The following is a 54,991-nucleotide window of genomic DNA, read 5'->3' as shown; positions in this document are numbered from 1 at the left end:
TCTCTCTCTTAAAAAAAAAAAGGATAATATAGTGTGCGAGTGGAGGATGTCTGTGAATTTCAGAGATCCAGATCCACAGCCCCTCCCCACCCTTATTGCCCCAGAACCTGCCTATAAAGGACCCCAGTCTGAAATTTCCCCAAACTTAAGGGCAGTGGCCATTAGGATCTCTCCTCAGAGCACAGAGGGGCAGGAGGAGAGCAGGGCAGCACAGGGCCAGGCTCTGTGAGAACGCTTTACGAGCAGCCCTCCCAGGTGTCCCCTCCTTCAACCCTTCATCACCTGACGCCCATCACCTGACTGCAGTGGGTCTGCTGCGGGCCATGGGGGTGAGGCTGTCCATCTGGGTCTCCGGTTAGCCCATGTCACACATGCGAGAAGTGAGGAAATGAAGAATCAGATTCCAAGCCATTTATTTAGCAGCATGTCACATATTAAAAAAAACAACAACAACAACAGAAATTGCTCCTTCTGGTCAGTAGACAGGAGAAAAGGTACCACCACTACTACTAATAATAGAAGCTAACATCTGTTGAGCACTCACTACGTAGCAGACTGCTAAATTACTCACTCATATTACGATCTCACTTAATCCTCCAGCAGTGCTATGGGATAGGTAATATTATCCCCATTTTTCAGATGCAGAAACTAATTTCAACTCCAGTTTGCTTCTACCCCACCCCCCACCGCCCATGCATGTCATCGAACTGGTAGAAAACCCGGCAGATGCCATCTCAACTGAATGATCACGATGAGTAATATGATAAGTCACGTTATCCTGCACGGGGCTTCACCTCTGTGGTATTTTCCCTTCAAACCCGTAAGCCCTGTCTAATCAGGAGAAAACAACAGATAAGCCCAAAATGAGAGACAGTCTACAAAATACCTGACCAGTACTCCTCAAAACTGCCAAGATCATGAAAAGCAAGGACAAACTAAGAAACTGTCACAGAGTGGACCAGGTTCAGGGCACATGGTTAGGAAATGCAATCCTGGCTTAGATCTTGGAGGAGAAAAAGGACGTTAGTGAGAAAACTGGAGAAGTCTGACTAGAATTTATAGTTTGGTTACTAACATTGTACCCATGTTAATTTTGTGTTTTTGACAGTTGTACCGTGGTTATATAAAATGGTAACATTAGGGAGACTGGATGAAGAGTCTGCAGGAAGTCTGGCATAGCGCTGGAGATTGGGATGGTCCTGGAAAGGAGGATTGACTCTAAAGGGCACAAGGGAATTTTTTAGAGTGATAGGAATGTTACATATTTTGATTGTGGTGGTGGTTACATAGACATACACATCTGTCAAAACTCATCAAACTGTACATTTAAAATAATTCTATTGCATGTAAATTATACCTCGAGGAAGTAGGGTTTTTTTAATTTTTAAAATCTAAATTTTAATTTTAAATTTAAAAAAATTCAAATCCATTTTTAAGTCACTGCCATACATTAAAGCCTTCAATGGCTTCCCATGACACATAAAACCCCAAATCCTAACTTGGCCTACAGAGCTCTGGTGTCTGTGAACCACCCCACCACACCAAGTGTGGCCTCACCTCAGGACATTTGCACTTACAGCCCCCTCCACCTGGAGTGCTCTGCCCCCAGATCTTGTTAAGCCTGGCTCCCAGGTGTCAATAAAATCTCAGCTCAATGGACCCCTCCTCAGAGAGGCCTACCCGGAGCTCCTGGGGCTCTCTCTCTCTCTCTCTCTCTCTCTCATTACCCTGCTTTGTCATCCCCATCCCTATAGCATTGGCCTACATAACTTCTTCCCACTGAAAAAATTCAAAATAGATTGTATGGTTTTGCACCAAGAAGCACTGAGAAGCGGTGCCTCCTTCTTTTTCTCGTTTTTACACCCATGACACTCACAAAGACCATGACTGAGATGTTGGGCATGCGTGATTGTGAATACGATTCTGGGTGGGCCTGAGACTCCCGAAGAGAAGGGAAGCCATGAAGAAATGATTCCCATTTCCACACATGAGGACCAGGACATATGAGGACTTCATAACACAATAAAGCAATGCTCTGCCTCACATCCTTAGTTATTTAAAGACCGATTCAATAAGTTGCATTTAGAGACTCTTTAGGGAAATAAAGAAGAGATTTGGTCTAGCAGGATTCAAATGCAGTCGGTAAGCCCAGCACCCAAGGAGCAGAGGAACAGCTCCTGGCCCAGCCCGCCCCGCCTGGGCACAGATCAAAGCTGATAGCTGGAGTCTGTTCCAGTTTCCAAGGAGTGTGCTCTTTATAGCCCCCTGGAGCCATACCTGGGTGTGGGCAGCATCAGACGCTGGCTGAAGCTTGACTCAGCTTCTGTAATTACCTATTTTGGTGGGAAGCCAACGGCTGGGGCACCTGCTCTAGAAGCTGGAGTTTTTCTATGTTGGTGTGAATCCCTAGAGCTGACAGCACAGTGCAGCCTTGCAAATCTGAGCACCATATCTTCAGGTGGCAGAGCCGGCTAACGAAATTCCAAGTCCCAATTCTACAGTCATGGCATTTCCCAGTCGGAAAGGGCAGAGAGATCACCAGCCCCAGCTTCTGACCATCTAGCCCCTATTTGAATACTTCCCGTGATTGAGATGCTCACAGCTCACATGGAGGCCATTACTTTTAAACACGATTCTCAGAAATCTCTCACTGACATTATGTGCATAAATATTTTTATATGTTATACATATATATCTTTTATATAAACTTACATAAATAGTCTCTTACTCATTATATTAGACTGACCTACGTATCAGTCTCTCTGTAGAAACAGACAGATTGACTACATGACCTTTGGGGTATTTGAAGATGTATCATCTTCCCTCCGTGGCTTCTTTATGCCAAACACCCCCAGGTGGACCCTTCAAGGGTTCATTGGGGTGTGTGTGTTGGGGATGGGCATGGAATTCCTAGTTCCCATACCCACCAGGGCACACTTTACCATGACTCTTTGCTTGAGGAGACTGCAGACGTAATATATTTTGAGCCCTACCCGCTCCCCACCCCCCCACCACACACACACACAGAAGTCCTTTCCCTCACTTGTGGAATTGTCCAGCAGGGACACCAGGAAACAAAGATCAGGGCTATTGTCTTGAAAAATAGACAAAAGCAAACTGGCCAAGGTACAAAGGCTTGACGGGACACAGAGTCATGCTCAGCCAGGATTGTGAGAAACTCAACCAAGAGACTATTAACAGAGGTGTGGGCAGGACTTAGGAAACCAACACGGGATAAGGAGGCAGCCACAACTACCTGTCATGGGCTGAATTGTGTCCCCCGACCACCACCAAAAAAAAAAAAAAAAAAAAAAAAAAAATGTATGTTGGAGACCTAACCCTCAGGACCTCATAACGTGACCTTATTTGGAGAGGGTCTTTGCAGAGATAATCAAGTTAAGAGAGGTGGTTATAGTATCATAATCCGTATGACTGGTGTCCTTATAAAAGGGGGAAATTTGGATACAGACACACACACAGAGAGAAAGCCATGTAAAGAGATGAAGGCAGAGATCAGGGTGATGCTTCTATAAGCCAAGGAGTACCGAAGATGGCCAGCACACTCCCAAGAAGCCAGGGGAACCCCTCTCATGGCCCTCAGAAGGAACCAGTCCTACAGAGACCTTGGTGTCACACTTCTAGCCTCCAGAACTGTAAGAGAATAAATTTGCTATTGAAGCCACCAGTCTATGGTGCATTGCTATGGCAACGCTGGGAAACTAACACACCACCCCTAACCTTCTCCAGAGAAGAGAGCTGCGTCCCAGGAGCACCTGGCTGGAGCTACATTCACAGAGGTGGCAGAGCCAGGAGGAAGCTGAGCAATGAAGAGCCTCACCACTCTCTCCTCCTACCCTCCAGCCTCCTGCGTGGCCTAAGCCAGTGGAAGCCCGCAGGCAAGGGAGGTGGGAGAAAGTGCCTGGAGGGGCTCACTGTCCACACCTCTTACACCTATCTGGGTATCCCCTCCGCAGATACAGCAGGAAGGGAAGTCAGGAGAGCCTGATCCAACACTTTCATCTGACCTCCTCCTTCCCCAGGAGGGAGTTGACAATGCAGCCATTATAATGCAGAATCGACAGTCCAATTGGATGATGTGGATTCTCAGTGCGCAGGTGCCTGCTGAATACAAGGCTGCTGCCTGTGACATCATTGCTGTCTTGTGCTTCCACTGGTGCACCCCAACCGCTTTAGAACAATGGCTTCTCGGGGCGCCTGGGTGGCGCAGTCGGTTGAGCGTCCGACTTCAGCCAGGTCATGATCTCGCGGTCCGTGAGTTCGAGCCCCGCGTCAGGCTCTGGGCTGATGGCTCAGAGCCTGGAGCCTGTTTCCGATTCTGTGTCTCCCTCTCTCTCTGCCCCTCCCCCGTTCATGCTCTGTCTCTCTCTGTCCCAAAAATAAATAAACGTTGAAAAAAAAAATTTTTTAAAAGAACAATGGCTTCTTGAAAGATTTTATTACTGAAGAGGTAATACTTTGATATCGTATCCAATTAAAAGATACAAAAGCATAAACACGAAGATGTGGAGAAATCGGAACCTTCGTGCCCTGTCGGTGGGACTGCAAAACGGGGTGCAGCCGCTGTGGAAAGCCGTATGATGATTCCTCAAAAAATTAAAAGGAGAACCACAATATGCTCCAGAAATTCCACTTCTGGGGATTATACCCAAAGGAGCTGAAAACAGGCACTCAAACAGCTACCTGTACGCCAGTGTTCAGACAGCATTATTCACAACAGCCAAACAGTCCCAGTAGCTACCAGTAGACGAATGGATAAATCGGCAAAATTCCTACCGTGGAATAGTATTCAGCCATAAAAAGTACCGCATCCGTGCTTCCACGTGGAGGAGGCTTGAAGGTATTAAGCCAAGTGAAATGAGGCAGACACAAAAGGACAACTATTGTATGATTCCACTCACATGGGATACACGAATAGGCAAATATATCGAGACAGAGGTTCCAGGGGGAGGGGGCGGAGGAGGCGGAGTGGGGAGTTATTGTTTAACAGGATGAGGAAAAAGTCCTGGACACAGACGGTGGTGACAGTTAACCCCATGGATGTGCCTAATGCCACCGAATTGGATATTTTAAAATGGTTAAAAAGGTAACATTTAAGTTATGTGTATTTTGTCACAGTATAAAAGAGTGTATTTTTAAAGAGTACGCAATGAAAAGGAAGTCCCCCTCCCGCCGCAGTCCTTGCCATACAACCCCCTCCTTGGAGACCCTCCTAAGACCAGGTTCTGACTCTCCTTCTGAAGACTGGAGTTACACAGGTAGGTGCTCTCCTCCTGAACCCTTCTCCCTAGCTTCTGTTCACTCCATAAAGGGTGGCATACTAGACACATGGCTTTATATTTTGCTTTTTGCGCTTAACAATATGCTTTGGGGAGCATCCTTGTTCTTCTGTGTCTCCCTCTCTCTGCCCCTCCCCCCCTCGCACGCTGTCTCGCCCTCTCTCTCAAAAATAAGTATTTTTTAAATTTTTTAAAAATTAAAAAATAAGGGGCGCCTGGATGGCTCAGTCGGTTAAGCGTCCGGCTTCGGCTCAGGTCGTGATCTCGCGGTCTGTGAGTTTGAGCCCCGCGTTGGGCTCTGTGCTGACAGCTCAGAGCCTGGAGCCTGCTTCGGATTCGGTGTCTCCCTCTCTCTCTCTGCCCCTCCCCCGCCCATGCTCTGTCTCTCTGTCTCTCAAAAATAAATAAACATTAAAAAAATTAAAAATTAAAAAGAATGGTAGAATTTCAGAAACCCGCCAAGTGTGTGTATTCGTGAGGACAGGGTGGGGATACGATCTCGTCAGTCCGGCTTCACAAACGTTTATGGAGGCCACACCAGGAGAAAGGTCCCTTGCTAGATGCTGGTATAATAATAGCCGACAGCTATAAAGCTCTTACCATGTGGCGGCTACTGTTCTTTGCACATTAACTTACTTAATCCTCAGAACAACCTTATGATGTAGGTGCTATTATTAATTAGTCCCGTTTTACAGGTCAGTACTGCCGGGCATGAAGAGGTAAGTAACTCGCCTAAGATCCCATAGCTAATTAGTGATGGAACCGGGGCTGCACCCAGAGTGGGGCTCTAGGGCCCTTGCTCTTGTGCAGTCCTGATGCTGCCTCTCGGGCATGCAAACATTTACAGAATTTCATGCCAGCCCCGGGCTTCCTACTGAGAGAGGTATAATGATGCCTTAGACATAAGCCCCATGCTCAATGAGTTCATGGCTGCAGCAGGGGCAGAATTACCCTAATACAAGGCCAAGAACTGATCAGTGTTAAAAGAGGAACAAATCGAATGTTCTGGATGGTGGAGGAAAGATGATGAGAAATATCTTGTAGAGGACAGGACATCTGAGAGTAAAGGGAACCAACAGTAATGGACCAGCCATCCCACACCGGCCACTTCATATGTTGAGTCCTCCTGATGACCCTATCACTGACCCCATTTCACAGACCCAAAAAACTGAGGGTCCCAGAGATGCATTAAAGTGGTGAAGCCAGGAATCCTCTCCCAGGATCAGCTATAACTCAGAGCCAGCAGCCTCTCTGCGGTGAGGTGCCAACAAGGTGTTCCCAAGGCCAGTGACATCAGCCCTCCTGTGTTGGGAACGTGTGGGATCTTTAGTCAGCCTAATGTGAATTGTGGCCAATTAACAAGCCAAAAGCACTTTGAAGATGACACAGTGCATGTAAAGGGCCCGTTCCCACAGATGGCAGTCAGTGAGGCAGGACAGGGCGGTTTGGGGTGAGGATTATGGGGGGACAATGTCTCAGCAAGGCAGGAATTCCTGGGGCAGAGGAGCCAAGAGGGAGGAGGTTGAGCTCATCAGCCAGGCTGGGCTCCAGGAGAAACCTCACTGTTTCTAGAAGGATCAAAAGGAGTCTCTTAAGAGGTCCTGGGAAGCTGCAGGCCTCTGGCCACCCTCCTAAAACAATGATGTGAATGGGGGCATCGCGCATGCTGCTCAATCGATGGTCACCACACACTGGCCTCTCGCCAGATGCTTATATAAAGTATCAGCAGAAGGAGACACAAAAACCAGGGAACAGTTGTTGCCTCAGAGAGAACTGCAGGGCTGGCTCAGGGGAGGGAGACAGACTTTTCACCGCACACCCTTGTGCTTCCTTTGAATTTTGAACCATCCAACTGTATTATCTCTTCAAAAATAAATAAAGCTGAAATTCTTAAATAAAGATGATCAGAGCATATCGCTGGGGAAAGAGAAAGGTTACAGAGTAGCTGGTTGGATGTAATTTAATTTCTATGTTCTAAAACCCTACGTGTGACACCAATAAGGGAACACACTAACATCACAGACCTCCTAACGGGATGCACTGAGGACCCGGGATCACTTCCGTGGTGTTGCTGCCCTAACTGCCAAACCTGAATCTACTCCTAAGGACGTGTCAGGCGAACCTTGAGTGGCCCGGCCTGTACCCCTCCAAAATGTCAAGGTCCTGAAAGAAAAAGAGGCAGAGGACCTATTTTAGACGGAAGGAGAATAGACACCCATGGCGACTAAATGTAACTGTGTGGTCCTGGATCGGATCCTGGAGCAGAAGAAAAAATTGCAGTCAATGACGTTGGTGAGACAATTGGCAAAATTTAAGTCAAGACGTGCAGACTAGATAATGGTACTGTGTCAACATTAAATTTCCAGATTTTGTTGATTATAATATGGCTGTATAAATTAATATCTTTGTTTTCCAGAAATACATAATGAAGTATTTAGCAGCAAAGGCTCAACTTACTCTCAAATGGTTAATACACATATATATTAATATGTATATATGTATTACATATACATATATATTAACATGTATATATATGTATATACATTAATATGTATATATATGTATGTACATAGAAAGAGAGAGAGAGAATGATAAATGTGGCAAAATGCACATCTGGGTAAAAGATATATGAGAGTTCTTTATACTAATCTTGTAAGTTTTCCTTAACTGTGAAATTAATTCAAAAACAATAGAAAGATATAAGCCGAAATCTTATCAGTGCTTATTAGTGTGGCGGGATTGCCATTGAGTATTTTTTCTTTTTGCCCATCTATACTTCCCTCGTTTTTTTCTTTCCTTCCTCCCTCCCTCTCCCTCTTCTCTCCCTCCATCCCTCTGCCCTTCCCTCTGTCCCCCCTGCTCCCTTTCTTCCTTCCCTCCCTCCTTCCCTCCTTCCCTCCTTCCTTCCTTTCCTTTTGAAAAAGTAATATGGTAAAAGTCATTCAGCCTAGTTCTTTTCATTGTTGTTGAAGTGATCTCTACACCTAACGTGGGGCTCAAACTTACAACCCTGGGATCAAGAGGCCATGTATGCTCTACCAGCAGAGCCAGCCAGACTCCCCTTTGGTAAAAGCAATTCAAATGCTATAAATGCCTATTCCAGCATAAGTCTGCCTCCTCAGCTCCCCAGCACCCCTCGCAGAGGTCACCACCACCATTACATGTTTCTTGCGTCTCCTTGCAGATGTATTCTGTCCATACACGAACGTGGACTGTCTAGGTAGCCTCTCCTTGCTTTCTCCCCACAAATGGTGGCATCTCGTATCTTGATGTGCACACCATTCTGTACCTTGCCTTTCCTCAGATAACACTATGTATCTTCATGATCCCTCTATATGAAGACATATTTTTAAGGGCTGCCTAGAATTTCATTGCACTGCTGTGTCATGATTCTTTGAACCAATCCCCATTGTCATGGACAGTTTAGTCCTTTTCCAATCTTTTATAAGCAAAATTACAATGAATTGTACCCACTTCTTTGTGCACAATGTGTAAATAAATACATAGAGAGGATAATCTCCTACAAGTGGAGGTGCTTCCTGGAAGCACGTATGCTTTCACATTTTGAAAATTTTTTTTTAATGTTTTTATTTATTTTTGAGACAGAGAGAGACAGAGCATGAATGGGTGAGGGTCAGAGAGAAGGAGACACAGAATCTGAAACAGGCTCTGGGCTCCGAGCTGTCAGCACAGAGCCTGATGCGGGGCTCGAACTTATGGACTGCGAGATCATGACCTGAGCCGAAGTCGGCCGCCCAACCGACTGAGCCACCCAGGCGCCCCTGCATTTTGGATGCTGTCGTGGTTGGCCCACAGGATGCGCACATCTGGTTCTCCACTGCCTCCGCACACCGCACGCTTCACATTTTTGGATCTCTGCCAATCAGATAGATTTTTTTTTTTTAAATGATATCTGGTTGTAGTTCCAATTTGCATTTCTATTATGACAAGCATAGATGGTATCTTATCATTTTCTCTAAATGCCATTTGTATTATTCTGTCATCCCTCCCTGCAAGTATATGAATGATTTAAATTTTCTACCACAGACCTAACCCTCCCACAGAGATACCCGTGGCATTAATCCCAGGCTGAGCCCTCTTTGGACCCCTCTGGGGACTGAAAAGAAGAGGATCTGTATCTCCTGGTGCATCTGGACCACAGCCATCCCAGGGACTCCAGTCTCCTTTTGTGTTTACTAGCTGTAAACCAAGGGCGATAATTTACCATGGGAGCTGGGAACGTGACTCAGCTCAGGGTTGGGCAGCCCCAGGCTCTCTGACCAGCCAGCCCCTGGTGCCTGGCCCATGAAGGCCTGATCTCAGAGTTTGCAGCGTGCCCCCTGCCCCTCCTCAAAGAACAGAACTTCTTAGTCCCTCTGAGTTTCTGTTTTCTCCCCCAGTCTTTGAAAAGCTGTGGTGGGAACAGAACACTTCATTCAAAGGAAGTCCTGAAAGGCCCTTTTGTGGTGCATCCGGTCCAGGAACCAGCTCAGTGTTCTCTGAAGGAAAAAAGACTTGAACAAAAGCTGGCATCCTAGGAACCCTGGAGGTCAGGCCCTCGTTAATTAGCCACTGGCGTCCCTGCCTCATTAGTATTCAAACACAGGCAGAACACAGCTTCTGCCCCTCCAAGCTTTCCCTTAAACCTCCTCCATGCAGAGATTGATGTTAGAGGTGGGATTTTTTTTTCCCCTCCATCACTTGCAAGATATCCACAGATAGGGGCTTTTTCTACCTCAGGACCTGGCTGAGGGGGACATGGCCAGGTTGTCAGTCATTATCTTGATCACGCCCTTCGTGTAGACAGAGCCCCAGCTTTGGAAGCAAATGGACTGATGTTCAGATTCCCCACTCTACCCCTTTCTGGCTGGATGACCTTAGCAGATGACCTCTCGGGGCTAGTGTTCTCCCTACAATTATGGATTTACAATAGTACCTATTGTTCAAGGAAGGTGCTGGTGTCTTGGGACACAGAAAATGTGCAGAAAGGGGATTTGGAGATCACAGAAGAACAGAATGAGAAGGGATTCGTTTGCCAGGCTTTTTCTTAGAGGAGATCAACCCAAGGAAATAACCACTGAGTTCTAAAAAAAAAAAAAAAAAATGCAATCAAATCCTAATACTTCCTTTTGAGTTGAAATTCAGAAACTTCTTATTATGCTATTACCTTCAAGGTAAACAATTAAAAAGTAAAAGAAATAAAAAAGTAAATCCTCGCCCTCGCTGCTAAGGCCCCATGTGAGCAGGCCTCTGTCCACCTCCTTGTCTCCAATCTACCACTCAACCTTGGACTGTGGGGTGTCGGCAGAGGCAGGGGCACGAGGGCAGGCCATCCCGAGATGGGCCACATTGGCATGAAGATTATTTCGAGCTGAAGGCAATCAAGACCCTATGGGCTCAATAGAAACTTTTGCCCCTCCTTTAACTACCCAGAAAAATCTAAATTGGGGGTGTTTTTCAGAACAAGGGTTATTACCAGAGATAAATTTTATCTGAGTCACCCATCTGTATGGCAGGGGCAACATCTAATTACCGAACATCTGCTTTTCTTCTTATCGCCCTTTGAAGCGCACTCCTTTGCCCTGAAGTCCCAGGCCCCTACCCACATCTCTTCAGTTCAGGATGACAAACGTACCTCATTTTGCCTGACCATTTTGGGAATTCCCATGTGTGTATGGATTCCCCACCTGTACGTCATTAAATTTAATTTCCTCCTATTCATCTGTCCCAAGTCAATTTGATTCTTAGTCCAGCTACAAGGACTCTTGAGGGGACAGGAGTTCTTGCTCCCCGACAGCTCCAAGACCGTGCCAGTGAGCATCTCTCAGTGTGTGAATGCTCAGGGTTCCCTTATCCCTCCCCTAGCCCCTGATGGTGGAAGCCCTTTCGACCTAGACTTTCTCCCACCCTCTCCTCTCCACTCTGGCTGACTCTTGCTCAACATTCAGGTTTCAGCTGAAACATTCACTTATTTAGGATGTGCAGGGGCCCGAACCCCTGAATGGGTTATTTGCTCCTACAACCCTCTCTCTGCAGGTTCTGTCTGTAGTTTCGGACACCCTGTTTTCCTTGCTAGCTGCTAGAACCACCAGGATGCATTCCTAGAGCTGGCACTGTGACTCACTGTGACTGGCACCTGGAAGGGGCTTGTGGAATATTTTGGCAAGGAAGAAGAGGGGAACATATTGGGGAAGGAAAAGATAGGTTGGAAGGGAGATGTGGATGTACCGATGGGCTTTCTGGAGTCCCACAGCAAAGGGCAGCCATCTACTCGCTTCCCGCCTGGGTAAAGCCCCCTGGAGATGAGGAGAGGTTGGGACACACACGTCTATGGCACTTGAAGGAACAAGCCCTTTGAAATCCCCTTCTGAACTTTGCTGGGTACTTCCTCTTAGAAGCTTCAAAGTGGTTTTCAAACCCTAATTACCCCACACACTATGGCCCCAGGCAGCCGCCACACTGGGCCTCGATGTTCCTGTTTGCAAGTTAGGAAACTGAGCCCCAAAGTTAAGTTCTTGCCCGGGGCTCGAAGAGGAAATCAGCCTGAAAGGTTGTTGCCGTTCTCAGGAAACTACCCAACAGAGGAAGAGCTGGAAGCTGAGGGTACTTTGGGCCTCGGTTTACCTATACGGGTGAGGGGACCCTCACTGCTCTACAATTCTTTAATTCCCTACTGTGCATTTACCCAGCTCAGGACTTATAATGAGGCAGCCCAGGCAGGCCACATGCGGCCCTCAAACATGTGTTATGATTGTCTTAGGGTTTGTTTTTTTTTTTAACAGAAGATTTTTATAGCAAAACTGAAATTTGAGGATTCTCTTGAAACATCAAAAGGTCTGGAAACACTGGCCCCACAGATTCCATCTCCACTAGGTGTAAGGCTAGCTGGAGCTGGGCAGCAGCTACCTCCTTTGCACAGGGCACATGTTCGCCAATTTGCCACAGACCCCAGTGCCCCCTTTTGTCTCTGACCTGGCTTCCTTCACTCGTTCATGAAACCCGCTGAGCCCTCTTGGCAATTGAATCAAAGCTCTTGTACTGCCTCTTCCACCTTAGTTACTACTACCTCTGGCTGCACTGGCCTTCTCTGGGTTTCTTGTAAAAGCCAAACTCTTTCCAGCCACAGGACCCTTATATATGCTGTTCTGTCTGCCTGGAACACTCTTCCCCCACAACTCTCCGTTGAAGGGTGGCTTCCTCTATCTGAATTGGGTTCCCCTTAATGTATCTATAGCTATCTCCCAGGCCGCATCACAACTTGTACTTATTCATGAGTGTGCTTACTTGCTTGTCTTCTGTCTCCCCTATTAAAATACAAACTCCTGGAGGGCAACAAAAACTCAGTGTTATTGACTGCTGCCTCTGCAGCATGCAGCCCAGAACCAGACAAACCTTGGGCACTTGGTAAATGTTTCTGGCGTGAACGTGTGAATGAATGCATGAATGGGACCCTGGCAGGCCCAGTGGATGTCCATCCAGTGATAAGTAGCCAGTCACCCTGCCAGGGGTTGGTAAGTAGATGCTGTTTTCCCAGTTTCCTTGTGGCATTCGCTCAGGCACATGTGCTCCCTTTTCCAGAAGCCCTGGGATAAAAAGTGAGCGAGAACACTTCAGGGGGGGTTTTAAAAGTATTTATACCTGGATACATGTGTCAGGCAAGGACAGATGACTAAAGCAACCAAAGAAGACGCCAAGATGACAGTACAAAGTGAGGCTTCTTCCAGATGCAGAAAAGGAGGCTTGGCTTCAATTAAATCAGCAAGTCCCAAAGTGGATGCAGAGAGGGGGGATGATGGACACCAATCTCAACAATCACGAAAAGGAGAGCCTCCCTTGAAGTTTAAGAGTTTAAGGCAAAGACAAGCCACCTCCCTCATTCTACTTTATGCAAAGGACCTTATGATGTCTTCTGCCCAAGACACAGGATGAGTCAAGAATAAAAACAGGTTTAAGGAAGCATCCGATTGCTAGGGGACAGGTCAGAGGCGGGGTTGGAGGCCCATTTACAACCATGTGGTCAGTGTTTGGTGATGTCGAATGAATAAATGACGGCATGAATATTGTAGATATCCAATATTATAAGATGCCATATTGCATGCCTCTCCCCCCAGGTGCCCAGCAGATCCTGGCCAAAGCAAGAGTGCTGGGCAAAACAGATTCAAACGGTCATTCATTTGGTGTATCTGGTATCTCCAAGCTGTACCTAACTCGTATTAAAAAGGTTAACCTTCCTGTCTCTCTCTGTCCCAAAAATAAATAAACGTTGGAAAAAAAAATTTTTTTTAAAAAAAGGGGCGCCTGGGTGGCGCAGTCGGTTAAGCGTCCGACTTCAGCCAGGTCACGATCTCGCGGTCCGGGAGTTCGAGCCCCGCGTCGGGCTCTGGGCTGATGGCTCAGAGCCTGGAGCCTGTTTCCGATTCTGGGTCTCCCTCTCTCTCTGCCCCTCCCCCGTTCATGCTCTGTCTCTCTCTGTCCCAAAAATAAATAAACGTTGGAAAAAAAAAAAAAAAGGTTAACCTTCCAGGCTGGGGAGTCAGCCACTGAAAGGGGGTCGGCCACAGGGAAAGTTACAGGGTGAGGATGGTGAGGCTGAATAGATGTAAGCATTCAGGTTTGGCATCTCATATTGGATGAATGGAGGGGGTCTCCAGAGGTGGGGGGGTGAAGGGATGAGGTGGCGTGAACAGGTATCGCCAGCTTCTGGTCAAGAATCCGCTCCCAACATCTCAGATCCCAAGAGGGAACAGCTCCTCATCGTTGGCCATCCCCCAGCTTCTCCCAGCCTCCTGCAGCATCTCTCCCCTCCATATCCCAGGAAAACAAGAGAGATTGGCCAGAGGACAAACGTGGCACTTGAGGGTGGCTGGGGGCTGGAGAAGCGGAAAAAGGCAGCAGATTTTTGCTCATCACAAAAACAAACACACAAAAAAACCCTAAAGAAAAAAAGAAAACCCATAAAACTTTACTAATAATGCTCCCCAAAAGGGAATAGACTACTGCCTAAGGTAATGAGCTTCCTGTCACTGGAAGAGTACAGGTGAGACCCTGGAAGCCATTTTCATGACTCTTGTAGATGGGATTCCAGCCAGCATCAAATAATGTTCTTATCTTGGTGGCTGTAGGTGGGAGAGTTCTCAGACTCCCTGATATTGTAGGCAACATTTTTTCTGTATCTTTTGTTTTTCTTATAGAAAGTGTTGATGAGTTTCTTTAGTTTCTCAAAAGGGTTTATGACTCAAAAAAGATGAAAAATTATTCAGAGGAACTGATGAGGTCACCATTTCCCCAACCATTTCTGATTCTGCACATCAGAATCATCTGAGGAGTTTAAAAAAATATGGGGTGCCTGGGTGGCTCAGTCGGTTAAGCGTCCGACTTCGGCTCAGGTCATGATCTCACAGTGTGTGGGTTTGAGCCCCACGTTGGGGTCTGTGCTGACAGTGCAGAGCTTGGAGCTGATTTGGAGTCTGTGTCTCCCTCTCTCTCTGCCCCGCTCCCACTCACTCTCTCTCTCAAAAATAAATAAACATTAAAAAAATTTTACAAAAAATATGAGACCCTCCCCAACTCCCACTCCGAGCTTACTGAACCAGAATCCCCCAAAATTTGTGTTTTTGAAGAGCTCTTACTGGATGATTCTGATGCCCTCAACCAAGGACTGGTCTGAAGTCTCTAAAAAATAGTAACCAAAGGCCTCCGTGAATTTTAAGTGATTTTTCACCCCGAAAGTTTTAGAATTCCAAGACAGAGGTCACAAAACAGGGCCCCGTGGGCTTCTCTGGCCTATGGGGGTGTTTTAAAATAATAAACAACTTTGGCCAATGTTTAAAAATTGGAATAGTTCTGGGTGTGTGGATGGCTCAGTCAGTTAAGTGCACAACTCTTGATTTCGACTCAGGTCACTATCATCACAGCTTGTGAGTTCGAGCCCCAAGTCGGGCTCTGCACTAATTGTACAGAGTTTGCTTGGGATTCTCTGTCTCCCTCTCTCTCGGCCCCTCCCCCACCCCTCACTCGCTCCCTCTCTCTCTCTCTCAAAATAAATATTTACAAAAATAAAAAAATTGGAATAGTTCACACACAATTCAAATTTTCAACTTCTATAAAATGCAATGAATTTCTCCTATAAATCTCCTATAAGAGAGCTAACAAAATTTGACCCTAATTTGCAAATCCCAATATTTGATTGAAGCTTATTGTGTTTGCCACAGTCCCCACCACTCCCTATGGCATACAATCAGCTTACTTTGCTCTTAGGAGTTAACTGCCTAGCCCCTGCAGGCACTTAAGTTTGAGACCCCTGTTTGGAGCTTCCCCAAAAATTCACCAGCCTAAGAGATTGTTGACTCCAACGTATTTCCCAAATTGAGAAGAAGGCTGTCTGCTCCTGGCTGAGCTGGGAACTGAGGGGCCACAGGTCTCCACTTTCCCCAGCCCTCTGCCTCCCACCCAACTGACATCTAGGAGTTGTCCTTCAACTCTGTCCAGCACCAGGCCAAGGACTTCAAAGCCACACTAGATCCAAATTGAGTTGACACTAATCCTCTTTGGCCTCGGCCTGTTTTCTTCTGCCAGGCAGAAACTTCCCGCCTCTGCTCGCTTCCTATTAAAATTAACAAGCGTTGCAAGCAAGCATCAAAGGCAGGGTTGTGTCTTTAATATTCCAGGCAGGCCCAGGCTGTGATCACAGCCCCTCCCCCATCTTCTTCTCTTCCAACTGAATTGGGGAAAATGGTTCGGCTGAGAGTGCCAGAATCAGAACATTGGCCATCCTTGTCTGTTTGATATTTGCACCAAGGAAAATTCCAGGGCCAGCAGAACATCTTCACAGCAATTTTCTTCAAAGTGCCCTGCAAAAACTGGCCAATTATTTGTAAGAGGCAGCCTTAGAAGGGTATGTTATTATCCCCATTTTACTGGCAGGGAAACAGAGGTCAAATGGCCTGCCCCAGCCAGAGAGAAAGAGAGAGTGAGATGGATGGAATCAAAGCATAAATCAATGTTCATCTGAGACTCACACAGACCTGTGTCTGGTCCAGGAATTCTAGCACACCCAGGCTTTCATACCCGGCTGGGTTGTCGTGACCACCCCTCCTGGTTCTCATGCTCGGCTTCCCAGACCTGAGCTGTGTGAAGACAGTAGGTCAGTAACCCCACAGGCACTGACGGAGGGGGTAACAAGTTCTGTCATCAGCCCTCTACCACGCAGGAAATGACTGTGGAGACTAATGATCCTCCTTCCATACAACCCTTCAACTCTTGTCTTTGTTTTTTTTTCTCCGTAACATTAATTGGGGATGATCTGATTATTTTCAGAGGACCATGCATTTATCCTGAAGTAATCCACAAGTTAAATAACTAGGGCACCATAGTTCCAAGTTATTAGTGGAACCCTGGCAGGTGGGAAGGGGCTGTAGGGTCAGAGGATTGGTCCATCTAGCTGAGGGACCTGTTCAAACAGAAGTCCACGGACACCACCCCCGCTGAGATTTTGGCGTTGGAGGTCTGGCAAGCCCACTGTTGGCAGAGCTTGTTGCAGGGGCTACAGGTCCTGAGCTGCTATATTCCCTCCCACATCTTTGGAGGAAAAGCCTGGCCAAAAAGTGCCTGCAGACAATGAACAATTTTCTCAAAAAAGTGACTTTGATCCCAACGCTTTTATTTATTTTTTAACAACTTTTAACATTTATTTATTTTTGAGAGACAGAGTGTGACCAGGGGAGGGGCAGAGAGAGAGGAAGACACAGAAACTGAAGCAGGCTCCAGGCTCTGAGCTGTCAGCACAGAGCCCAACGCGGGGCTCGAACCCACAAACCATGAGATCATGACCTGAGCCGAAGTCGGATGCTTTACTGACTGGGCCACTCAGGCGTCCTAATCCCAATGCTTTTAAATACAAACTGCCTTTCTGGGACTTCAGCTGAGGGGATTGCCCCTCTAGAAATCATAGAGTCAAGCACCTTCCCAACAGCTCTCTCTTTACCAGCACCCAGAACAGAACTGGGAGGGGCCTGAGCAGTTATCTAGCTATGGACACCTCCTCAGTGTTTCGGGAGGAACTGAGGCCCTGGCAGAGAAGTGAATTAGTGAGTGAGTGACACCAGTGAGTGAATTAAGAAGACTCGGTTGCCCTGGAGAGAGAAGATACAAGAGAAAAAGTAAGATGTGTGCACAGAGGGGAATGAGACAAGAGGAGGAGAGAGGAGGAGGAGGAGGAGAAGGAGAAGGAGGAGGAAGAGGAAGAGGTGGAGGAGGAAGGACACGAAAGGGAAGGAATGGAGAGCAAGAGAAGAGAAGGAGGGGGGGACAGACACCCTTGTTTATTTCACCACCCAAGCACATGGTTCTGTGATGCCCGCCAATGATCTCTCTGGGAATCTCAGCTCCCCAATTACACCATAAAACCTTCTTTGTACCCCTAGGTGAGGCATGTGGCACCGTGTGGGGCCCTAAGCAGTTGCTTCATCTGAGCGGGTGGTTCTGCGAATGGCCACACTTGATAGTCACATAGGAGGTTTACAAAGGCCAGGAGGTTTTATTCCTCGATGCATCACCTCACCCAGCTGATCCGCACCATGGGTGGGATGATAGACAAGGCCCTTCCCCTCTCGGAACCTCAGGCTCCCTATCTGTAAATGGGTTTGGGATTGAGAGAGGGTTTAGACCACATTATTGTCCTTATAGCCCTGGCATTCTAGAATTACATTCATTCCAGGAGTTCTGTTTCTGTCCTTCTTCAGGTATTCCTGAGAGGTGTTAGAGGGCAAATCCAGAACTCCTTACTATAAATAAATTTCAACTGGAAGGAAGAGTTTTTAAACAAAGGGTATAAAGCACAGAAGCCTAGGATGAGTTTTGCCAACTTGACCAATCCCCCGTGGCCTGAGCAACTGCTGGCAGAGAACATGAAGACTGTGGACACAGCTCCAGGCTGTCCCTCCACTCCCCACTGACCCTGAGTGGCCTTCCTGGGGACATACCAGGGTGTTCACCTTCCTCATTCCCCAAGATCACTTTGAGTCCTCTGCACGGGGAAATTATTAAAAACCAGTAAGGTGCGGGGCGCCTGGGTGGCTTAGTTGGTTGAGCATCCAACTTCGGCTCAGGTCATGATCTCACAGTCTGTGAGTTCGAAGCCCATGTCGAGCTCTGTGCTGACAGCTCAGAGCCTGGAGCCTGCTTCGGATTCTGCATCTCCCTCTCTCTCTGCCCCTCCCCACTTGTGCTCTGTTGCTCTGTCTCTCAAAAATAAATAAATGTAAAAAAAAAATAAAAAAAAAAAAACAGTAATGTGGAAAGAAAGAGACAGGCTGTGTGACTATGAAAGTGATACAAACTGGTCCCAAAGTCGGATTGGTTAGTGCGATGCCCACTGAGCAATCGTAGAACGCAGCGCATTAGCAAGAACACTGGACCACAGAGTAGACCCAAGCAGCCAAAAATCTTAACAATGGTACACTCAGCCTCAGTACTAATGAGGGGAATGTAAACCAGTAACCAAGAAAATGCCATTTTGATTCTGCCAGACTGATGAAACTTAAGTCTGACAATATCAAGTGTTAACAAGGACGTGGGCAAATGGTCCCTTGAGGACACTGATCACACGGGAGTATGAACTTTTGGTAAGCAATTTGGGACTATCTAGTAAAGTAGAGTAAGCCTGTGACCTTCCGCTCAGCAAGTCTGTTCCCAGAGAAGCTCTGGGACATGTCACACAAGGAACCATGTATATGTGGCAATCCATTACAGCAGTGTTCGCAATAACGATAAAGGGGAAACATCTAAATGCTCGCCAATAAGAAAAAGGATAGAACTGTGAGATCGTCTTATAATAAATAGAACGCTATATGGCAGTTAAAATCATAAATTTCAAAATGCTAAGCCCAAAAAGCAAAAAAAAAAAAAAAAAGTTGTAAAAGGCTACATGGAGAATGATGCCGTTTTATATGAGGTTTACAAACTTGTAAAACAAGACCATATAATATTTTATAGACACATATATATGTAGTAAAAGTAGAAAAAACATGCGTGGGCATGGTCCACACTTTGAGAAATCAGTTCCCGGGTCTGGTGGTGGGGTAGGCAGGAGATAAGGGACGATTACGTGAAGGGTTTCCACTCTGCTTTGCTCCTTTAGGTCATTGAAATGAATAATAGGACTTAATGTTAATATTTGGTCATGCTGGAAGTTTCCACATTTAATTTTCTATTCTCTGTTTTTGAAATCGTTCAGAATAAAAATAATAACTCAAAAAAGAGAGAGAGCAAAAAACAAGGAAGAGCATTGGCCCAGAGTTCCAATTGAGAAATCTGCCAAGTGCCGCTGTTCCCTTGGGCAAGGCCACTAACCTTGAAGGTGAAGCTGGTGTTCAATGGCTTTCCTACAGGTTCTAGCTGCGATACCACCCCCACCCCAGATAAAATCATTACGTGACAGGAGGTGGGCGGGATGCACAAGACAAAACAGATTTTAAAAAGAGTGGCTGCCCCATTTAAATAGAAGAGAGGAGGGGTGAGGCCTGACATCCCCTCTGCAGCAGCCCCTGCAAAACACCTCCCTGAATCCCCGGGGGGCTGTGAGCCTGAGCGGCGTGAAAACCCCAACACTCCGTGAGGAACCCAGAGTCTACCTAGACTGGGAGAAATGAAGGGCCAAGACCAGGCAGCTAGGGCACAAAATTTAAGGAGCTACTCACTCTCAGGGTCATTCAAGCACCACCCTGCACTTGCGTGCCTTTAGAGAAATCCTGCTTGCTTTCCCTTTTTCTGACGGCTATTGAAATATGTACTGCCCCTGCTGGAAAGCAAGCTCCTGATGACCAGTCCCTGTGTCTGGCTCACTTACCTCATCCAGAGTGTTAACCTGAAGCCTAGTACACGGCAGGGCCTGAATGTTTGCTGAAGGATTGATGGAAGGAAGGGAGGAAGGGAGGGAGGGAGGAAGAAAGGGAGGAAGGGAGAGATGGAGGGAGGGAGGAGGGAAGGAGGGAAGGGGGGAGAAAAGAAGGAAAGGAAAGTAGGAAGAAAAAGGACTTAGGAAGGACAAATGGACAGATGTGAGCCTCTCGTCCCATCCCCAAAGCCCTAATCTGGGCTGCCAGCCAACCTGGGCCAGCCACTTTGCTCCTGGGGGCAATGAGTGTGGGTAATTGTTGGCTTTGACCTTACTCATCCTTCCTCTAGGGCCGTGTGCAAAGCGGAGGGTTTCACTTGCCCAGTGGGTACTGAATTACAGCCCTGGAGCTGGAGTCCTGTGTAATTAACTAGCAGCCACAAGCCCTGGAGAGTCTGTGAAGTCTGCCGAGCACACAGATGATTGGGCATCGAGCAAGGTGGCTCCTAATTAGCCTTGGCCTGATTTTTACAATCCACAGAGCTGAGACCCACCTCCTGGGAGGCTGGTTACGCACTGGTTGTGGGTTCTTTACCTGGGCTCCGTGAATGGAAGGGGTGGCCTGGAAAACAAAATTCTGTGTGTATACATGTTGGTTGGAGTGAAGAGGCTTTCTTGGAGCTATCCTGAGACAGAACAGCCCCAGACTCCCTGGCATGTATAGCTTTCTCAGTCTCTCTCCTCTCTCTCTCTCTCTCTCTCTCTCTCTCTCTCTCTCACACACACGCATGCATTGTTACCTTAGCTTAGCTGATGGAACAAATGTCTAGAGACATATATTTAAAGGAAACGTGAAGAACCTTACAGTTTATCAAAATCTACAGAAGCTCTTCCTGATGATAAGATCTTCAGAACTTGGATCACAGAGAGGGAAGCATCTCATTAGCCCAGCAGGGGAGGAGTCATAGCGCATGAGGAAGGGGGTGCTGGCCCTGCTCCTCTCAACCAACCTCCCACTCCAAAGCCCAACTCGCCAGGGTTTGGGGCTCTGTCACCCCTCTGCACCATGCTTTTCCAGGCCGGGCTGTGGACAGATTTGTGACAATGATGTTCACCCTTCGTGTTCTTCACGGCTTCCTACTGCTCCCGCGAGTTTTCTATCCTAGCATCTCCTGTCCTGCTCCTTCCATTTATCATCTCCCTTCTAAAAATGACAAGCTGGGGGCGCCTGGGTGGCGCAGTCGGTTAAGCGTCTGACTTCAGCCAGGTCACGATCTCGCGGTCTGTGAGTTCGAGTCCCGCATCGGGCTCTGGGCTGATGGCTCAGAGCCTGGAGCCTGTTTCCGATTCTGTGTCTCCCTCTCTCTCTGCCCCTCCCCCGTTCATGCTCTGTCTCTCTCTGTCCCAAAAATAAATAAACATTGAAAAAAAAAAATGACAAGCTGATGTTCAGAGAGGTGACATGCCTTGCTAGAGCATCGAGGCCAAACTCCAGGTATATCTGACTCCACATCAAGCCGTCTATAAACATAGCACGCCACCACAAACATAAAATCTTAATAATATCTACCATTGCTCGAGCACTTGCATGTTAAATGCTTGATCTTCTTCATTTTCTCTTAATCCTCACCATAACTCTATGAGTAGACCCAGGGACCCCCATTTTACAGTTGAGGTTCACAGACATAAGGGAGCTTCCATAGAAAGCAGATGGAAGAGTCAGAATGGGAAACATGTGTGAAGGACCACTGCCCATAATATTCATTATGCTCTCTCTTGCTAGAGTGTGAAAGGCTATCAAGAAACCCACAATTGGTGCGAGGACAACTAGGCTGTGGTTGTGAACGGACAGTGACACTGGGAGGCAGGGGCATGCAAATTATACCTCAATGAGGTACCATTACACTTCTTCACACTTATCAGAAGGGCAAACATTTCAAAGTCTGAATAGAAGAAGTATTGGAGGAGGAAGTGGGGAAATAAGAACTCTCAGAAATTGCTCAAGGGAGTGCAGATTAGTATAAGATCTTGGGAGAGCGATTGTCCCCCCTACCACCTAGCCACCCTCCCTCTAGGGATGAGTTTTGTATATTTATGTACATGACATGAAGGGGGATGTTCCTTGCAGGATTTTTGTAATAAAGAAAACATAGTATAAGGGTCTAGGGCAAGAGCAGGTGCAAGGGGGCCCAGTTAGGAAAGGAGCCGAATCTTCCCGGGAGGTGATGGTGGCCCAAACCCGGCGGCGGCGGTCGAGGCAGGCGAGACTGAGACCGAGACCATGGGGGAATCTGGTTGGAGGTGAGGTGGGGAGAGGCGGTTGGGGATGGAGTCTGAGATGCTGTTTGACATCCATATGGAGATGCTGAGTAGCAGCCGGAAATATGGGGCTGAAGTTCAAAAGAGAGGCCGGGGCTAGAGATGTAAACTGGGAGTCATAAGCACATAGATGGTGTTTAAAGCCATAAGCCTGTTAACTTTTTTATTTCTTATAAATAAAAGCGCTGAAGCAAATATGATCGTGTTGACATCTGTTAATTCTGGGTGGTCGATACGATGGTGGTTGTAATACTCTTCTTTGTACTTTTTAGTAGGTTTGAGCTTTTTAATAATAAAGTTAATTAGTAAATAGTTTATAAGGTGACAAGGCTCCAAACTGCTGACGAGTTCAGTCAGGAATGCCTCAAACCTAAAACATAGGTACTGGTAACTAAGTGAGGAGTCAAGTTCAAGTCCTCCCCTGCCATCAACCTAAGTTCAGTGACTGGGGGTTGACCCTGTTTCCCCATCCGAACAACAAGAAGCTGACCCACAATTTCTGAGGGTTCTTGCAGGGCTGACCATCCAGGATTCAAGCTGGTGCCTCATAGGGTCCCTGCCAGCCCAGATGGTATCCACCAACCTCTCATGCCTAGTCTTCCAGATAAGGCCAGAAATACTCCATAAGAGGGCTCTGTAGATGGAAGTTCAGCTCTGCCTCCAAACAGATGAGAACTACATCGAGGGGAGTCAGAAAGAAAGGGCTCCACCGTCCCCAGGCCCTGGGACCCAAAAGGAATTAGGCTGAGTTTAAAAGCAGGGAACTAAAAGGGCACCTGGGTGGCTCAGTCAGTTAAGCGGCCGACTTTGGTTCAGGTCATGATCTTGCAGTCTGTGAGTTCAAGCCCCGTGATGGGCTCTGTGCTCCAGCTCGGAGCCTGGAGCCTGGAGCCTGCTTCGGATTCTGTGTCTCCCTCTCTCTCTGCCCCTCCTCCACTCCTACTCTGTCTCTCTCTGTCTCTCAAAAATAAATAGATGTTAAAAAAAAAAAAGTTTTGTAAGCAAGGAACTAAAACCCAGAGACTTTTAGCCACAGTATTTGAGAAGTTTGAATGCATCCAGTTCAGGACCCCAAGACAGGCTGAAGTCTATTAAAAAAAAAAAAAAAAAAGAGGGGCGCCTGGGTGGCTCAGTCGGTTAAGCGGCCGACTTCAGCTCAGGTCATGATCTCACGGTCCATGAGTTCAAGTCCCGCGTCAGGCTCTGTGCTGACAGCTCAGAGCCTGGAGCCTGTTTCAGATTCTGTGTCTCCCTCTCTCTGACCCTCCCCCATTCATGCTCTGTCTCTCTCTGTCTCAAAAATAAATAAACGTTAAAAAAAAAATTAAAAAAAAAAAAAAAAGAATAGTCTATGATCCTGAAACATACAAATAGGTGGGTGGCTAAACCAATCTGCCAAGTTGTAATAGGCCCAGGTAATGATAATGACACTACTACAATAATAAGTGCTTAAAATGCATTCTCTCACTTAACGATCACGAGGACAGTGCCGTAGGGTTATCATTTTCATTAGCCAGGCTTTGCTAATGAGAATATTGAGGCTCAGAGCAGTCAAGCAACTTGCCCCACATCATGCAGCAAAGAAGGGGCAGAACGTGGATTAGGAGCAAAGCAGCATGACCCCAGATCTCAAGCTGTTGACTGCTCTTGGTGAGCAACTCGTTCCTCTCAATCTCCTCAACAAGAGCCGGAGAAGACAGCCTCGGCGTAACTGTTAATTGAGCCATTTATTCATCGTCAGCCCATAAATATTTATTGAGTACTCACTGTGTGCCAGCGCTCAGTGTGCCTGGCCACGGGGGTGCTGAGATTAATACGGACTGACTTCGTTTTTGAGAAGCATGCAGTCTAGAGAGAGAGGTCAGTGTATAAACCAGCATAATAGAACCGATGGCTCCAGGCTGCTCCAGGGGGTGGGGCTCATACGTCTAGAGGGTCCCTGTAGGAGAAAGGATGGTGATTCCCAAAAGCAAAACATGGGCCAGGGTGTGGAGTCATGGCGCAGGACTCTTCTCTGACATCATCAAATGGCTGAACCTCCATTCCTAAACCATGAGTCCCAGAAACTTCTTTCTGGCAAAAAACACTGGGCTCAGGAACATGTGTTTAGCTTTTTCCTTCATGAGAAGGGAGAAGATAGAGAACCCTGTCATTTTGTAAGAGAGGGGTATTGGCTGCTCCTTTGGAACAACCTGTTTCATTGTTTTGAGAAAGCCACTGGACATATGCACGGAGGAGAGGCCATAGCTGGAGATGGAGATATTTAGGACTCAGGCTCGAAGGACCTGCAACTGCTATGTGATGAGAGAAGAGCTGCCATCGTCAGGACTGCTTTTCTGCAGAGAAGTTCTTACATCAAGACCCCTCGTTTGAGGGGGCAGTGGGGGTGGGGTAGGGGAGTTCATTAACCAATGGGATTTGAGAGCCCCACAAAACCTCTGAACTTGTGGGGGGTGGAAATGTGGTGTTTTGTGCATTTTTTTTCTGGGTAGAGGATCCAGAACTTTCATCAGATTTTCACAGGGCTCCTTGAATCCCGCTGGAAAGCTAAGGATCACTTCTTTGAAGATGAATTAACACATTTTTCAAATATTAATTTTCTAAGGGTGGATTTAAGCTGTGCCTAGAGCCATTGCATGTTCTTGGGGGTGGTGTGTGTATTCTTGTCTTCGTGCTCCATGCAAAGATCTGGAGCTGAGACCCAGAAGACAGGCAAAAGGGCAAAAGGGGCCTGTGGATGTGCTTCTCCAGGCACTTGGAAGAAGGACGGCGGAACATGAACGGGACAGCCTGGGGCACAGCTCAGCGTGGACTCGACTGCCCCATGCCACACATGGTTGTTTCAATCTGCACAGCCCAGCACCTGGGAAATATCTTCATGCTATGGGATAGAATTTTGAGATTATCATTCAGACGGGGCCTTCAGCAAATCACAGTGTCAATCATCCGAGGAAGAAGCCATTCCTGGCTCAGACAGGAAAGAGGGAGGAGAGATGGCTTAGATGAGGGTAAAGGACAATCCCTTCCTCGCTCTGGGCTCACGGGTTGGGCTAGACCTTCTAAGGCATTAGTATCTGCTGCAGGGCACACACATAAGAGGTGAGGCAGGGGAGCTGACCCTGCCAAGAGATGGACTTGGAAGGAAGACGAAGCCAGCCTCCAAACTCTGACAGCAGCCCTGCCCAGTCAGGGGTTTCCCGGGCTGAGATGTCCTCCTGACCTTCACAACTGTAAGCTCTGGTTTTACTCACCCTTGGCTCCCCAGTGCCCCGCACAGTGCCAGCCTTTAGAAGGAGGTGAATGGATGAACATGCCTGGATCCCCTAGAAGGCTGTGAACTCCTTCCAGGCAGAGGCCATTTCTGGATCACTACAATATCGCCCCTGCCTACCCTCCCGTGTCCTGCGGATGACCACGGGGCTGAATCCCTTTCTCCGCACTAGAACTTCTCAGCTCAAACCCATGGTTCCACGGGTCAGACTGACGCCTCGCTGGTCCTTATGGATAAGTAACGGAGACCCCGGCAACTTACAAAAAGGAGGATCTGTCTCCACTGGTTATGGCCAGGCCCCATCTTTTTTTTGCCTTTCTGACTGGTAACGGTATTTTTCAGCAGAGGTCCTCAGTACCCACAGGCAGGATCCTCATGCATTTATACGTCCACTTGTCATTCACTCACTGGTTCATTTGTCCACTTATGTGTCCACTCACTCTCTCATTCATGTCTTCAGTCCTCTGACCATTCATCTCCTTCCTGTATTCATTCATCTCCTAAATGTTGTGCAGAATGCTGAGGAAGAGAGAGGCATCAGACACAAATCTTGCCTTTGAGAGCTCTGAGATTGGGGCACGGGGCACAAAAGCTATGGACATGCTCACACAGCAGAGTACAAAGTAGTAAACGTCATGAGAAACATACAAACGCATCACTGAGGGGTCACAGAAGTAAAGACTTCTTCCAGTTGAGAAAGGGGGAGATCAGAAGCAGCTTCCTGGAGCGTGTGTCATCAGTGGCAGCTCCAGAATTTCTACGTGGAAAGGGGGTGAAGGTGGCAGCTTTTGGGGGGCAGCCTGCAGCTGCATCATCAGGGGAGCACTTTACACAAGACTGAAGAGCAATCCGCTGCCTATATCAGAGAATGAGGTTATGGTGAAGATGGGGGGCTCGTTCTCCCACAGAGCCCCTCTTGCTTCTACTACTCAAGAAATGGCATTTGAGCTCATGCTTCGGTAAATGAGGAGGATTTATTTGGACTCGAGGCAGCAGGGAGAGATGAACACCTGACAGGAGCAAAGGCCGGATGTGGAAAAGTTCGGGGCAAGTATGGGGAGCCTGGAGTCCTTAGGTTTTGGTGAGGCAGGTAGAAGGGAGGAGTGGGCAATGACCTGAGAAAGGTAAGTTGACCTTGGAATGCAAGACTAAGATATTCGGGCTTCCTTCAGCAGATGGTGGGAACCGCTGAAGGTTTTGAGAATAACAAGAGAATAGCAAGAGAATAACAGGGCCAGTGCTATTTTGGGGGTTCTATCTCCGAAGCAGTGTGGAGAATGAAGAGAAGCAAGCAAGCCCACAGGAGGCTGGTTCCAGGCCCTTCCTAATGTTTAGGGGGGCAGAGCAAGAGCACAAATGGAGGTTCACACGCCACTGGCTAAAATATCTAAAAGTTAGAAATCAAATTGACAAATAAAATACATTCCATCCCCCTACCTTACAGAGAGCTTCATAGCCACCTGAAGGACCAGCTTCAAATGTTTAATTCTCAAATCCTCACACTGGAAGACACCTAGAGAGCTGCCCATGGCCCCAAGGCCCACCTCCCTTCTTTTCCCAACCCTAGCCTCTTCCCTCACTCCGAGAGGCCTCACGCACACCAGCAGGCTCCCAGCCCACACATCCAAATTCTGTTTGCACCCCCAGCAAACAGCTACCTCCAGCCACCCTTCAGGCTTAGAGTGACACACACCAGCTGCCCATCTGCCCTTGGGAGCCTGGGGCAGAGGTCTGAGCAAACCCTCGGAAGCAAGCCGGCTTGGGATGAGACAAGATTCCAGAATCCAGAGTGTTATGTGTATGGTCTAGAAGAGGTTGCGTACTTCGGTTGGGGACGTGCCCCTGACTTTTGGCCTTCTCACCCAGGAAGTCTGGAGGATATGCCAAAAAAGGCCCCAGCAGGGCTTTCTACAGCACAAGACCCTGCCTAGAAGCCCCCTTCTGCCCATGGTAAGGGCTTTTAGGACCAAGGGAGATGGAATGAGGCCCCAAGCCAGGCCCTGTGAAGAAGGGAGCAGAAATGGCAGGCTGCATAGGACTTGGAGAGCAGAGGGTACAGCTGCCAATCTGAGCACTACGAGCACCACTGGAGCCTGAGCCCGGCTCCTTGATACCTTGGCACATACACAGATGGGTGGATGCATCCCTTCTGAGAAGCCACCTGTGTGACTGTACTGCCCTCCCTCTCCTCTGCCCTCCTTCTGCCCGCTCCCTCCAACCCCCAGCCCGCAGCGTCTGGCCGGGCCGTGTGCAGGGCGTCTGGCCCCAGGGACAGGTGGGGTGCGCCCAAGTGCACACCTACACAGCTATAAATAGGGAGCCTCCAGCGGCTGCTGGCTCAGCTTCTCTTCCCCAGCTGTGATAGCACTGGAGCCTCTGGAACACCTGGACCATGGACCCCGGCGAATGCACCTGCATGTCAGGTGAGTGAGCATGCCCACTCTGGGGTCCTGGGACCTTGCACCAGCTTCCGACAGGGCACCCACAGGGCTCTGATGAATATTTCTCTCCCTCCAATTAGGAGCCGCCAGTGGGGTTTGTCTCAGACTGGTGACCTCTGGGACGGCTCCCACTCTGTGGCCTACCAGTCTGGTTTGCTAGAATTGAGACCCTGGATCAGGGGGCACTTAGTGTCAGGCCCCCAGGGGCAGCCACCAGAGTTGAGGAAGTGCTGTGGCTCAGAATCTGGCAATCTGGTTTTGGTCCACTGCTGCCATTCATTCCTGACACTTAGTATTTCCAACACTCAGTTTCCTCATCCAAAAACCAGGGTCACTCATCCCCAGCTGCCCACCTCCCACTGTTGCGATGATAGTGTTAAAATCATGAGGCATTTGCAGACATCAGGGGAGTTATTAGAAGCATACGTGGGCTCCTGAGTCTCTGAAACTCCTTAATTTCACGTAAGCACGTAGCACAGGAGGAGAGAGGTCAGAGTTTGGAGACATCTGGTCTTTTATCAAGAATCCTCACAAGCCTCTCTGGTCCTGTACAGGACTATGTCTATACCCAAAATTTGCCAAAGAGACAGAAGCTTCCAGCATTTTGACACTCAAATGATAGGGGGGATGACTTTTTTTTTTAAGTGTAGATGGTTTTTGTATGAAAACAAGGTATGGCTGCAACTCTCTTTTGAGGTTATTTATGTCCCTGGTTCTTTCTCCTGGCCCTTCAGGGTTGCCATCTTGCCTGATGCCTTGCAAAGGTGAGGAGGGTATACAAGGCTCCGACAGCCCCTGGGGGACCTGGGGCTTGGTGGACTTGGCCTAGTCTCGTGGTTCTCAACCCTGACTGTACATCAGACTGGGTTGCTTTTTAAAATATGATTCCCGGGGCCCCTGTGTGGCTCAATCAGCTAAGTGCCCAACTTTGGGTCAGGTCACGATCTCACGGTTCGTGAGTTCAAGCCCCGCATCCAGGTTCTCTGCTGACAGCCCAGGGCCCACCTCGGATCCTCTGTCCCCCTCTCTCTCTGCCCCTCCCCCTCTCAAAACTAAATAAACATTAAAAAAAATACGATTCCCTTTTCTCCACCCAGACTCACGAATCAGACTATCTCAAGGGTCGGACCCATGAATCTGCAATTTAGCAAGTGTCCCGGCTGAAGGGCTGGACACAGCCACCCCAGTTTCCATCCATGGTCTGTGACTGGGAACCACTAAGGGGCCCTGGCCACTTGTGTGATGCTCAACAGCATCTTCTATCCTCTTGCCCAGCCCCTCCCCAAGGACAGACCACTAACCTTGCCACCGGGATGATCTGCAGCACACCTTGTGTCCTCGTTCGATCTCAGTCCTTAACGCTTGTGGCTCTGTCTTCTCTTCTAGGAGGAATTTGCATCTGTGGAGACAATTGCAAATGCACAACTTGCAACTGTAAAACGTGTCGAAAAAGTGAGTTATGCTGACCGGGGGCACCGCTGGCCAGAAGCTAAGAAAGTCTGTTCCCTCCTTTCTCAACCCTCCAGCCAGCCATGGTGGTATTAAGCAGGTTCTGGAGGCCTTTGACCCATGCGGGAGTGATCTGAAATGAAAGCTGAGCAGAGACCTGGGGCAAAGCTCCTAAAGCTTGCAGCCCACCTGGAGATGGGGGCCTCCATGGGGTTGCGTAGGAAGAGGGCTGCGGGGAGGTCCTGTTGTGGCCAGTGGTGAACGGGGTGGAGCACTGGCCTGGGGTCATGAGCTCTGAGTTTTAGTCTTGATCTGCCACCCCTGCAAACCCCTTCCCCTATCTGGGCATGTGGCATATTCTTGATGACTCCTGAGGACCCCTCTGGCTCTAACATCCCACAGCTTCCTGCCCCAGGTAGGAAGGTCTTCTGCTAATGTGGTCTTCTGCTAACGTGGATAGAAGCCTGTGGCATGCTCTGCTTTCTCTAAGTGGTGGGAGAGGAAGTGGAAAGATGGGGGCGTGGCCCCCAAACTCACCTGTCTGTCCTGTGACCTTTTCAGGCTGCTGTCCTTGCTGCCCCCCGGGCTGTGCCAAGTGTGCCCGGGGCTGCATCTGCAAAGGGGGCTCAGACAAGTGCAGCTGCTGCCCCTGAAATGCATCCGTTGTGCTGGAGGCAAGGCCTGGGAAGCATCTGTACAGAGCATTAGTCGAGAAGTTAGAATTCTTGTACCATAGGTTATGCTTTTTATATATTTGCTCAGATGTGGTGTTGGTGACATTCATGTAAAGTGCTTGCAGTAATAAAGTTTCCGCTCATGGTTGTCTGATGGCTCAGAGCACTGTTTTACCCTAACCCAGCAGGACGGAGAAGGACTGACTCTGTTGCAGACATGGTAGGTGCCGGCCCGCATCCCTTCTGCAGATGGCAGCTAATTACCCAAACCTGCAACTCTGCCTCAGGGGGCTCTCTCCTGCTGCATGAGCTTGCTAGATGCCTGCACAGAGCAGGCCAGGAGTACCGGGAAATCATCGCCCCTGGGGACAGCCCTTAGCTAATGACAAAGAGGAGTTGGTGGACGAATACCCACAGCATCTTTATCCTTCCAGTGGGACAAATCTGTGACGGGTTCTAGACCATGCTCCAGAAGTCCCCAGCAGCAGAGCGCTCCAGTAGCCCACGGTGGTGACCTGCTCCTCAACATACGCCATATTGCCTTCCTTCCTTCCCCACCTCACTTCTCCTTTTTCCTACCAGTGCTTCCTGGGATCCCCCACCCAACAAAACTTGTGCGACAAAACTTCCGCTTTGGAACTAACTCAATCTTAGGCAGGCTCTCTGGCATAATATTGGCCCAGAATGCCTCACTGTGTGAATAGTGATATTTAAGGAACTTCAGCACTGAATCGTCCATGAACTCCTAGGGTAGGATGTCTGTGCAGATCTAAAGAAAACCCCCAAGGCCAAGGTACTGAGGGAATTAGCTCCCTGGTTTGGTTATTTGGGCTCACTTTGGGAGTGGGTGACAGGGTAGACATAGGCCAGGAGAAACTGATGCTGTTCCCTGAAGTTCTTGTATTTCACGGAAGTCAACGTGAAGAGAATCTGAGGTCTTTGCTATTCCCCCCCAGATTGCTGACACAGACATCAGAGCTTTCGCTGCCCTGGCCCAAGTCCAACTAAGCTTAATGATTCTAAGTGCTGCCACTATGTCATTATGCAGCACTTATAATGCATCAGCCACCGTGCTGAGCATTTTACACACACGTTCTCATTTAATCCCTTCAACAGCCCTGCAAGAGGGTGGGTTGTATGGAGGAATCCTGGATTTAAAAAAAAATTACTTATTTTTAAATAAATCTACATACACAAGGTACAAAATACAAAAGATACAAAAGGTATAAGTCTCCTTCCACCTTTGCCTCCCAGTCCCTCCTCCTCAAGACAGTGACTGTAACCACTTACTTGTATTCCAGGGATATTCCCTGCCTGTACAAGCATGTGTGACACACTGCATCACACACACACACACACACACACACACACACACACACACGGCAGTGTACTACATAGCTGGGGAAATGTGGTGTTTCCCCTTATATAGTAAATTCTCTGCCAAGTCCTTTTTTCCACTTAAGAGAGAACAGTAAGTAGAAGGAAAAATAAGATTAAACCACAAAAAAAAACATGGTGACAAAACAAGAATCAATGGCTGAAGCACAATGGGAGACAAAGAGGGAACTCCACATATGTCTCTTTCATGGCAGAGCTGTCCCTGAGCCTAGCACCTGCCAGAGACCGTGCAGAGCAGGGGCCATAAACAGCTATAGGAAACAATGGTAACAATGAGCCTTCCTCTCCCTAAAAATGCACATGCTAAAACCCTCACTCAATTTTACATATGAGCTTAGAGAATTCACAGGCCCCCTGAGTCATCTCTGGATCCCTGAGGAGATCTTGGTTAAGAATCCAAGACACATGCACGGTATCTATTACTTAAAAGAATAAAGTGGTCTAATAACAGATTAAAATACTGAGCACTTACTTCTTGCCGGGCACTGGGCCCAACATCTCCCCTGCATTGTTTCCATTTAATTGTCACAACATGACCTGTGAGGTCAATACCGTTATCAACTCCATTTTCCCCAGATGAGGAAACAAAGGCTCACGAGGTTAAGTGACTTGCCCAAGGCTATACAGCTAGTTTATAGAATGGAGATTTGAATCCAGATATCCAGACTCCAAAGCCATGCAACTGAGAGCAAGTGGAGGTAGACAAACAACTTTGTAGATGGCCAGTGTTGAAGGCTGAAGTCACTGGAGGCTGGCACCAGGGAAGGGGAGGCTCAGTCCACTCTCATCCACACCAGCACCCTCAGCAGAGTGGGGCGGGGTGTGGGGGGACTCAAGCCCTGAGGGGGGTGTTCATTCATGCCGCCAAGGGCCTGAAACCAGGGCCCATTACAGGCTGGAAGCAGTCATCAACTCCACCAGCCTATGTCACAGTGGTCATCAGAGACCATCAGGCTTTTGGGGTTTTTTTCTTGCATTTCTAATTGCCTTTTCCCTCTTGCTATTCATTGACCAATCTAATATACATTGCTTTCTTTCCTGATATTCTGCACTACTATCATTCTGGGATGTCTTTTCATTGTTCTCCTAGGTTAGATCTATTGTTTCTTGGATTCCCCCATCATCCTCTTGGGCTCCTTTCTATTTTGCTGGAGTATATCCTCAAGCAATTTTTTACCAAAAGGATGAATTAAGAAGAGGTGTTTCCTCCCTAAACATCAGGAAACACCTTTATTTTTCTCTCATGCTTGACTGGTAGTCTGGCTGGATATCCAATCTGAAGTTCGATATCATTTTTTTTTTAGCACTTTAGAAAGCATTGTTCCACTGTCTTCTCACATTTGGTGTTGTTGCTATGAAAACTAACATGGCCTACCCTTTATTTTTCATCGGAAGCTTTTGAGAAATTTCTCAGCCTTTTTGCAATCCTTTTATTAATCTTTGAGAATTTGGTCAGTCACATTTTAATATATAAGAACTTCTTCTCTGAACACTTATCACAATATCTTGTTTGTTTGTTCAAATGAAGTCATTTCCTGAATCTCTCTGATGCACTAAATGCTTTTTTAATTTTTGTCATCAAAGTCTCCTCTTTCTGGAACTATTTCTGCTTCTTTGAGCTACAAGCAGGCTCTGCGGGTGTCAGTGAGGCTTGCTGACTGGCAGGCTTGGTTTTAGCATGCCCAGGTGGGGACCTAGCAGGCAGGTGTGGCCCACCCCTCAGTGTCAAAACCAAAAGGGCCCTCCTCTGACCCTTTTCTGCGAGCCCTGGCCCCTCCAAGACTGGTTACTCCATTTCTTCTGAGACATCTCGCAGCCTCAGCCTGAGGGGAACTGGCGATGTTGTGAAGGAGGCCAATATGACGATCATGAGGTTCTTCTACAGTTATGTCTTCTATCAGTCCCCATCCTGGTTTCTGTGACCAGCTCCTCTTCTGTTCTCTCATCCTGAATCCCCCAACCAAACCAAAACAAAATAAGACAGAACCCCCAAAGTCTCTACTTTTTTTATCTGAGCTGTGGCTTCTTCTCTTCCCATTTACCCATCAGTGTGATTCGACCCATTCCAGTATTCCAGAAAAATGTTGTAATCTCTCATCCATTGATGTGCTGTCCAAGCCATCCTCCCCCACACCAATTCTCACTTCTTTTATTAAGTTTTTCCTTCTTTGTCTTTCTTGAGTTTCTTTCAGTAGATTCTCAGGAGGAAGAACAGGTAAATGCATGTGCTCAGTCTACCATCTTGAGCCAAAATTCCAGGCTAGGCTCTTTAAGTGGTATTAATTTTTTATCTTTACAACAACCCTGCAGGATAGGGATTCTTATCTCCATTATACAGGTGAGAAAACTGAGACTCAAAGAAGTTAAGGATCTCTTCCCAAACTCAGCCAGGACTAGTTGAGAGAGACACTTGAAGACCACGGGGTAAGTAAGATAAGCGGGGGGGGGGGGGGGGGGGGGGGGGGGGGGTGTAAGATATGCCAAAGTGAAAAGTGAGCAGAGTAGTTACAGGTGGCCATGAGCAGTAAAACTTGAGCAGCGTGAGGAAACACCAAGGAAACAGATTTTACATCAAGATAAAGAAGAGTTTTGTCAAGGAAGAGCTGCTGAGAGCAGGGAAGGTACTGTGTCAAGAGGCTGGCACATTACGCATTGTGTGTTTGTACTACCGAAGGGACAATGGAGAGCCCTGAGAGACTGTGACAGAGTCTGCACCTGCTCAGGACATTCTCCAACTTCGATGGAAACCAGAGGAAGGCTTGGTGGGGAAGCAATGAAATGCAGGTCACAGGATGGGGAAGGAAGTTCCTCCCGTGGACTGCAGGGGGCGCTCGAGGTCCAGAGGCAGGTGCGGAGGAGTGCGCCCTGAGCCCTGGGCACTGTGCAAGAGTTGAAGTCCTAATTCCCGCCTCAGTCTGGCTGGGTTTGAGGCCCAAGAGATCCCAGAAAGGGCTTAGAACCCTAGACACGGCTGCAAAGAGGATAAATGAGGCAAAACTTTCCAAGGGCCCATTAAAAGGCAATGTGTAAGCCACCCAGATTCCCAGGCCAATGTACGTCTAAGAACCATGAAATCCTCATTTGTCCCAGTAACTTCATTTCTGGAAACCTGTCTAAAGAATTTGCCACAAATTCAAGGGAAAATAAAAAAGCATCATTCAGGGGCGCCTGGGTGGCTCAGTTGGTTAAGCCTCCAATTTCAATTCAGGTCATGATCTCACAATTCAAGAGTTTGAGCCCTAGATCAGGCTTGCTGCTGTGAGTACAGAGCCTCTCTCTCTCTCTCTCTCTCTCTCTCTCTCTCTCTCTCTCTGCCTCTCTCTTTCTCTCTCTCAAAAATAAATAAATATTTTTTTAAAAAAGCATCACTCACACAAGAAGGTTCATTGTAGTACTATCCACAATTGTGAAAAACTGGAAATGGCCTCAAGTCTACGAAATCATTCAAGTAAGCAACGGCCCTCACACATAACAACAGGATATGATACAGCCAATAAAAGTGCAAAAACACAGGAAACAATTATGGTAAAATCTTAAGTAAAGTATTATGCTCCAAATGAGTTACACAGTAATTTTTTTTCTTTTAAAAAGAAGCCACACAGGGGCACCTGGGTGGCTAAGTCAGTTTAGGCATTCAATTCTCTTTTTTAAAATTTTTTTTTATGTTTATTCATTTTTGACAGACAGAGACAGAGCACAAGCAGGGGTGGGGCAGAGAGAAAGGGGGCCACAGAATTGGAAGCAGGCTCCAGGCTCTGAGCTGTCAGCACACAGCCCAACGTGGGGCTTGAACTCACGAACCGTGAGATCATGACCTGAGCCGAAGTTGGATGCTCAACCGACTGAGCCACCCAGGCGCCCCAAGGCATTCAATTCTTGATTTTGGCTTAGGTCATGATCTCACAGTTGGTGGAATCCAGCCCCACATCCGGCTCTGGGCTGGCAGCATGGAGCCTGCTTGGGATTCTCTCTCTGCCTCCCTTTTTCTTTGCACCCCTCCCCCACCCCCTCACTGGCTCGTGCTCTCTCTCTCTCTCTCTCTAAATAAACAAACATTAAAAAAAATAAATAATAAATAAATAAAATAAAAAAGAAGCCACACAATATACAAAATATGGAAATGAAATATGCTACAATGTTAGCAGTGGTTGTGTTCAAATACAGATAAGAGATAATTTTTCCTTTTCCTTCTTTCTATTTCTCTGAATTTTTCTAAATTTACTGAAGTAGCATTTTTTTTAAATAAACAAATACTGTTTGAAAAAGGGAAAAAAATGTATCCTTTGAGCCAGCAATTCTAGTTTAAGGAATGTTGTATACTCAGGAAAAAAGTCATGAATCTACACACACAAAAGCTACCAAGATGTTTATCACATCACGGGTTGATAGTGAAGATCTGGAAATGAGAAAAGTGTGTCAAAGGAGGGGACTGCTTAAAGAAATTGTGGAATAAACCTACTAAAATAAAATGGTAGAAATGAAACTAATTTCATGGACAGATGTTCGTAATCTACTGAGAAGCAAGGAAAAAAAGTAATTTATAAATCAGTGTATATTGCAGGCTTCTATTTTTATATTTGAAAGGACTGTATATGTATTCTTTTTAGTTTTTTCAAAATATCTACACTAAACAAAGAAGGAAGAAGCGGGAGGGGGGAGCCAGACCCAGATGTTTTTTAATCTGAGGTACAGATGGCCTGAATTGTACAATTTATTTTTAGAAGCAAGGAAAAGGCAGAGTACTTGAAACAGTGGTGGAAAATTTGGGCCATGTGACTCCAGTTCAACATGCATTCACTAAATGGAGGCTTCCCTCCCTCTCCACGTCCAGCCTCACCCTCAGCCTCCCCGTGGCAAGTGCTCTCACTTACTTTCTCGTATTTCAGTCCCCAGATACCTTAGTCAAGGAGGCAGGGCTAGGCATGGCTCTCCACATTTGACAGAGGACGAATCAGAGGTCCAAAGACGCCAGCTGGTGATGAGGCCGGGGTTGGAAAGCGGGTGTTCTGATTCCCCTGGCTCCCTTCCCTATATGTCTGAGTTCCTACAGATCATCCTGGAGTTGTTATAGAATAAACAGCAGGGTGTCTCCACCTCAGCACTAGCGACATGTGAGATTGTTTGGGGAGCCTGTCCGTGCGTTGCAGGAGGCTTAGGAGCATCCCTGGCCTCTACCCCATTAGACCCCAGTAGCATCACAACCCACCCCACCGCCACCACCACCGACACGATGTGACAACTAAAATGTTTTCAGACATTGCCAAATGTCTCCTGGGGGCAAAACTGCCCAACAGGAGAGAAATACTGAAGGAAGGTGAGATGTGGCACAGAACTTGAACGCTGGATCAAGCTGCTCTGGGGTTGTTTCTGGAAAAAGGCGATGCTGCCTGTCCCCAGACGTGGCAGCAGGTGGTGGTGGAGGGGGTCTAATAAGGAAGGGAGAGAGAGAGGAGGGGAGATTGGTTTATGCAGAAAGGCAGGGGCCCCAACTTGCTATGCTCTCTCCTGACAGCACTTAGCTTACTATGTGTAGATTTCTTATTAAATGCTTCCTTGCCCAGACAGTGGGTTCTCAGAAAAGACGGGTGTTGTCATTGTCCTGCTCTCCTTTGTACCTGCCATTCCTAGCACAATGTCTGGATTAAGGCAGTGCTCAATAAATGTTTGTGACATGGAAGGAGAGAATTCACCATCACAACACTTATTTCACAAAGCAGGATGGTGGGGGCCACAGGGCAACTTCATTAGTACATATATAGAATTTAACCTGACTCTTCATGACCTGGCCTTCAAGGGGTCTCATAAAAAGGGGTGACCCCAAGGTCGGTTCTCACGCTGATTCATTCACTCAGCCTTCAAAGACATTTCAGGTGTGCAGGGAGCTTGCTAAGCACAGAAGGGAGGAGAGGAATGAAACTCCTCTGTCAGCCTCTGCCTTTAGGGACCTCTGAGTCTGTCAGGGAGACTGTAGGACTACCCACTCTTCTCTCCTACAGGGGAGAAAATATCTAGGCAAAACCCCATAGAAGTTCCAAGACGGGTGGTTATGTCTGGCTGCAGGCAGGACTGAAGACTTCCCGAAGGAGGCAGCATTGAAGCAGGGCCTCGAAGGATATGTAGGATTTTAATCAGGAAAAAATTGTGGGCAGGGCATTTCAAGAAGGGGTAACAGTATGCACAGAAGCATGAAAGCAGGAAAGCTTAGGGGGATATTTCGGGAATAGCGTGGATTACATTTAGTTGCCAGTGTAGGTGAGGGCCAGACTCTGCATGGAAAAGTAGGCCAAGGGGAACTGGAGTCCATCATTTACTAGTTCCGGCTCCCAGAAGATTGCTGAACACAGAAGTGTTCATTGAGCACTGTTTGTTGAGCGCCTATGACATGTTAAGCAATCTGCATGAAGAATCTCACTGAACGTTCACTATAACCCAAGCGGTAAGGAGCATGATTAACCCCAACGAATCGCTGAGGGAAACAGGAGATTCAGAATCAGGTCTGTCTGACACCAAAGCCAGTCACTCTGAAGGACTTCAGTCTTCACTCACTGCATGTAGGAAGAAGATTCTGGCAGTAATGTCAGGGTGGTGTGGGTTTTGTGAGCAGTGCAGGACCCCTGTCGCCCTGCTGTGGTTGCCCAGCAGACCCCCAGAGTGTCTCCTGCAGTTTGGGAGGGCTTTCTCCTGCCCCAGCTATAACAGACCCTTCCCTCGTCATAACCCATCTTCCGCCCCGAGCCACAGAGCTTCTGCCCCCAACACGCACAAGAACTTCCACAATCGGTGGCCCTTCAACTCCAACCCACCAATGCCCAGCTCAGCTCAGCTTGAGCCCCGACTCCCTCAGGGTTTAATGCCTCCTTCCCTAGGGCCCTCACTGAGAGGGGACGGCAGACCACCTCTGTTCCTATTCCACTGAGGAGCCCCTTGGGGAAAACTCTTAGAGGTAGGAGTAAACCCCAGGAATCAGGGTATTGGCACAGTTGCTGGGGTCAACCTGGCCACCTTCTGAAACCTGGAAGCTTGGAGGCTGCCTTTCCCTGCCTCCGCCTCCCAACACTTCCCATCCCACCCGTGTGATCAGAGAGAACAGAATCTCCTTGTGGCCTTTAGGACCCACACAAAAGGGGCCAATGCCTGGCTAGGAAGGGCGCAGGAGGGCAGGGGAGACAGAACCAGCAGCCAAGTTGGACGTGAGCACTCAGGGGACCAGCCTGGTATAGGGCAACATTTCCCTGACTTCTGTCCTTCGAGAGCCACCTACACGATTTTGGGCATAACCACCTATCACCTGGTCTATTATTACACCTAAATTTATGTTAAAAGGACATCTTGTATCACTACTAAGGAGGAGAGACTGAATCACTTGCCATAAACAGAAGGTAACCATGGAGACAGAGGGTTATTACATTTCTAGGTAAGTTGTTCTATGGCCTGCTGAGGCTCCTTCCCCCACCCCTCCCCTGACTCCTTACCCTCTCTGTGACCAGGGCCCCTTCTGTTTCAGCTGCCCCTATGGATAAAACTGCTCGCTTAACATTCCTTCTACTAATAAAGCCAGATCTCCCCAAGAAACGACTTTATTTGCAGATAAGCGTATTTGCAAACTCTCTGGGTATACCACCGTCTCCCCAGGCTCCCGAACTCCTGGTCAATTGTTCAGTCCCAGGATAGTCAATTAGGAGACCCTTTGAGGGCAATGCAAGAGTCTAATGCTTGCCAGGATCCATTTCAGCCAGGGGTGGGAGTGGCTGGACTCCTCGCCTTTTTCTGAGATCAAATGGGGATTTTCTGCCCATTACTGGATCACCCTGCCTGATCTCCACGCCTCAGCCTACCTGTTCTCGCCTCCTGGCCCCAATCTAATTGGAAAGAAAACCGTCTTCGTGCACTCCCTTCTCCCAGGAAGCCCTGGGGTTGGGTGTGGGGGCCCAACAGGAGGACGAACGGCTGTGATTTAGCTGGTTCTGGCTGACACCTGGAATCCTGTGTCTGATGGAGGCAGCAGCAACTCAGGGAGCACAGAGCTGAGGCGGACAATGGAGCTGGGTGTCCTGAAGGAGACATAGGGATCCCAGGCTCCCTGCAGCATCCTCACCCGACCTCCCCAGGCTCACACTCACTCTTAAATGGGAAAAGCCAGCAAGGTTAGGGCTCTGCCCAGAAAGTCTTCCAAGTGTCATCCAATTTAAGCCTCAAACAAACCTATGAGGTAGGAATTACTATTATCCCCATTTAGGAATCATAAATGGGAGCCCTTGAGCAACCCAAGGCACAGAAATATTAAGTAACATGTTAATAACTTACCACATTGCTAGTAGATGGCAGGGGCAGCCAGCTTGACTTGAGAGTCATTCATTCATTTATTCATTCAGTAAATGTGTCTTGAATGTCTCCCATATACAGGACACTGTTCTAGGCACTTCGGACCTATCAGTGAACAAAAGCAATGATCCCTTATAGGCTTGTGTTGCTTACATTCTAGCAGAGGTGACCGACTGTGCATAAACTTCACAAGCAAGTCAATTATTTTTGTTTGTCAGACGGTGTTAAATGCTGTGAAAAAAGAAAAGATAGAGCAAGGTATGAGGGATCAGGAGTCCTGGCGGTTTGGGGTATGTGTTGCAATTTTAAGTAGGGTGATCACGGTGGGCTTCCTGGAGACAGTAAGATTTGGGCAAAGACTTAGAAGCAAAGAAAGAAAAGAGGGAGCCCTGTGGATACCCCGGGGGGAGGCGCAGCACGGGCAGGAGCACAGACAAATCATTTTAGGCTGTGAGAATTAATGAGAGGACAGAGGGGAATAAAGGTGGGCATGAGGGGGACTCGCTGGAGGGACACACGTATCCAAAATGTTCTTTGGAGCTCAGAGAAGCTGAGAACTGAGGGATGAGGGCCAGCCATGTGAAGAATCGGGGCTAGGTAATGTGTTTCAGAAGGATGTTGTGGTTTTCAGACCCTTCCATATCTTGGCAACCCTTGGATGTGCTGGGTACACGAGTCAGTACATACGTGCATATACACATACACGTGTATAGATACAGAACACAACCACATATACATGGATCTGCCTTTTTTAAAAACCTTTTTAAGTTGGTTTATTTTGAGAGAGCGGGCAAGCAGGGGAGGGCCACAGAGAGAGGGAGAGAGAGAATCCCAAGATGACAGTAAGGAGCCCGCCATGAGATCATGACCTGAGCCGAAACCAAGAGTCAGAGGCTTAACCAACTGAGCCACCCAGGCGCCTGGTGGATCTTGATATGATATATATATTACGTATATAATAAGCACTTATGTTCACATATTTATTATAAGAATTGGCTCACACAATTATGGAAGCTGAGAAGTCCCACAATCTGTCCTCTGAAAACTGGAAAACCAGGAAAGTTGTGGTATAATTTGGCCTCAGTCTGGAAGCCTGAGACCCAGGAACACCAATGTCTGAGGGCGGGAGAAGATGGATGTCTCCACTCAGGCAAAGAGCAAATTTGCCCTCTCGTCCTATTGGTGCCCGGAACAGATCCAATGATGCCCACCCACTCTGGTGAGGGCGATCTTCTTTATTCAGTCTACCAATTCAAATGCTAATCTATTCGGGAAACATTCTCACAGACACTCTCAGAAATAATGTTTTACAGCTCTCTGGGCATCCCTTAGCCCAGCCGAGTTCACACACAAAATCACCATCCCAGGGAGGTGGGGGGGAGGGGGGGAGACTGCTCTCCCACATCTGAAACCTCAATCCCAAGGAAGTCTGAGAGGCCTGAAGGGGAAGGGCGGGGGCAGCTCTGGCTGAATGTGTTGGCATGGATAATTCGCTTGCACTGTAAGTCCTAGATATTGAAGCCTTGAGGACTATAGGCAATTCCAGCCGCAGGGGCCAGAGTACCCTTAGGCAACATGAAAACAAACAAGCAGGAAATAAACCGTAATGCTAGGGTTGGTGAGGCTCAGTGACCTGAAATTGCATGAAGCCCATGTTGAAAACCAACCTGGACTTCACATAATACCTTGAGGTTTCACATGATAGCGTCTCCTGGGACTCTTGGTTCTCCTCTTCCGGTTTTCTCCTGTTCCACCATTACTGAAGCTTCCACTCACAGACCAACACATGCGAGACCTGCAAAGCCAGGGAAACCAGCTAGCTCATCTCCTCAGATGAGGCCATGTGGAGTCCTCTGGGGCAGCTCATATCTTGGAGGAGGGTGGGTTTCCAACCGACATTTGAAAATGCTTGTCCAGGGGCGCCTGGGTGGCGCAGTCGGTTAAGCGTCCGACTTCAGCCAGGTCACGATCTCGCGGTCCATGAGTTCGAGCCCCGCGTCAGGCTCTGGGCTGATGGCTCAGAGCCTGGAGCCTGTTTCCGATTCTGTGTCTCCCTCTCTCTCTGCCCCTCCCCCGTTCATGCTCTGTCTCTCTCTGTCCCAAAAATAAATAAATGTTGAAAAAAAATTTAAAAAAAAAAGAAAATGCTTGTCCAGCTCTGATTTAGAACAGAGGCTCACTCTGCTCGGGGCGACATTTGGAGCAGTGCTCAGTCTCCCCCACTCAGCAAAACCAGTCTGAAGGCTCACCAGACTTGCCTTGCTTGGGGGGCAGCCAAGGGATCACCTCTAAAGGGGGAGGGATGCAGGTGCTAAGGGGGTGTCTCCTTAAAAGAAGTAGAGGTTGGGGCGCCTGGGTGGCGCAGTCGGTTAAGCATCCGGCTTCAGCCAGGTCACGATCTCGCGGTCCGTGAGTTCGAGCCCCACGTCAGGCTCTGGGCTGATGGCTCGGAGCCTGGAGCCTGTTTCCGATTCTGTGTCTCCCTCTCTCTCTGCCCCTCCCCCGTTCATGCTCTGTCTCTCTCTGTCCCAAAAATAAATAAAAACGTTGAAAAAAATTAAAAAAAAAAAAAAAAGAAGTAGAGGTTGGGCATCCAGCTTCAGCTCAGGTCATGATCTCAAGGTTCGTGGGTTCGAGCCCCACGTTGGGCTCTGTGCTGACAGCTCGGAGCCTGGAGTCTGCTTTGGATTCTCTCTCTCTCTCTCTCTCTCTCTCTCTCTCTTTCTGCTCCTCCCCCATTCATGCTTTGTCTTCCAAAAATAAATAAACATTAAAAAAAAATTTTTTAAAGAAGTGGAAGCTAGGGTGGGAGAAGTGATAAGAGCTCTTTGGAGGGCTTGCAGAGGAACCTCCACTCTTGGGCAGGCCACAGGTGCTCCCCTCCAGCCTCCACCTTTCAAACACTTAACTGCAGTGATCCTGGGATAACTTTTGTTCCTTCCTCCTTCCTTCCTTCTTCTCTCCTTTTCTTTTTTCTTTCTTTCCTTCCTTCCTATTATTCTCTCTTTTTTAAACTCTGTCTCTAGATAAGCCTTGTCCCTATGAAACCTGATGCAACTTTGTGAAAGGTGTTTGCACCACAAGCAGGTAAAGTGAGGCCTCCCCATGGGGGTCACCACATGACTGACTGTCTGAAATGCCACCATGAGCATCGTTTCTTCTCCTTCTATAGCCTTTGACCAGTTGTCTAGTGCTTTTCTTTGCTCCTCTGTGTCCTGGGGATTGAGTGTCTTCATTTGCTGAGCAAGGACGGTGAGGCTCATAGGAAGGATGTGAACTGTTCTGGGTCTGGCTTGTGGTGGCTGCAGGCCACATCACTACAATCTCTGTCTCCTGTGGTTGGTCACACTGTCTCCTCATCTGTCTATTCTCTGTGTGTCTTATAAGAACACTTGTCATTGGATTTAGGGCACAATCCAGGATGATCACATCTCAAGATCCTTAATTCAATGACATCTACAGAGACCCTTTTTCCAAATAAGGGAACAGTCACAGGTTCTGGGATTCGACATGGATATCTTTTGGGGACCACTTTTTCAGCCTGCCACAGGCACAAGGGACTCTGCAGAAGGAAGAGATAAAAGGAAAGCTGCTTCCCTGTGAAGCTGGGATGCAGCCACCTAGTGCCACCCCCTCTTCCCCCCACCCCTCCCATCAGTCACCCCAGCGCTTTCCTTTAGGCTTCCCAGAGCCAGCCCCTCCCAAAACCAATTTGCAAGGCCCTTCCACTGGTGTTAGGATTATTTTCCTATTTGATAAGAGATGAGGGAATGGGGTCCCAGCACAGCAGGGTGCTCAGCACCCCATTTTGACTAACCTGGCGCCCCAGAATCCTAGAATAAGAAGAGAGGCAGGGAAGGGCCGGGAAACATGCCATGCCGCCGTTTGAGGAGAGAAGTGCGCACTGTCTGTCCTGGCCGGCTGCAGCGGCGGACCCGTCCCCAGCGGTGCACACGGCGGCACGCACACGGACGAACGGGAAGTGTCCCCCCCCCCCCCCCATGCACGCGGCGGGAAGCGGCCCCGGGCCGGGAGTTCAGGAGCGCCGCGCGCACCCGGTAGTGCACGCACGCGGCTGCTGGGTGGGGTGGGGTGGGGTGGGGGGAGCGCCCGGCCGGGCACAGGGCGGGGGAGGGGGGACGGCTGCCGCAATGCGCGCCTCCGCCTAAGCCTGTGTGCCCAGATGGAGAGAGGGGGCGCCGTGTGCGAGCCGGCTGTGCATGCGCGCCCCCGCCTGGGGCTATAAAAGCCTCGCCACCTGCTGCCACTAGTGCGTCCAGTTGCCGGGAGAAGCCAGTTCACCTCCTCCAGCGGCAGCTCCTCTGGACATGGACCCCGAGACCTGCCCTTGCCCTACTGGTGAGCCCCCGCCCCCATCCTGCGCACAGCGCGCCCCTGACTTGCAAGGAAACGGATGCCCAACGCCTGGGCTGAAGGACCTTGAGGGGACGGGACCCTCCATGTTTGCCATTTTTAACGTCGTTGAAGAGTAGACATGGCTGTATCCCACAGGGCACTGAGATTTGGCACCCCACCTCCTCCTTTATGCCTGGCCGCACCCCACTTTTAGCACCTTAACCCTTCCTGTGGCGTCCACCCTTCTAGGTGGTTCCTGTACCTGCAACGGCTCCTGCAAGTGTGAGGGATGCAAATGCACCTCCTGCAAGAAGAGTGAGTATGGGGACCCCTCCCCCCGCCCCTTCCCCCTGCTCCCTGAAGTCGGCGTCTCCCTAGGCAAGATGGAGAGACCCCTAGATCCCCTGTGACATTGCTTTTGACTCTTACTGGGACAGAACCACCTGGGGAGGCCTTAACATACGGTTGCTCGGGCCCTGCCCCCAGTGACTGTGGCAAGATGTTTTTCTATATTCCCAGATTCTGATGGACACCTATGATGGAGACCTTCTACCCTGGTCCAAACCCTCACCTCAAAACCTCAAGAACCTGGAGAAGGGAGTGGTGAAGCTGGGGGCTAGCTCTGGAGTTTGGGTCCCTTGGCCCCTCTCAGGCCTTTGAGGATCTCCTCAGTTTGACCTCCCCCAAGTCTCCCTGGAAGCAGTGTAATATGCTTGGGGAGGAGGAGGTGGGAGTGTGTAAGACTAGCCATAGAACCTCCCACCGTCTCCTGGAGCCCCTACCATCTCTGTTCCTCCAAGTTCATCCTTCAAGTCCCTTTTCAAGGCCATTGTTTACCCTGTGATGTTTTCCCCTAAAGGTCCAGCACTAACGCCCACCCCATCCGTGGGACTCCCCTGCACCCACACAAGGGGCTGTGGGCTATCTACTGGGTACTCCTCCCCAGTGGTAGCCCAGCATGCAACTGACATGCCATAGGTGCTGAGTCAAACTGCAGTGTGAGACTAGGAAGGGGGCAGTGCCTAGGCCCCTAGCACCTCTCCCTTCCCCTTTCCCTTTTGGTGGAAACAGATGCAGGGAGAGGCCATCAGACTGGGCATTCCTCATTTGATTTGCAGGCTGCTGCTCCTGCTGCCCGGCGGAGTGTGAGAAATGCGCCAAGGACTGTGTGTGCAAAGGTGAAGAGGGCACCGAGGCTGAGGCCGAGAAGTGTAGCTGCTGCCAGTGAGGACCCGCACCCCGTGTGAACCAAGAGGGAGAGCTGGGTGGTCCAGGGCCACCTCTTCTGTGGTGAGGCTTGGCTGTGTGTCCCCTTCCTCTGCCAGCTGCTGCCAAGTGACAATAAACCCTATGAATGGCATAAGCCAAGGACTGGTCTCTTCTTAAAGGGGAAGGAGGTGTGGGGAAGGGGGAGCCTAATGGGAGGGAACTGCCCGATTGAAAAGTGAAATCCTGAGACATGGACACTGTTCTCTTGGGGCTGGGATGGAGCTCTGGGGGCGGAATACATTCTCCCCCACCTTCAGGTGGCACTCAAGCCTCCTGCTAAGTCAAGCTCAGTTCTGGGGACGGAGGGGAGACTAGACCCATATGTTTGTCTCTTACTTCCCCCTCTCAACCTCCCTTTGTTCATCTGTATAATGGGGTTGGTGGGGGAGATAGTTAAAACCAGGCCCCAGTCCCAAAGCCCTGTGATTTCTGGAATTTTCTAGTTGCTCCTGCAAAGCTGCCCATTGTCGGAGCCATCAGAGGAGAGAGTCCAGGAGGCCCAGGGGCCTGTCTTGGCAAACCGTCAGCTGCGTTTCCAAGGTCACCACCCTGAATAGCCTGTCTCCCCAAAACAGATTGTTCAGCTCCTTTCAAATCACTTCATCTGGCCGTTTGTCTCCAGCCCCTTTTTCTCCAAAGGCAAGTAGGGTAATAAGAGCTTTTATCCATTGTGGTTATGATCCAGTCCTTGGTGAAAGAGAACACTCAGATTTACCTGGGCTGGCTAAGAAGGGAGAAACAGAATTCTGGGAGACAGAAGTTTCCCAGTGAGAGGACACAATCCGGTAAACACATCAGTTTTCCTCCAAGTTAGTTTTTCAGGATAGTTCATTCAAAAGCCCACCAGGGTTTATTTTTAAGACCTAATAGGCTGAGTTTAGAAAAACAGTGTGCAAGAAAAGCCAGTTTTGAAAAGGAACAACGGACAGGGTTTGCCCTCACCCACTAGCATTACTTGTTCTAAAGGTCTAGGAAGTGGTGTCAGCTCAGGAATAGATCCGTTGGACAGAGAGGAGAGTCCAAAAACGGGCCCCGTGTAGCTTCGAGTAAGAGATGATTGGGTCAGTGGCCAAAGGCAACACAGTGAACAATTGAACTAGTCAGTGAACCCTTTTGCATATCATGTGAAAAAAATTTTTTCAATTGACTTAAATACCTAAGTGCAAAAACAAAGCTATAAAAGAATTAGAAGGGGAAAATAGGACAGTGTTTATTCCTCTGGGGTGGAGATGATTCTTTTAAATAAGACCTAAAAGATCGAACATTTGAGATTACTTTGTGCTAAGCCCTTTTAAGTACATGATCTTACTTGATCCTTAAACTCTAGAAGAATGGTGTGATTATTATACCCATTTTACTGAGGAGGCAATAGGGCTGAGAGTAATTCGCATGAGGTCGGTTAAAAAATAAACTGAGGTGGGGCGCCTGGGTGGCGCAGTCGGTTAAGCGTCCGACTTTAGCCAGGTCACGATCTCGCGGTCCGTGAGTTCGAGCCCCGCGTCCAGCTCTGGGCTGATGGCTCAGAGCCTGGAGCCTGTTTCCGATTCTGTGTCTCCCTCTCTCTCTGCCCCTCCCCCGTTCATGCTCTGTCTCTCTCTGTCCCAAAAATAAATAAACGTTGAAAAAAAAAAATTAAAAAAATAAATAAATAAATAAACTGAGGTATATGTGTTTATTTAAGCAAAAATTTGATACAAATCTGGCAGATAGAAAGGAACTCCAAGGCGCTGCACAAAATTGAAAGATTTTACAGGCAGAAGGGAGCAGAAACAATGAAGTTATAATCGGAAAAGGAAGGAAGGAAGAAAGGAAGGAAGGAAGGGAGGGAGGAAGGAAGGAAGAAGAGAAAGGAGAGAAAAAAGGAAGAAAATAAACCCAGGTTGATTATTGCAAAGTTACTTTCCTTTAGGAGATGGGAGGAGTCTATCAGGCATATTACCTAACTAGTACTGATCAGGCAGTTCCTGATTAACTGGTTTAAGATGCCATTTCTAGGAGAACCAAAACTATAATTAAGTCTCTGTTTGGTGACATGGGGTTTAGCATAAGTGACCCCATTTTGGACCTGTTGTCTTGTTTTTCACAGTTCACATAGCTAGAAGGTGGTAGAGTCAGGATTTGAACCCAGGCTAACTGACTAAAATCAGTCCCTTGCAACTAACCATGCTTGTTTTCTTGCTTCTGGCTCACCTTGTATTACAAAAAGCATCAAAACAAATCTGAATCACCTCATACTCAGGATGATGTTTTTGTCTGTTGAAGCTACTAGAACAAAATATTACTGAGTGGCAATTAACAACAGAAATTTATTTCTCACAGTTCTGGAGCCTAGAAGTCTGAGATCAGAGTGTCAGCATGGTCCAATGAAGGCCCTCTTCTGGGTCAAAGACTTCTCATTGTATCCTCACATGGCAGAAGGGACTAGGGAGCTCTGTGGGGTCTCTTTTATAAGGGCACTAGTCCCATTCATGAGAGCTCCACGTCATTAATCACCTCCCAAAGACCCCAAGAAACACAAACATTCAGACCATAGCACATGACTACAAAACCGAAATAAGTGTTGGCAAGGATGTGGAGAAACTGGAACCTTGTATGCTACAGGCAGAAATGTAAAATGGTGCAGCCACTGTGGAAACAGTATGGCAGCTCTTCCAAAAATTAAAAATGGAATTACCATATAACCCAGCAATTCCACCTTTGGGTATATACCCAAAAGAATTAAAAACAGGGCCTCAAAGAGATATTCGTAGACCCGTGTTCATAGCAGCATTATTCACAATAGCCAAAAGGTAAAAGCAAGGTAGGTATCCACTGCCGGATGAATGGGTAAGCAAAACATAGTGTTTACTTACGGTGGGATATTATTCAACCATTAAAAGGAAAGAAATTCTGATTTATGCTACAACGTGGAGTTGTAGGCCAGTCACAAAAAAAGAAAAAACCGTATGATTCCAGTTATATGAGGTACCTAGAGTTGTCAAAGTCATTGAGCTAGAAAGTAGAATGGTGTTTACCAGGGGGTGAGGAGAAGAGGATGGGAAGTTGTTTAGAGGGTACAGATTCCAGTATTGCGAGATGAAAAGAGTTCTGGAGATTGGTTGCACAATGATCTAAATGTACTTAACGTTACTGAACTGTACATTTAAAACTGGTTAACAGGGGTGCCTGGCTGGCTCAGTTGGAAGAGCATGTGACTCTTGGTCTCAGGTTCATGAATTGAAGCCCCACGTTAGGTGTAGAGGTTACTAAAAATAAACAAACAAACAAACAAACTTTAAAAAATAAAATAAAATAAAATAAAAGTGGTTAAGATGGTAAATTTTATGTTTTGTGCCTTTTACCACAACTAAAAAAATAACCAAAGCTACACGGCAATAGAAAGTAGTTGCTATATATGTGTGCCATAGACTATATTGTATCCGTTCAAATTCATACACTGAAGTCTGAATCCCTGATATGACTGTTTGGAGACAGGGCCTGTGAGGAGGTAATTAAGGTTGAATGAGATCAGGAGAGCTCGGGCCTTGATATGATGGGATTAGGATTAGTGTCCCCAGATGAGACACTAGAGAGCTCTCTTGCAAGATGGTGTCTGCCTACAAACCAGGGAGGGAGCTCTCATGGGAAACGAACCCTAGCTGCATCCTGATCTGGGACTTCCCGCCTCCAAAACTGCAAGACAATAAATTTCTGTTGTTAAATCCACCCAGTCTATTTTGTCATGGCATTCTGAGCTGACAAATACAGTGTGTGTGTGTGTGTGTGTGTGTGTGTGTGTGTGTGTGTGTGTGTGTAAGTGTGTGATGGGGAGGGGAGGAGACCAGTATCTATAATATATAAAGAGTTAATACAAATCAATAAGAAATGGACAACATGATTTTAAAATTTCCAAGGATATAAATTAGCAATTCATAGGAAAATAAACTTGAAAGGCCAAAGAACAAATGAAATAATATTCTATCTCATATCTATCAAGGAAATGCAAATTACAATAACATTTTGCCAACCGGTTTGGCAAAAGGGTAAAAGACTGCTATTTTGTATTAAGAGTGAGGGGGTAGGGGAATGGTTATGAACCCCCATCCCCTGCTGGAGGGAATGTAAATTGGTACAGCCACTTTGGACGGCATTTTAACAGTAGCTACTCAAACATAAAATGTGTATATCTTCAACCCAGGACGTTCACCATACCATCATTGTATTAGCAGAAGCCTCAAAATGAGTTAAATACCCTTTAGTAGGGAAGCATAAAAATAGTCATAATGACCACCTAATAAAAAGAATCATGTAAGGGGCCCCTGGCTGGCTCAGTCAGTTGGGCGTCAAACTTTTGATTTCGGTTCAGGTCATGCTCACTCAGTTCATGAGATCAAGTTCCATGTCAGGTTTTGCACTGACAGCATGAAGCCTGCTGGGATTCTCTGTCTCCTCTCTCTCTGCCACTCCCCCTGCTTTCTTTTTCTTTCTGTGTCTCAAATAAATAAATAAACATAAAAAAAAGAATTATGTTAAGGCTCTGGAAGGCTCTGGAAAAACCACCACAACTTATGATTAAGTAAAAAAATATATATATAAACACAAAATATCCATACAATTAAACATATATAGTGCTATATATATATATATAAAGCACTATATATATGTGTGTGTGTGTGTGTGTGTGTGTGTATAAATATATATATATATATATTCTGTATATATTCTGTGGAGCATGGGATTTTCCCAATCAAGGGAATCTTTAGCTTTATTCATATTAACCTTTTCCAAAGAGACTGCATTCACTTCTGTTTGGCTAATTTTTAGGTGTGCTAGTGAATACCACAGGTTTTTTTGTTTGTTTTTTTTTTTAACTCAACACTTTGCCTTGGAGATATATCCACGTTAAGACATAGACAGCTAATAACTACTATAGAGTATACCGTGGATATGATTGCATCATAGTTTATTTTTAAATTTTCTTAATGGACTAATGGATGGATATTTAGGTGGCTTTTTCCAATAAGCAGAGCATGGCTCCTTCTTGCATATGTGTCAGTGAGTTTCTCTGAGCTGTAAGCTGATGTGTCAAATTGCTGGAGCACAAGAAAGAGCCCTTTTAATAGATCTTGTCAAAAGTTCTTGCTGGGATTGTTCCTATTTGCACTCCACCAACAGTGTCTGAGAGTTTTCAATGCCCCATTCCCTCATCAACCCTGAGTATTAACCTTGAATTTTTTTTGTCAATTTGACAGGTGAAAAATGACATCTTAGATTTTAAACTTAAGTAAGGTTGAGCACCTTTCCAATGCTTTATTGGCCAGTGGTTGTCATTTTCTATGAACTACTGATTCATGTCCTTTGTCCATTTGTCTGTTCATTTGCTTGTAGTGTTCTTGTTGATTTGGAGAAGCTCTTTGTATATTTTGGCCACTAATCCTTTGTTTTCGATCTGCTTTTTTATTTTTCTGAAAGTTCTCAAAGTTTTTGGCCTTCTGGTAAAATTTTTTTCTCTTGTTTTTTTTAACCCACTTTTCGAGATATAGTTTACATGCTGTAAAATTCACTCATTGTAAGTGTACAATTCAATTATATTAGCAAGTTTTTAGAGTTGTGCCACAATCACCACAGTATAGTTTCAAAATATTTTAATCATCCAGAAGTTCTACCGTGCCCATTTGCAGTTAATCCCTGCTCCCACCACCAACCCTAGGCAACCAATGACCTGCTTTCTCTCTGTATGAGTTTGCCTTTCCAGACATTTCATACAAATGGAATAGCATAATGTCTTTGAGAGTCATTCCATGTAGTTGCATGTCTTAGTAATTTATTCTTTTATTGCTGAATAGTGTTCCTTTTATAAAAAAAAAAGTTTATTTATTTATTTTTGAGAGAGAGAGAGAGAGTAGGAGAGGGACACAGAGGGAGACAGAGGATCCGAAGCAGGCTCTGCACTGTCAGTGCAGAGCACGATGTGGCGCTCGAACTCATGAAATGGTGAGATCATGACCTGAGCCAAAGTCAGGTCACACTTAACTGACTGAGCTACCCAGGCACTCCTGAATGGTGTTTCATTGTATGGATTTACCCCATTGTATTTATCCATTCACCAGTTGATGGATGTTTGAGTTGTTTCCACTTTTTGGCTATTTCAAATAATGGCTGTGTTCATAAACAGCTGTGAACATTTGTGCACGCGTCTCTGTGTGAACATACATTTTTATTTCTCTTGGTTAGATATTTGGGAGTGGAATTACTGGGTCTTATGGGAACTCTGTGTTTACTTTTTGAGGAAATTGCCAAATTGCTTTCCAAAGTGGCTACATTTTACATTTCCACTAGCAATGTGTGGGAGTAGCACATTTTCCACATTCCCACCAGCACTCTTAAATGCCTGTATTTTTTTTTTTTTTTTTTGAGAGAGAGAGAGAGAGAGAGAGAGAGAGCAAGCTGGGGAGGGGCAGAGAGAGAGGGAGAGAGAATCTTAAGTAGGCTCCACGTCCAGTGTAGAGCCTGATGGGGACTTTATCTAATAACCTTGAGATCATGACCTGAGCTGAAATCAAGAGTGGGACACTCAACCGACTGAGCCACCCAGGTGCCCCAAATGTCTGTATTTTTTATTATAGCCATTCTGGTAAGTGTAAAGTGGTACCTTATTGTGGTTTCAATTTGCATTTCCCAAATACTAATGATGCTGAGCATCTTTTCATGTGCCTAAAAGCCATTCGTATATCTCCTTTGCTGACATGTCTACTCAAGTATTTTGTCCCTCTTAAGGTGTTTTATTGTGGTAAAACCTACCATTTTTAACAACGGAACATTTTAACAATTTTCAAGTGTATAGCTTAGTAGTATTCGATCTGTTCCCATGGTTGTGCCTCTATCACCACCGTCCATCTCCAGAGCTTTTCCATCCTTCCCAAACTAAATTCTGTCCCCATTAAACAATAACTCTCCATTCTTCCCTCTCTCCAGCTCCTGGAAATTGCCATTCTACTTTCTCTATGAATTTGACCACTCTAGGCGTCTCATATAAGTGGATTCAAACAGTATTTATTTGTCCTTCCGTGACTTATTTCACCTAGCATAATACTTTGAAAGCCCATCCGTGTTGTAAGATTTGGCAGACTTTCACTCCTTGTTAAGGCTGAATAAATTTTCTGTTGTATGTATATACCACACTTTGTTTATCCATTCCGTCTATCGGCGGACGTTTGGGTTGTTTCCACTTTTTGGCTCTTACAAACAATGCAATGAACATGGGGGTGCATAGATCTTTTCGAGTTAGTGTTCTCATTTTCTTCTGATAAAAACCCAGAAGCGGAATTACTAGATTATATGGTAGTTTTATTTTTTTTATTAGGTTTTTAAGTGTATTTATTTTGAGAGACAGAGAGAGAGAGGATGAGAGAGAATCCCAGGCAGGCTCCGTGCTGTCAGCGCAGAGCCCAACTCGGGGCTGAAACCCACGAACTGTGAGATCATGACCTGAGCCGATACCAACAGTCAGACGCTTAACCGACTGAGCCACCTCGGCACCCCATGGTAGTTTTATTTTTAATTTTTTTTTGAGGAAACTCCACACTGCTTTCCATTGTGGCTGTACCAATTTACATCCTTACCAACTCTCGCTATTTCTTTTCTTTTAGTTAATAGCCGTTCTGACAGGTGTCAGGGGATGTTTCATTGCAGTTTTGATGTGCATTTCCTTGATGATTAGGGAGGTTGAGCATTTTTTCATGTACCGGTATGTCCTCTCTGAAAAAATATCTATTCAGATCCCCTAGCCATTTTTTAATCAGACTCTTTGGTTCTTGGCTATTGGGTTATATGAGTTCTTTACATATTTTGAATATTAACTCCTTACCAGATATATGATTTGCAGACATTTTTTCCTATTTAGTAGGTTGCCTCTCCATTTTGTTGATGGTTTCCTTTGCTGTCCAAAAGCTTTTTAGTTTAATGGGTCCCATTTGTTTACTTTTGCTGTTGTTGCCTTTGCTTTCGGTGTCAAATCCAAAAACACAGTCATCACCGAGACTGACATCAAGGAGCTTTCCGTTCATGTTTTCTTCTAGGAGTCTTATGGCCTAAGCTGTTACATTCAAATCTTTAATGTATTTGAAGTTATTTTTTGTGTATGGTGTAACGTAGTGGTCTGGTTTCATTCTTTTGCATGTGACTGTGCAGTTTTAGCAACATCATTTATTGAAGAGACTCTCTTTTCCCCATTGCTTATTCTTGGCCCCTTTGCTGTAAATTAATTGGCCATCTATGTGTGAGTTTATTTCTGGGCTTTCTATCCTGTTCCCTTCGTCCATATGACTGTTTCTTTGCCAATACCATACTATTGTGATTACTATAGCTTTGTAATATAGTTTGAAATCAGGGAGGGGCACCTGGGGGGCTCGGTCAGTTAAGCATCCAACTCTTGATTTTGGCTCAGGTTACGATCTTACAGTTGTGAAATCGAGCCCCACATTGGGCTCCATGCTGAGGGTGGAACGTACTTCGGACTCTCTCTCTCTGCCCCTCCCCCACTTGTTTTCTCTAAACAAGTAAATAAATAAATAAATAAATAAACATTAAAAAACAAATCAGGGAGTATGCTACCGTCTGGTGGTATTCTTTACAGTTTTCCATCATTCAGCTTTTAATGAGTGATCTTTTCCATCTTTCCATGGAATTTTGAGCCAACGTAGGAGATATACATCTCCCCTGAGCTGCCATCTCAACCCGGCCCTCCAAACCATTTCATCACAAAAATATCTATGAATGCGGGGCGCCTGGGTGGCGCAGTCGGTTAAGCGTCCGACTTCAGCCAGGTCACGATCTCGCGGTCCATGAGTTCGAGCCCCGCGTCGGGCTCTGGGCTGACGGCTCGGAGCCTGGAGCCTGTTTCCGATTCTGTGTCTCCCTCTCTCTCTGCCCCTCCCCTGTCCATGCTCTGTCTCTCTCTGTCCCAAAAATAAAAATAAACGTTGAAAAAAAAAAAATTTAAAAAAAAAAAAATATCTATGAATGCCTGAAAATCACCATGCTCTGTGGTGGACACCGAGGATGGATGAAAAGAAATGGTCTCAGCCCTTCAAGAACTCAGGAGGGTAAAGCCATCGCAAGACTCTGGAGTAGAATCCTGAATGCTCTAGAGCTGGAAGAAACTTACAGACTGTGGCACCCGGGTTCTCCTCATTTTAGAGTTTGGGAGGGTGAAGCCCAGGGAGGGTGTGGAGATACAAACAAAAGGTTGGGTGGGTTTAAGAAGGGAGTGACTCCACTAGGTTGCAGATCAGGGAAACACTCCTTAGAGGAGGAGGCATTTGAAATGGGCTCTTCGAGTTGGAGGGCGCCTGGAGGCGCCTGGGTGGCTCAGTTAGTTACTC

The 54,991-nt window shown here is 47.2% G+C and overlaps 1 protein-coding gene and 3 long non-coding RNA genes across 6 annotated transcripts; 3 read left to right on the top strand and 1 right to left on the bottom strand.

The window, feature by feature from the left end:
- Window positions 1–8,199: 8,199 nt before the first annotated feature.
- On the bottom strand, window positions 8,200–43,989 carry LOC147573447 (uncharacterized). 2 transcript variants are annotated; one of them, XR_015244786.1, is made up of 7 exons: window positions 43,822–43,989; window positions 41,690–41,799; window positions 39,987–40,109; window positions 30,148–30,302; window positions 29,463–29,560; window positions 24,217–24,388; window positions 8,200–9,173 (listed from the first exon to the last, which is right to left on the bottom strand). It is a non-coding gene; the product is annotated as an uncharacterized LOC147573447 (long non-coding RNA). The 2 variants fall into 2 exon arrangements; XR_015244785.1 differs by lacking the exon at window positions 24,217–24,388 and having other exon boundaries at window positions 43,822–43,988.
- LOC112857228 (metallothionein-4) lies at window positions 28,020–30,433 on the top strand. 2 transcript variants are annotated; one of them, XM_025920529.2, is made up of 3 exons: window positions 28,020–28,143; window positions 29,548–29,613; window positions 30,172–30,433. In XM_025920529.2, the coding sequence occupies exons 1-3, from the start codon at window positions 28,113–28,115 to the stop codon at window positions 30,261–30,263; spliced, it is 189 nt and encodes a 62-aa protein (XP_025776314.1). In that variant the 5' UTR covers window positions 28,020–28,112; the 3' UTR covers window positions 30,264–30,433. The 2 variants fall into 2 exon arrangements, with proteins under 2 accessions (XP_025776314.1, XP_086545525.1); XM_086689399.1 differs by lacking the exon at window positions 28,020–28,143 and having other exon boundaries at window positions 29,046–29,613.
- Window positions 43,990–44,133: 144 nt separating the features above from the next.
- Window positions 44,134–54,316, top strand: LOC147573445 (uncharacterized). The gene is made up of 4 exons (XR_015244783.1): window positions 44,134–44,363; window positions 44,610–44,675; window positions 45,479–46,277; window positions 54,302–54,316. It is a non-coding gene; the product is annotated as an uncharacterized LOC147573445 (long non-coding RNA).
- On the top strand, window positions 46,862–49,334 carry LOC147573446 (uncharacterized). Its single transcript, XR_015244784.1, has 2 exons — window positions 46,862–47,045; window positions 47,292–49,334. It is a non-coding gene; the product is annotated as an uncharacterized LOC147573446 (long non-coding RNA).
- Window positions 54,317–54,991: the final 675 nt, after the last annotated feature.

Source organism: Puma concolor, chromosome E2 (genome assembly GCF_028749965.1).
Source record: "Puma concolor isolate L17-30 chromosome E2, mPumCon1.1.hap2, whole genome shotgun sequence".
Taxonomy (NCBI): Eukaryota; Metazoa; Chordata; class Mammalia; order Carnivora; family Felidae; genus Puma; species Puma concolor.
This window is presented reverse-complemented; position numbering and strand designations above follow the sequence as displayed.

Excerpts from the sequence above, each read along its gene's own strand:
- LOC112857228 (XM_086689399.1), top strand. The coding sequence starts at position 29,358 with ATGGTCTGTGACTGGGAACCACTAAGGGGCCCTGGCCACTTGTGTGAT. Across the intron at positions 29,614-30,171 it reads CTGTAAAACGTGTCGAAAAA|GCTGCTGTCCTTGCTGCCCC; the intron begins GTGAGTTATGCT and ends TGACCTTTTCAG.